The following is a 72,089-nucleotide window of genomic DNA, read 5'->3' on the forward strand; positions in this document are numbered from 1 at the left end:
CTGTAGCTCCCATCAGCTGCAGCTAGCGCAGCCATGCTGGCTGAGACTGATAAACCATTAGACTCCAAAACATCTGAAGGACACTAGTTTAGCAAAGGCTGGCATATAGTTATCAACACAGTCTGAGAAATAGATAGCAAAAAGACTTCATTCACTGTTCCAGGGCCTCTTGACATGTTTAAAGCTGATGCAGGTATATAAGATGCTGATGTCATAGTCTAATTCTTCAGATGGAATGTCATAGGTGCTACCTGCACTATCCATTTGGAGCAGTATGATACCTCTTTAAAACAGTCATAGCAACATCTGGAGGGGGCCACACATTGCTCCTACCTGGTCCAAGGAGACATTGAAAAATAATGCATTGGTTGAGCCTACACAGTTTCCCAGTTTGTAAAGAAACTCTTCCTTTGTGGGCATTACTATTGAGCTGCCATGAAAAGATCTTGCATTTCAGAATTTAACACTACATCACTGGTAAGCAGCCACCTTATTGGAAGGACCAATAAAGAAGGGACAAGGAACCTTTTTTTCAGCCTGAGGCCTACATAAATATGCCATGGATTGGTTGGATGAGAGGACCGGTGGGAGGAACCAGTTGGGAAACCACCAAGGGAAGACATTTCAGAGCCCAGGTGGTGGTGGAACAACAAATGGTTGTGGGAACAAGACTGGGGAAAGGGGGTTTGGAAGCTGAGGAGGTAACTGGGCTTAGTGAACTAGGAGAGTCAGTGGCAGAGAGAATTCCAGTGTCAGGGGCAGAAACAGAAGCAAAAGAGGAGAGAGGTCAAAAGGTAGAGATGAGTCAAGCTGGTAAAGAGTCCCATGTGTCTCCCTTCCTGCTGCAACGTCCCCTACCCCTTGTCTCCCAGAACCAGAAAAGGCATGAAAAGGGCAGAGGAGTGACTGGTGATATGCAGACCTCATGGGGGCAAGACCTTCCAGAGATGAACTACTGAGCTCAATAGACCTGACACTCCTGTAGAGATCATGTTTTTGCTAATGAAGAGTTAATTCAAACTTGCATGGTGTGATTTACTGCTAGCTTGCTCCTGTCAATTCCCTTCTATGCCAATTTTCTGGGAGCCACAAAGTAGTGGTGGGTGGGGCCAAAAGTGGGTAGAGCAATGATTGAGAATTTTATCTTTGTACAGCTTCTAAATTCTTGCCCCCTCTTAGTCCTGCCAAACAAGAGGTGTGATTAGAGTTCAAGAACACGTTCCAACCAACCAGGCATAAACACTCAAAGAAGTGGGCTGGTGAGGGATGTAGCTGGAGTGGGGGAGAAGGGCTGTGGCAGGAGAAGGGCTGTGGCCTGGGGTGTGTGAGAGGACCAGATGGCGAGTGCTACCTACTGGCCTACAGACCTGGGAGAATTGGGGGGGGGGTATAAGAGAGCAGAGTGATTAGTCCCCAGCAGTCATTTAACAGTATCCTGAGATCAGACAGAAAGACAAAGATGTGTCAGAAATTGGAGAACCATGAGGAGCATAGAACAGTGGACAGGAGGAAGAAGGAGGGGTAGAGTTCATTGTACTTAAAATTGATGGAACAATCAGTCCAAAGCTAAAGCAATTTTAAGATTAGAGACCCTTTTGTTGGAAAAAGTGATCTTCCTTTGATGAAAATGCCGCCTTCACCCATCCTCTATACAATCTTTTTTCTTGTGGAACCACTACCCTGTATTTCACTCCTGGCCCACTTCCTTTATCTTCCTGCCTCGTTGCCTTCAAGTGAAGTTTTAGCTCCAAACCACATAAACACCTTGTTTAAATTGCTTTAATCTCCAAGTGCTATTTCTATTGATCCACAACAGTTAAGCTGTCAATCAGACCTTTTCACTTCATGCTCTGGAGAAGAAGGCCAGAAAGATTAAACAACAAGCAAACAAGATGGGGAAATGGAACCAGGGTGTGGGGTGGGAGTGAGAGGAAGGAAGGAAGCTCAAATTATTTTTTTGCAAATCACTCTTAGAGCAAAGGTGAAAACCAGCACTTTGAATTGGGCCCGGAAACCAGTTGGTAGCCAGTGCATTTGGACCAGGATTGGTGTAATATGCTCAAACTGACTTGCTCCAGTGAGCAACCTGGCCTCTGAATTCTGCTGTAGTCGAATGAAAGGATACTATAGCCAAGGTGGAAAATTCCAAAGTGCAGCACCTACTCTAGATGGAATCATTGAATTATAGTTGAACTTGGCCCTCCAGATCTTTTGGGACTACAGTTCCCATCATCCCTGACCACTGGTCCTGTTAGCTAGGGATCATGGGAGTTGTAGTTCCAAAACTGATGGAGGGCCGAGTTTGCCTATGCCTGATCTAATCCAATCTTATACTATGCAAGAACCCCCTGCATTGTTAGGTATTAATTTGTATGCCGAGATCATATGGTGTTAAGTTGTCAAGTCTATGGATCGAGGTGTTTTCTACTGTTTCCAGAGTCTTTTTTGTCAAGCTTGTTGATTTATGGTTCCTAAAACACATGCATATTTAATATCGTATCCAGAGCATTTTCACTCAGTGATGTAAATTGTGTTGTGTGTTGTGTGACCTGCAGGTGATGTTTTGTTTGTTACAGTAAGTTCTACCAGCCATGGTGCACCTGACACGGGAGATACTGTGTTTAGATTCATTAAGATGTGACCTAGGATGGTTTAAGGACAGCTCTCATTAGCAATCTACTTAGTTCTGATGGTTGTTGGATTGCTACAACAGAAGGTTTTAGCTGGTTGCTTTAGCAAGACATTCAGTGTTGGCTAACAGGGGGAGCTTCCCCTGCCTGTCAAGTGATTGCTAGGAGATGCTGAGTGGAAATCACAAACATTTTTTCTATGTTGACTGAAACGTAATGCAGAACTTTACAAGCCAGGTACAGGCAGCACAAAATTTCAATTACTACCCCCTGAATGGGGCTGGCCCTAGGATTAGGAAGAGTGAGGCAGCCACATAAAGATAACAAATGCTGAGACATGGGGAGGATTAGAGGCTGTGGGCAACCAGATGTCCATGGAAAGCCCATAAGCAGTAACTGAGCACAATTCTTGTGATTCGCAGAAATGGTATTTAGCAGAGGCCATTGTTACTTTCCATAAATGTGTCTTATGCTCTTTTAAAGCAATCCAAGTTGGTGGCCATCATTGCGTCTTGTCAGAACTTAATTCCATTTGGGGATGCTATTTCATCACCAGAACTGAAGTTGGATTCCGCCTGAGCGCAACCCGAAAATACTTAACTTGAAGCTACTTCAACCCAAGGTATGACTGTATTAAATTTTGATTTGCATTGGAGAACAACATTCTGCTATCAGTTCTCTTTGGTGTTAACTTTCATTTGACTCTGTTTTTCATTATTCCAAATAATCCAATTTCTGTTGCATTCCATGCTTCCCCACCCCACCCCTTTATATTTTCTATTGATGTTTCATCTTAATGGCGTGTTATTGTTTGTATATTTTTATATTGATTGGAAATGTTATTGTTTTTCTACAGATCTTATAGGTTCATATTTCTGAATGCTGTGCTGCTGTTTTCTTCCAAAATTTTCCAAAGCAAAAGAAGACATAATCAAGGGTGCCAAAGATGAGGAAAGGGGGCAGAGGCAGAGAACTGTCTTCATCAGAGGCCATTTCAACTATCAATTAAACATTTATGTCATTTTGTTTGTCTGAGCATTCGCAACACAGTCTTTAGTCAAAAAAAAAAAAAAAGAGGCACCCAGAGTGGCTGACATATGATCAATCGAAAGCAAGACAGACCCTGCAAGCAAAATCATGATCAAAAAGACATGACACAGAAGGAAAAGACAACAAGGAGGGAAGAAGGAGAGAAGCAAACTCAGGCACCAATTGTTACAGTTGAATGTTAAGCTAGAATGGAAGCAGTTCAGGAGCAAAAATAAAACTGTGAAAAATTCATATCTGAATTTTCTTGTTTTCCTGGTCCTTTCTTTTTTATGCGGATCCTGGGGTGTGGGGGTGGGGAGGTATAAGACAAAGTCAAAGGGCCCTTCAGATTACTTTTATATTGAGCATTCATCCTGATTTGCTTGTATAAAGCTTACAGCCAAAAATCACAAATGCATGTTATGCTAGACATGCACAGGACTAGTACACAGAGTTCTTGAACTTCCTAGAAAGGACTCTCTGTGTGTAGTCACTTTCTTGGCCTCCTCTGAGTGTGAACTCTGTAACAAAGGAGAAATTCCTTTATATTTCCTTCTGCCCATGAGGAGACTCTCTTTCCGCCATGCCTCCAAGCTGACCAGATTTGCATGGCTAAAGCTCCTGCTTTCAGCCATGTTAGCTAAGACTACCAACTTCTCTTTTACCGTAACTTAGAAGAATTTTTCTGCACACCGCTTTGCTGTATATGTTGCTTGCATTGAAATGTAGGTAAACGTTTTTTCTGCTTATCTTACTAAAAACAGGTCGTTTATTCTCTGCATCGGGAGATGGAAGGTCAGCAGACCACAAATGAAATGTAATTGCCTAATTCCTAAGCTTTAATAAACTGCAAAACTTGTAAGTGTTTTACTCTGCTAAAAAGCCTTCACAGCCAGATTACTTTTGTATTTCTCACATACATGTGAGATAAGCAGTTTAGATCTAAATCTACAGATTTAATCCTCAATTCATCTGTCACATATTGAACACTGTTTGCAGGGTGTTTACATATCTCACTGTTAGTAATTTGTTCATCTTACACTTTCCAGTAAATTTCCCCATCTCTTTCCAAAGAGCAAAAAGTCTGTGCTTTTTAAAAACTGGGTTTGTTGGCAGTGCGGCAATGGAGCCCCTTAGTTAACTTTAAATGCAGAAAACAAAAGTTCAGTGTGTGCTTAGGGATGGTGGAAAAATTTGTTTCAGTTTGCATTTAAAGGCAAACTTACCAAATTCACACTTTCTGAAACAATGTGTGTTAGCATCTTTCTGTTTCAGGAGACAATGGAGGAGTGCGACTTTGGGGGTGAGGTCAAGCTGTTGACAGGTTGCAACACCCGCTGTGGCTGTAGAGACTGATATGGGAGAGAGATGTTTTGTTGCAGATGGGGCAGTTGAAGGCGTCCAGTTGTGCTGCTGCAAATACACCATGAAATGTCTTCTCTGTGCTGTGCTTCTCCCACCAGTCATTTCTCTCGACACGGCTATGGAGACATAATTTGACTCCCTGTCTTCAAGGGATTCCCAGATGGCAGGGTTGATGTTGGCAGCCTTTGTGTCACGTTCACAGACATCTTTGTAACACAGAGTTGGTTCTGCCAATTGGCCTGGTGCCAGAAACCAGCTCCCCATAGAGCACGTCCTTGGAGATCCCACCAAATAATGTATACCAAAAAAAAAAAATGTATATACTATGGCAAAGTGTTCTAATAAATGCATATGTTGGTGAAAATAGCATGTTATATTTGGGGAAATGATTTGCCATATGTGTATATTGGGGAAAATTGCTTACAACAATGTGTAAATTAGGAGAAATCAACATTAAAAACCGATGAGTGAGGACTTAAGAAAAAATAATTGCAAACTGTTGTGTCATTATTTTTCAGGTAGGATTCAAATATGTGCCAGAAACTTTGGTTTCTGCAAATAAAGTAGGTTAAAGCACTCCATTGTCCTAATGTGACAAATCAACTTCTTGCCCTAATGTAACAAATGCACACAGACTTTTTTGCAATTTTGTATTGCCAAAAGGAGCGATACTTGTTGTTGGATTCCAAACACAATGCACGCACAAATGGGGTGATGGCAAAAGATTTTATTAAATAGCCCAAATAATGCATTGCCATTATCTTACACCCCAGAGCTATTGGAGACATCAGGTGTGGCTTCCACAGCTGGAGCTTGGTCAGTACACAAGGCTTTCTAGATAGCCTGACCTAGATTAACAGAGGTGTTCTTGTGAATTATGGTAGGTCTTTGTGGCCACCTTTGTTGTCATCCGGGGACGTGGGTAGTGCTGTAGTCTAAACCACCGAGTCTCTTGGGCTTGCCGACCGCAAGGTTAGCAGTTTGAAAGCATATCAACACGAGTAGATAAATAGGTACCACTGCGGTGGGAAGGTAAACAGCATTTCCAAGCACTCTGGCTTCTGTCATGGTGTTCTGTTACGCCGGAAGTGGTTTAGTCATGCTGGCCACATGACCTGGAAAACTGTCTGTGGACAAATGCCAGCTCCCTCAGCCTGAAGCAAGATGAGCCCTGCGCCCCATAGTCACCATTGACTGGACTTAACCTTTTACCTTTTGTGGCTTATATACCCTTGGGGCTGCACATTTATATGAGACATGTGTTCCTGCCAAAATAAAATACTATTTTGCATTGTTGGGGTTACATAAACCAACATCAACCCACGGCCTGGAGTGAAAGACCAATACAGATAGTCTAGCCTAGCCTATTCTCCCTACTTCAGGTGACAGTCTTATTTTAAACGTAAAATTTCTCACACAGTTGCATCTCAACATGTGAGAAACTAATAAATTATAAAATTAATAGAATTAACCAGTGCTTTAAAAATAAATAAAAAATAGGGGTACTCTCATTTTCCTACTCATATTGAAATACAGTGGTGCCTCGCAAGACGAAATTAATCCGTTCCGTGAGTCTCTTCGTATAGCGGTTTTTTCGTCTTGCAAAGCAAGCCCATTGACAGCTTAGCGGATTAGCGCTATTAGCGGTTTAGCGGCTTTTAGCGGCTTATCAGCTTAGCGGATCAGCTGATAAGCGGCTTAGCTGCTTAGAAAAAGGGGGGGAGGGGAAAAAACCTGCAGGAACTCGCAAGACATTTTCGTCTTGCGAAGCAAGCCCATAGGGAAATTCGTTTTGCGAAGTGCCTCCAAAACGGAAAACCCTTTCGTCTAGCGGGTTTTCCGTCTTGCGAGGCGTTCGTCTTGCGGGGCACCACTGTACTGCCCCTCAATGAGGCCAAACTTAGATTCACAAAATGTTTAGGGGTATGCGTACCCCTGCGTTCCCCCCAGAAAAAAGCACTGGGATTAACCATTCAAAGGGCCAAGCCCACAGGATGTCTAGGCATTACTGAGCATGAGAGGAGCAGACTTCTGTGCACCACCTAATCTCCTCAAGGTAACAGTCATATTTTGCAATGTGGCAATATAGATTGGGAAACCAGTTGATCCACTGAAAATTGTGAGGTGAATGAACGATTAATGGGAAACCACATAAACACCCCACAAGCAAATCAGGATGAATTCATGATTAATGCTCATTGCCGTAAAATTCTCCACAAATACAAATGAATGCTCTATAAAGACCAGATATAGAAAAATCTATAATCAAAAAGTGCCTATCTCTGACTAGATTGTATTCTTATTCTGCGTGCTGACATCCACACATGTATAAAGTAATATTAAGTTTTAATGTTTCAACAAATAAGCTGTGGCTTTTTTCCTTTTTATTTCCTAATTAAGACGCTAAATAATTTTGTTCCATTTAAACCTTTTGATATCTCCTTGTTCATTGTTTACTATTAACACCCTTAATTATTGCAAAACAAAATAGTATGCCAGTCACTTAGTCCAAGATGCTTGTAATTAATTTTCCATTATAATCAACCTTCATATAACCTACATAAACTCATCTGTAACTCTGTCTTCTTTTTTACATGAGACATCTAATTATGTATTTATTTTAGGAAGATGTTCATTATGAATAGGTAAATGCCTCTGAATGTAAAAATAACTGTTCTTATTTATGTTATACTTTTCTGATGCTAACAATCCAAAGACGATGAATGACGCATAAACATTGGGCTTGGTGAGCATGTTCTAGAAGTGTCCATTAGTAACCAGGAAATCACAGGTTCTTCTTCTCCATCTTTGCTGCCCTCTTCTGGAAACTTCCGGTTTGTTGAGAGTTGGGAAGAGTCTTGAAGCAGTGCAGGGGATCTACAGAGAGCAGAAGGGAGAACAGAGATTGTAGAGGCCATGTGGGCTTTTTACACTGATGGCAGGAGGTGGAAGCCAATGGTGGAGCTTTAATTCATTTCACATTTAAAGGGAAACCTACCTAATCTGCACTTTTAGGGGTGGGGGTGGGGAATACAGAGTTATCCTTCAAAATTCACACTTCTCCCTAGCTTTCTCCAAAAGATTCTGGGAACTGTGGTTTATTAAGGGTACTGAGAGCTGTTAGTAGACCTCCTATTCCCCTCAAAGTTATATAATTCCCAAAGCAGTTAGACATCAATCCCTCTTTCCAGGGAACTCTGGAAACCGCAGCTCTCTGAGAGGAATAAGGGTCTCCTAGCAGCTCCCAGAACCCATAACAAATGACAGCTCCCAGGATTCTTTGGGGGGAAGTCATGACTGTTTAAAGTGACATGATACTTCTTTAAATGTATAGTGTGGATGGGACCTAATAAAGCAGAATGATGTATGAATGCCACGGTATAAATCCACCTATAGTGTACTACTGTTGCATCAATGACATGTTGCAGAATACACTTGAATTTTCTGCAACTCAAAAACACTGGTTTGGAGAGATAAATAGGTATGGACAGGATTTCAGTCCACATTACAGGGGCATGCAATTTATTATTTCTGGCTGACTTTCTGGGGAAATGATTTCTATTTATTACATATGTAGAGTCAGCAAAAACAATGCATAGAGGATTGTTGCATCTGAGTTCAGTATTTTTCTTGCAATATTAAAAGGGAGAAGGCAGGGGGAAGAGAAACCCAAATAAACTGCTTTGGAATTGTGATATTTGCTGATCTCTGATTTTCCAACAGTTGAAATTTACAAGAAATACTGACTGTTGCTGATTTGTTTTTTCCTTGAAAAACAAAATATGTTTTTAAGGAAAACTATAGAAGCAAGTCTTATGGGGAACACTGTTAATCCTGAGGTGGAATCTCTAGAGAGCCAGTGTGGTGCAGTGGTTAAGAGCGGTGGACTTGTAATCTGGTGAACCGGGTTCGCATCTCCGCTCCTCCACATGCAGCTGCTGGGTGACCTTGGGCTAGTCACACTTCTTTGAAGTCTCTCAGCCTCACTCACCTCACAGAGTGTTTGTTGTGGGGGAGGAAGGGAAAGGAGAATGTTAGCCGCTTGGAGACTCCTTCGGGTAGTGATAAAGCGGGATATCAAATCCAAACTCTTCTTCTTCTTCCTTAGAACATAAGAGGTGCCCTGCTGGAGCAGGCCAAAGGCCCATCTGATTCAACATCCTATTCTCAGATTGGCTAACCAGATGCCCCAATGGGAAGCCCACAAATAAGGTTGAAGCACAACATTGCCATAATGGCTAATAACCATTGATACCTTTATCCTCAATGAAGTTATCTAATTGACCTTAAAAGCTAGCCAGGCTGGTGATCAATACATCTTGTGGAAGTTTAACTAAACCACATAGTTTAACTAAATCAGTTGAACTTCCCTTATAGGCCTTGAAAACGAAGCTAAAACTCCCAAATATTTAGCCCAACCTAGAAATCTGGCAATCCTCACAATGCCCTTCTTTGGTTTCCTAAAGGCAGCACAGAGTGGACAGGAGAAGAGAACACAGGAAACCTTTTTTCTGCAACTCTCTTATTCAGGGAACTAAATCTCTGGAGCTTCAGTTGCCTGGATATTAAAAGAGCCATCTGCACATCAGGCAATCCAGGTGGCAAATATGAGGCAGTGAGTCATTATTTTATCATTAGCACTGAGGGTAATGACACTGCCAGTATGACTCATTGATTTAAAGGTGATCAGTCAAGGAAAGAAGAAGGAGAGTGGACATGAGAGGTGTATAATGTGTGTCTCTGATGCAGAAATGCCCCAGTCCATAGATTTGTGGCCTGTGCTTCTCAGCTAGAAGAGGAAGGAGATTTAGAGGTGTTGGCAACTTTCTGCTTCACTCTGCCATGCCTTTCAATATCTCACCTGGGGAAACTTGGGTTTCCATAGCTTCTGTCTCTCAGTATGGGCACAAGTATGGCTGTTTCCACCTAGTACTGAATGCTGAAAGCCTGCTCAAATTTCAACAACCTTGTTAGTCAAAGTTACAATGGTACCTTGGGTTGTTGTTGTTTAGTCGTTCAGTCATGTCCGACTCTTCATGACCCCATGGACCAGAGCATGCCAGGCACTCCTATCTTCCACTGCCTCCCGCAGTTTGGTCAGACTCATGTTCGTAGCTTCGAGAACACTGCCCAACCATCTCGTCCTCTGTCGTCCCCTTCTCCTTGTGCCCTCCATCTTTCCCAGCATCAGGGTCTTTTCCAGGGAGTCTTCTCTTCTCATGAGGTGACCAAAGTATTCCTGCTCCAGGTGGATCGCGTTTGGTCAAAACTCTCCACTATGACCTGTCCATCTTGGGTGGCCCCGCACGGCATAGCTCATAGCTTCTCTGAGTTATTCAAGCCCCTTCGCCACGGCAAGGCAGTGATCCATGAAGGGGGAAATTGTATTAAATTGTTCCTAATTTGTGGCTGATTTGGTAAAATTTGAAAAATTAATAAAAACGATTTGACAAAAACAAAGTACATGTGGGGGAATACATCTTTGTTACTCTTTCTCTCATCGCAATTCTGCCCAAACTTACCTTCTTTTGTCTCATCCAGTGTTGCATCCTATCATGGGCCAGGAATTGGCTTTACCTGCTGAACAACAGCCTGAAGAGGCAAAAGACAAAGTGACTCCACCTGCTACTGATCAGCCTTCTTGCTCCTAATGAGAACCAGCTGGCTCCAGCTTTCTTAAGCAGGGTTCCAGCCTCAGTCAGTTCCTGGAAACAACATTCATCATTCTTGTCTTACTTCCCATGACCTTGGACTCTTGGCTTTCTTGACCCATGGGCCATCTGACTATGTTAACTGAGATATTCCTGACCTTAGGACTTGACTGAACCTTGCATATTGACTCTGCCTGAACTGGACTCTGAGAAGCCTCCTAAAACTATTTCAAGTCAAAGCAGAACCTGACCAGTATGTGCATGTGTACACTATTTTTAGATCTATGACTTCACCTAGCTCCTAACTGCTCCTAGCAGCGGGGGAGGGGGGGCATTTGTATTTCCTTTTCTTCCATTCATCTCCCATGTAGCAGCGATGGGGTTTCAGCTTTCCAACCAGGCCTCTGCCATTGCACGGACATGTTTGCGTGAAGGCCCTTCTGAGCTGCCCATACCACCTGCCTGAATCTAAGAGAACAAGGGAGGCCCATTTATTTGACTTGCACCATAACTAGGGGCAAGCCCCCAAACCAGTTAGACAGATGACTTGCCATAGTTTTTAGCTCTCCCATGGGTGATGAATGCAGATGTTGTCAAACCAGCATCTGTTCAGGGCTGCCCCAAGTCACACAGCAACTGGAAGATGGTGTCAAAAGGGAAGGGAAGTGGGTAGCAGAAATAAGAGAGGAGGAGAGAAAGACTGACAGAGGAGAGAAGGAAAAAGAGGGAGAAAAACAAGGAATTCAGAGCAGTGGCGTAGCGTGTGTTGTCAGCACCCGGGGCAAGGCAAGTAATTTGCGCCCCCTAACCCGTGGATTTGCACCCCCTAACCCTAACCCCCAGATGTTGTGCCTGGTGCGGCCGGGCCCCCCTGCACCCCCCACGCTACACCACTGATTCAGAGAGAGGGAGAGAAGGGGTGGAAGAAAGAGGGAAAAGGCAATGTTTCTGTCCATTTTTGCCTCTGGCCCCAACCACAACTGGTATTCAACCCTCAGCTGTTTAAGAGAAAGCAGGCAGTGACAAAACAAAAAGCAAAAAAAAAAAGAGGTTCCTCACAGCCAATCTGTTTAAAAGGCATCAAACATTTATATTTTTTTAGGTGCCCCATTATTTGAATGGATGGTTTTGAAATTCCAAAAGCTTGCTCACCTACCTACCACCAACCCTTTTTGAGAATAGGAACAGCAGCAGCCACTCCAGCATGTGTATTTGCATCTTCCTTACGTGGAACTCCAGAGAAAGTAGAAAACTGACAAGCCCCAAATGATGAAAGCCATGGTAATAGCATTTGATTTGTTAATGATTTTTTTAAAAAGGAAATTGCCCTACAATACCTATGAAGAACTCAAATTTCCTACACAATGTGTGCTGTTCCAAATCTCTTTGTTCTTTTTTTTAAAAAAAAAATACTCTGGGGGTGGGGAAAGGAATTGATATCTTAAGGTTCTTTTTAGCAAGCGAATGTAGCTGAAAGGTGACATTTAACACATGTTTGATTTGAAAATTGTTTGTAATCCTTGAACATCAAATGCTAGCAAGAAAGAGGGAGATGGAAAATAGGCAGCTGCATTTGCTGTTCAACATTACCTTAGTAATCGCCCAGACATATGAGCTATTGCGAGCTGTATATAGGGTAAAGTGCAATTGCCCTTGCTGAGAGTGCAACGTTACAGCTTCCAGCATTGCATAGCCATTGTGAGGCAGCAGCTCCTGGAAGCATATTTCAGTGACAAAGCAGATGATTTGCAGCATACAGAAGATTTCCCAGGTTCAATACCTTCCTTGCATCTTTACACAAGGGGGCAGGGATGGGGCACCTCAGACCCAAGGGCAAAATGTGACTCACAGGACCTCTCTGTCTGGCCCTCAAAACCCTCCCCAAACCATACCTTTCACTGGCCCTGTTTCACACCTTCTTTGAAGTGGGTGTACAATACAGTCTACTGCACAAAGGTAAAATTTACATTCTTTGTTTCACCCAGTTTTGCCTCTGGTCCCCCTCAACACTGGCTATTGGAAGGTTTCCCAGCAGAGAATGTGGCCCTCAGGCTGAAAAGGATTCCCCGCTTTTCCATTACACCAAGCTGGCTCTAAAGGTTTGACAATAGCATGTGATAAAATCTAGCCACCATTTCTACTCCTTTGAGCACCCCTGAATCTTAAGATGCCCCTTCTCCACCTTATTGTCTTTGCTCCATCATTAATTCTCACACTTAGGAGCGGAAAGGGCTGCATAAGTTGTGACAACTGAGTTGTGGCATATCCCAGCCCTGTAAGGTTAAGCATCTTGACGCAGAGCATGAAATAAAGAACAGCAAAGAGCAAAAAAATCAATAGTCCTGAGCAGAACTCATTTTCAATATGCGAAAGCAGTTTGTGATTAGCAAGGAGCTCAGCAAAAAAGCCATTATTTCCAGCCTCTGCTCTAAAACTTAAATGTCAGCCCATTGCACGAGGCAGCACAAAAACACTCTCACGAGAGAGAAATGGCAGGTAGACCTTAGAAAGCTGGCTATCTGAGGGGGTTGTCAACATTACATTTGTGGGTAACGGTCCACCTGCCAGTACCTCCTATGGCACAAGCAAAAGGTCTTACTATATAACCCCTCAAATATCAAAATTACTTGGGGTGGCATATCTACACCATTTTTGGTTCTTTCTAACCTTTTATATATGAGCAAAACAAAATGTGGAGTAAAACAAAATGACAGCCATTTTGTTTTACTCCACAATCCAGGGCAGTCATTTTGTATTATGGCACATGCAAGACAGCCATATTGTGTTCTTGTTGTTCTTCTTATTTGTTTGTTTTATAATTATGTATTGTTACGTATACAGTGGTACCTCAGGTTAAGAACGTAATTCGCTCTGGAGGTCTGTTCTTAACCTGAAACTGTTCTTAACCTGAAGCACCACTTTAGCTAATGCTGCTGCTGCTGCACCACCGCTGCACGATTTCTGTTCTCATCCTGAAGCAAAGTTCTTAACCAGAGGAAATATTTCTGGGTTAGTGGAGTCTGTAACCTGAAGCGTATCTAACCTGATGTACCACTGTAATTATGTTTTATAAAAACAACCTTAATATGAAGATCACAGGACAGTTTACGACATAAAAATACTAAATGAGACCAATAACTGCCCTCCCTCAAACACATTTAAAAGCCCATAAATTGTTTAGTCAGTCAAAGGCCTGATTACAGAGAAACCACTTTACCTGGCACCTAAAGATATGTAATAAAGGCACCAGATGGGCCTCCTTGGGGAGAACATTTCATAAATGGGGAGTCACCACTGAAAAGACTCTGTTCTCATGTTGCCACACCTGGACCTCTTGTGGAGAGAGCACACAAAGAAGTGCCTGAAATGCCACACCCATGGCAGTCATTTAGCCTAGGGCTTGACGATCAGAAGGTTGGCGGTTCGAATCCCTGCGACAGGGTGAGCTCCTGTCGCTCGGTCCCAGCTCCTGCCAACCTAACAGTTCGAAAGCACATCAAAGTGCAAGTAGATAAATAGGTACCGCTCCGGTGGGAAGGTAAACGGCTTTTCCATGCGCTGCTCTGGTTCGCCAGAAGTGGCTTAGTCATGCTGGCCACATGACCCAGAAGCTGTACGCCGGCTCCCTCGGCCAATAAAGCGAGATGAACGCTGCAACCCCAGAGTCGGTCACGACTGGACCTAATGGTCAGGGGTCCCTTTACCTTTACACATACCTTAGTAGTCAATTTGTGATTGGTGCCCATGGCACTTTCTCTTTTAAAAATAAATAAATATTTTTTTATTAAATTCTACATAATAAATTTAAACTCAAACAAATAATTTACCTCCTCATTTAGGATTCTTTAAATCCCTTGCCTTCCCTCTGCCCTTCCATGGTTACCATTATCAATCTTTCTTTTCATCTGCTTATCTTATTTTCTCTAACTTGTTAAAAGAACAGTAATCCATTTTTCCATAGTTTTTCATACATTACAAGCATTACTCGAATGCTGCCAAAGTTTTCAGTTGTTTACAGTGTTCTCTTTAGTACATTATGAATTTTTCCCATTCCTTCTTAAAATTCTTCTCTTCCTGGTTTCTGATTTTCCCAGTCAATTTCACCATTTCGGCATAGTCCATCATCTTCATCAGCCATTCCTCTCTGGTTGGAACTTTGTCTTTATTCCATCTCTGGGCCAGTAGTATCCTCACTGCTGTCATCGCGTACATGAATAGTCATTTCTGCTCCCTCAGAATCTCTGTACCTAAAATGCCTAACAAAAAAAGCCTCTGGTTTTTTCAGAAATGTTATTTTAAACATTTTCTTCAACTCATTGTAAATCATTTCCCAGAATGCTTAAGTATTCTGAAGAACGTGCCTTCCTTCTCCCTACATTTCTAGCAAACATTGCAAGCAGTTCTATACATTTTAGCTAATTTTACAGCTGTTCAATACCACTGTGATACATCATTGTCATGTAGTTTTCCTTCAACGCACAGCACGCTGTAAATTTTAAGTCTTCCCGCCATAATTTTCCCCAAGATGAAAATTGGATATTGTGCCCAATATCTTGTGCCCATTCTTCATCCTTACTATGCCACTCTAGCAACAATTTATACATTTTAGAAAGTGACTTCACATTATTTTCCAATAATTCCTTTTCAAACCTTGAAATTTCTGTTCTAAATCCATTTTTCTTGTCTATTTTAAACACATCATTTACTTGATGGTATTGCAACCAATCTGTAACTAACTGTCATATCTTCAGAACTTTCCGATTCCAATTGTTGTTGTGCTTCTGTGAGCAACTCTTTGTAAGTTGCCCACTTACAAAGAGCATGGCACTTTCTCAACATGCCTAATTTACCTGAAGTCCCACATAGCTTGGTGACTCCTATCTAAAATGAGTGAGCTGTGCTCTGTACTTGGAAGTTCAGGAATACATACACACACACACACAGCCAAATCAAGTTCAACAACTATCATGTGAATAGATAAATATATGAATATAACTACCTAAGAAATTGATTAATCCTTCCTTTCCTTTATAAAGATCATTTTTAAAGTCAACAAACCCCAGACACATCGCTTAATTTGCTGTTCTTCCCAGACTGAAATACAGTGGTGCCCCGCAAGACGAATGTCTCGCAAGATGAAAAACCCGCTAGACGAAAGGGTTTTCCGTTTTTCGAGGCGCTTCGCAAGACGAATTTCTCTATGAGCTTGCTTCGCAAGACGAAAATGTCTTGCGAGTCTTGCGAGTTTTTCCCCCCTTTCCCCCTTTTTCTAAGCCCCTAAGCCGCTAATAGCCGCTTAGCCGCTAAGCCGCTAATAGCCGCTAAGCCGCTAATAGCACTAATCCACTAAGCCGCTAATAGGGATGCTTCGCAAGACGAAAAAACCGCTAGACGAAGAGACTCACGGAATGGACTAATTTCGTCTTGCGAGGCACCACTGTATATCTTTAATTTTGCATCACTCCTAACAACATACATAGTGTGGATTGAACATACGTAGAATTGAACACTAATCAAGAAAAAAGACAGTACAATGGTGCCCCGCAAGACGAATGCCTCGCAAGACGAAAAACCCGCTAGACGAAAGGGTTTTCCGTTTTTCGAGGCGCTTCGCAAGACGAATTTCCCTATGGGCTTGCTTCGCAAGATGAAAACGTCTTGCGAGTCTTGCGAGTTTTTTTTCTCCCCCCCCCTTTTTCTAAGCCGCTAAGCTGCTAAGCCGCTAATAGCGCTAATCTGCTAAACTGCTAATAGGGATGCTTCGCAAGGCGAAAAAACCGCTAGAAGAAGAGACTCGCAGAACGGATTATTTTTGTCTTGCGAGGCACCACTGTATCGAGCAAACTATAATTAAGATTACTACCTTAAAATCAATAAAATATCAAGATGAAAACAAACACACATACCTATATGTATTTATGTGTGAGTATACGTGCGCGCACACACAAACAAACAAACAAACACACACACACACACACACACACTCATATATATATGTATGTATGTATATTCCAAACCATGACCTTTGGAACATAGAAAGTTGCCTTATACACCAGCCCACTGGTCCACCTAGCTCTGTACTGTCTACACTGACTGGTAGCAGCCCTCCAGGGCTTCAAACAGGAGACATTTCCAGCCCTGCCTGGAAATGCCACATGAGGCAGTGAGGTCCACCAACTAAAGGTAAAGGTAAAGGGGCCCCTGACCATTAGGTCCAGTCGTGACCGACTCTGGGGTTGCAGCGCTCATCTCGCTTGACTGGCCGAGGGAGCCGGCGTACAGCTTCCGGGTCATGTGGCCAGCATGACTAAGCCACTTCTGGCGAACCAGAGCAGCACATGGAAACGCCGTTTACCTTCCCACCGGAGCGGTACCTATTTATCTACTTGCACTTTGATGTGCTTTCGAACTGTTAGGTTGGCAGGAGCAGGGACCGAGCAACGGGAGCTCACCCCGTTGCGGGGATTCGAACCACCGACCTTCAGATCGGCAAGTCCTAGGCTCTGTGGTTTAACCCACAGCGCCACCCGCGTCCCACCAATTAGGGTGCCTTTAAAAGAGGATTAGACAAATGGATGGAGGATATGGTTATTGGTGGCTACTAGCTAGGATGGCTATGCTCTACCTCAATGGTTAGAGGATGTCAGCTTCTGAATAGCAGTTTCTGGAAGCCACAGGAGGGGAGAGTGCTGTTGCGCTGAGGTCCTGCTTTTGGGTTTCCTGTAGGCAGCTGGATGCTGGACAGGGTGGGCCATTGGCTTGATCCAGCAGGTGCTTCTTCTATTCCTTGTCACCCCAGGACAGCCCATCAATTCCAGGAGTCCTGAGATCAATTTGTGAGCCTCTTGTTCTGCTGCCATGACAACTACAGCACACAAAATTAGCTGTCTCTTCACTAGGAAGAAAACCCCAGCCCAAAAAACCCCCAGTATATCCTCTTGAAGCCTTTTGCACTGATTGCTCTCTCTCTCTCCCCCCTTCCTTTTTTCCCTCAAAGCTGGCATACTCCTGAGCCTCTCTGAAACATTCACTCCAAGCATCCCTGATTGAATGCTGAGCTCTTGACATCTACGAAGAGAATTCACAGACACAAGGCTTCTCCTGGACTCTGAATCAACAGGAAATTCTCTGAGACTCGTGTTGTGTTTAGAGCCACCTGGAGTGGACAACTTTTGCCCATGCTGAAATGGTCCCACCTGAAGGGAGAACTGGAAACAAGAGAAGAAACATTGGGGAACCTCAGGTCCAGGGGCCAAATGCAGACCATCCAGTCCTCTCCAGCTGGCTCTCAGAACTCTCCCCAGGCCAAATCTCTTGCCAGACCTGACTTCTACCCTCCTTGAGTGCTTTTACCTGGCTGGGATGTGCCCTTGAACTCTGATCATGCTTCTTGCCTCGCTGTAGGAAGCAAGTGTGTCTAGAAACCAGCCTGCTGTACAAAAGTGAAATCTACATCTGTCTCTTCACATACTTTAGATTTTGTTCCTACCCATCACTGGCCTGTGGCCTCCTGGAAAGTTTCACAGAAGGGAATATGGCCCTCGGGCTATATTTTCCCCACCCTGGGTTAGACTGATCCAAGTTTGTTTTCAAAGGACTGATATGCTTTTGAAGGATGAATAATGAAGATTTGGTGCTTCACTTTACAGTTAAATGGCATGGGGCCAGGTTGCTTGTGTGGAAATTAAACTTTAGTTCCCATTTACAGAGTTATGCAGAAGAGAGCCTGGGTTGTTTGACCCTTTAATTAGTTCCCTTTTACCTCCTATAGAAACTACGCAAGACATTCTCTGTTTAAAGTTTAAATAACATATAACTTTTACTCAGTGTGCTTGCACTTGTTAGATTAAATATACAAGACAGATGTTATTTACATTGCTGATACATCTTACATAAGCTTGTCTCTAAGACAAATAGTGTTGCAGACTGACTAACTGAGGCAGATAGCAGCACAACAGAAAAAACCTGCTGCTCTCACACAGAGGACTGTTAATAACTGCCACTGCTGTACCAACGGACATAACTGCCTCAGAGTTCTATAGCCCTTGCAAGCATTAACCATTTACCTAGCATTTTGAATGCTTTCATCCCACAGTTCAGGGGAATGACTTCAACCATATGTTCCTGCCCGGCCCCTGAGATAAGTTATAGAGGCCTTGTGCATAGGCCCCCCTGGAAAATAAATCAGATTAGCAGGCACAAAAAAGCAGAGCCTGCTCAGTAGTAGCCTCACATAAATGGAACTCTCTTACAAACTATTTATCTACGGTGTCGTCAACACAGGCTTTTAAACAGGCCTTTAAAACACAGTTATTTTAGGTTGCTTTTTCTTGAAAGATTCATAGAGATGCTTGTCTGCAACTGTTTTAAGCTGTTTTACTTGATGCATAGCTGGCCTGTGAATGGCTTTAGACTGCCGATCCAAATGGTTGGTTTTTTTACAATGTATTTTGTGGAGTGGTTTGCCCTAAAAGGCAGCCTAGAAATACGGACATTTAAAAAAAGGCCTCTGGAACAGGCTGCAGAGAGATATAGATATATGTAGATGTAGATATACTTGATGAGAAAACAACAGAACAAACAGTTGAAAAGTTTTTGAGGATATCCAAAGTAGAATAAATTAGAGTCCCAAAGGCAGAGGACATAAGCCACTTCAGATGGGGTTCAACAGTCTCAAGAAGGCAGATGGAAGATGAAGATCTAGTCTATATCCTGTAATGTATTCCTATAAAAAATTGAAACTTTCCAACATACTGTACAATATAATAAAGAAACTAATCAAACAAAAGTAAAAAACAAAACAACAACAAAGAGAAAGAAAAGAGAAGAGAAGGGGGGTGAGGAGAGAATCCTGTAATATATCCTGTAACGAATTCCATGAGTGGACTCCAGGTTCCCCAAAAGCCAAAATGCTTTGCTTTCCCTTTGCCCAATTTTATATTCTACACTTACATTTTCTTCAAGTGCAATATGCAAAAATCTGTGGAACCATTGTTCAAAAGTTAAGCTGAACACCAACTTCCAGGTTTTTTTAATTTCTAACCAAGCAGCTACTAACATAAAGGAAATCAATGTTTTATGCATTAATTTATCATTGCACTCCTCCCATACATTAAGTACAGTTGTACTTCGGAAGTCAAACAGAATCCATTATGGAAGTCGGTTCTACTTCCGAAATGTTTGACTTCCAAAGCGCGGTTTCTGGTTGGCTGTGAAAGCCCAGCCAGATGTTCGGCTTCCAAAAGAACATTCAAAAACCAGAACACACACTCCCAGTTTCTATCATTCTGGAGCTGAAACATTCGACTCCCAAGGTGTTTGGGAGCCAAGGTACGACTGTATTGCTAATTGTGGAGTAAGAGGAACCATCAGGCTGCAGTTTGCAAACAAGGCTCCACAGAGCCAAAGGTAGTTTACATAGCTGGAAATCAGCATGGTGTCCTCTAGATATTGGCCTCCAACTCCCATCAGCACTAGGCAGCATGGCCAGTCATCAGGCATGATGGAAGCTGTGGTCCATCAACATCAGGAAGGCACTATATTGGCTACCTTTGACATAGTCAAAAGTAAGCTATTGTGGGAAAGGCAAATCAAGAAGTAAACAAGACGAGGCACCTGATGAGATGAGGAATTGAGACTGCAGGAATGACTTGGGTTTATTGAACTTACATCTTGATTTGTTTTCACAAACTCTGTGGGGAAGTTAGCTGATGCCAGCTGATTATTGCGCATTCCTTCTGAGTTTATATGAAGTTGTGTCAAGTAATTGTTATCCTATATGTTCCAGCACATTTCTCTTTAATTTGTGTTTATCGCAAGTCCAGTTTTGGGGAGTCAAGTTTGTTGTGCAACAGCAACGGATAAACTTTAAATGTGTAGCCTGAATTTGCCAGTATGTGGCCAAATCTCACTTGAAAAGAGAGATGTTCTGGAAGTGTCCTTGGGTGTCAGTTTTATATTACACAGTGTGCCTCTGTTTGGACTGTAGGGTCAACCAACAAGCATTTGGACTTCAACATCAACCTAGAAGGTGCTCTTGATCCACAGAGCCAAATCTGCCTGGTTGGCTGAAGTATCAGAGTACTGGTATGTCTGACTGGTGGTTAGAATCCTTGTTTTGAGACATACACACCCCTTGGTGCCTCACAACTAGTTTAAATATTTGTAAACACAGGTGCTCCACACAAAAGGCACATCAGTTGTCTGGGAAGTCAGTTAAAGGTAAAGGTACCCCTGCCCGTACGGGCCAGTCTTGACAGACTCTGGGGTTGTGCGCCCATCTCACTTAAGAGGCCAGGGGCCAGCGCTGTCCGGAGACACTTCCGGGTCACGTGGCCAGCGTGACATCGCTGCTCTGGCCAGAGCCAGAGCCAGAGCCGCACACGGAAATGCCGTTTACCTTCCCGCTGGTAAGCGGTCCCTATTTATCTACTTGCACCCGGAGGTGCTTTCGAACTGCTAGGTTGGCAGGCGCTGGGACCGAGCAGCGGGAGCGCACCCCGCCGCAGGGATTCGAACCGCCGACCTTTCGATCGGCAAGCCCTAGGCGCTGAGGCTTTAACCCACAGCGCCACCTGCGTCCCGGGAAGTCAGTTAGCTGGGATCAAACATCAGCTGTAAACCCCAGGGCTGCCATCAGGAGTTGACATAATAGAGCACTTACCAAGCATGGCTAGGGTGGTGGGGCATATCTGTGAGAGCCTGCTAAGTCAGCTGTTTCTCCTCTTGTTTGCTGTTGGAATCTGCTTGTTTACCCCACACTCTCTCTGCCCTAGAGGGGATGAGATGAGCAAGTGAGTAGTAAAGGCAGCAAGGGCAAATAGCAGCATACACCACCTGATAACTCCCCAGCTTTCTTCCTGACAAGCAAGCATTGACATAGCTGCCTTATACTGTGATGGATGTTTGGCCCACCTAGTTCAGTACTGTCTACTCTGATTGGCAGCAGCTCTTCGGGGTTTTGGACAGGAGCTTTTCAAAACATCACAGAAAGACTGGAAGCTGCCTTCTTCTATGTCAGGCCATTGGTCCATCTAGCTCAGTGTTGCCTACACCGAGTGGCAGCAGCTCTCTGTGGTTTCAGATGGGGTCCATTCCCAGTCCTGCCTGCTGGTGCTGGGGATTGAACCTGGGGTCTTCTGTATGCAATGGTTTCCCATATGGAAAGGAGAATGGGGTCCACTAAAGGAGAGGTCATCACACTAAGGTTATCCTCAGATATAGGAAGTTGCCTTATAGCAGGTCAAACAAACTATCTAGTTCAGTACTGCCTTCTCTGACTGGCAGTGGCTTTCTCAGTGATTGGCAGTGGGATCTCAGGCAAAGAAGGGATTAAAACAATCCATGTCATGATAGCAATAAGATAGCTCCAGTACTACTCACTGGAGGAATATGAGTAAGAGGTGGCTGTTCCCTTCATGTCCTTATTTTGGGCTTCTCTGAGATTGACCATTATGGGAAACGGGATTCTGGACTACATAGTCCTTTGGTTTGATCCAGCAGAGCTCTTCCTATGTGCCTATGTCTTTCAAACATAAGAACCCTGCTGGATCGGACCAAAGGCCCATCTAGTCCAGCATCCTGTTCTCACAACCAGGTATCTCAAAGGGAAGCAAGAAAATCCAGGAAGGGACAGCTCTTCTCACCTCTTTGTTCAGAACTTTTCCGTAATGTCTCTCCAAGAAGTGCAGATTTCCTAAAACCATCCAACTGGGTTGAAACTCAGTTAGTTAGACTATAATTACATTGGCTTTAATTCTGGTTCAGCCGTTAATATCTGGCCAGTGAAAGAGCTGGACACGTTCTCCTGTTCTCCACCCATTCCACCACCCTCACCTCTGTAAATGTCGAATTATTTTACAGTTGATCATCTGCTGGATTCTCCGACCTTTAAAAGCTGAACACTCTGTGCCTGTTGAATTTTAATCAATTTATATATCTCTCTTTTCTCTTCCCCTCCCTCCCCCCTTGAATGGAAATGTCAGACTACTGGTATGGAATTACTCAGTGCCAGATAATGTGACAAAGACTCCAGAGTTCAGTGTCTGAAGTCATTCAGGAGCAGGGTGCAGCTTGCATTAACAGAGGTAATTTGTGAGATGTGAAAATTAGATGGCTCATGGGAGAACAAGCATATATTTTTCATTAGGTTTCATTTTGAAAGTTCTGGGACCCCATTCTTATTTCAGCCAGAGACCTCTGGCCTCATTAAAATCTTGTCAGGGGTTGGTAATGACTGGAAAGTAGCAATGGTGGAGGCCATCAAAGTGTGTGGGGTAACCAAGTTTGTTGAAGGAGCTTGGAGTGAAAGGCTGTGGTGTCCAGACAGTCAGATTTGAATGGACCACAATGGAAGGAGATTTGAATGGACCGCAATGGAAGGATGGCGAGCTATCAAGCATAGCAGGGATGCCACAACATCTGAAGGTCATCTTTAAAAACAAAACACCATACACACTCGCACTACAGCAATTGCTTTAAAAAAGAAAGATTTTGACCCATTATATTAAATGATTTTTTAAGAAAAACAGGAGAGAGAGAAATTAGTTTGTTTACAAGGCAGCTTTCCTTCTAAAAAATTGCTTCATTTGCATCTATAAATAAAGATATGAAAAATGCTAAGGGGAAAACGGGGGTCGATCAGTGGTAGAGTACCTGCTTTGCATGCACAAGGTCCCAGGTTCATTCCCCAGCATCTGCAAGTAGGCCTGGGAGAGATCACAGTCTGAAACCCTGGAGAGCTGCTGCCAGTCGGTGTCGGTATTACTGGGCTAGGTGGACCATTGACTCTGTATAAGCCAGTACCCTATGTTCCTAACGCCCCTGGCAAAAGGCATATTTATGAGTAGACATTAATTGTGTCAGCATTTCCCTTTTTCTCTTTGCAGAGTATTGAGGGTGCAAGGCTCAGAGATAATCTATTTTATCAGAGCCCAGAAAGGTCCACTCTTATTCAAGAAAGGGCAAACCAATTATATCTGTTAAGCTGAAGTTCCTGGCTTTTGGTATAAGGTACAAGCATGTGCCATTTGTAGCAACAACAGAAGAAAGTGCAGATAGACAGAGAAAGGCATCACAATCATCATTTTCATTGTTTATTGTCCCATTTTCTACACCACTGAGAAATCTGAATACAGTAATTAAGCAGTATATAAATGACTTTTATATGCCTGTTGTCTTTGTCCATGGAGTTTTCTTGGCAGGGATACTAGAGTGGCTTGCCAGTTCCTGCTCCAAGGTGGATCACGTTTTGTCAAAACTCTCCACTATGACCTGTCCATCTTGGGTGGCCCTGCACGGCATAGCTCATAGCTTCTCTGAGTTGTTCAAGCCCCTTCACCACGGCAAGGCAGTGATCCATGAAGGAGTTCCATGAAGATCAAACCTATCCATTCTGAAGGAAATCAGCCCTGAGTGCTCACTGGAAGGACAGATCCTGAAGCTGAGGCTCCAATACTTTGGCCACCTCATGAGAAGAGAAGACTCCCTGGAAAAGACCCTGATGTTGGGAAAGATTGAGGGCACAAGGAGAAGGGGATGACAGAGGACGAGATGGTTGGACAGTGTTCTCGAAGTGGCCAACATGAGTTTGACCAAACTGCGGGAGGCAGTGAAAGACAGGAGTGCCTAACGTGCTCTGGTCCATGGGGTCGCGAAGAATCGGACATGACTAAACGACTAAACCACAGCAACATACATGACTTAAATAATTAAATAAGATCTTCATCAATAATAATAATAAGGAATTATATCCAGTGCTAGTCCTACTCAGATTAGGTCCATTGAAAATATCAGATATAACTATTAGAGTCATTAATTTCAGTGGGTGTACTCTGAGTAGGACTTAGTTGGAGACAACCCTAAGTTTCTAACATTCCCTTTCCACCCAAGGCAGGAAACAGCAAAGTAGCAATTAAGAAATGAAATAATCAAAAAGTTTCAAGTCTGTGAGCATTCAGAAAAGGATGCTGTGATTGCTAAGACCCAGCATGTGTTTTTCAAAAATAAGTCATGCCAGACTAATCACATTTCTTCTTTTTTTAGGGCATTACAAACTTGGTGGATCAGGAGAATGCTGTGGACATAGCGTATATTGATTTCAGTAAGGCTTTTGAGAAAGTACTCCATGAAATTCTCACGAGGAAGCAGGTAAAATGTAGGCTGGATGAGGTAACTGTTAGGTGGATTTGTAGCTGGTTGACTGATCAAACCTAAAGAGTACTTATTAATGGTTCCTCATGATGCGGGGGGGAAAGTGACAAGTGGGGTGCTGCAGGGTGCTGTCCTGGGCCCACTGTTGTTTAACGTCTTTATAAATGACTTTGATATAGGAATTGAGGGAATGCTCATCAAATTTGCAGATGACACCAAACTGGGAGGGGTAGCTAATGCCACTGTTCCCAGGAGTCCAGGTTCCCAGCTTGATAACACAGTACTCATACGTAATTTAAAAGTAGGATTTTTGCAAAAACAAGCAATTAGCTCCGGACGGCTCTAGCCAAGCCTCTGGTATCATCACTCAGTTGACTCTTCTAAAGAATTCTTCCTCTTCCAGAAGAATAAACGGAACCTATGACCCTTGTGTTTCTTATTCTGTTTCCTGTCATACACCCTCCCCCAGCAATGACTTCGTGGTCTCATTGGATCCCCTCCAACCTCTTCCTGAGAAGACAGACTGTCAATCTTCTCTTCCATGCCTGTTTGTGTCTCTTGCGAGCCGTGGCTGCATTCCAACCCAGTCTTATTTGGCTGACTCTCAAGGTGAAGAGGAACGGGGTTCAGCATCTGCCTGCTGGCCTCTCTCTGAGAGAAATCGGACCCTGTCATTTGCAAACTGCAGTCTTCTACCGGCTGCATTCCTAAGCTGGGAGCTAGAGTATTCATGACATCACCCCCTCCCCAGGATCCTCCTCATCCTGTTCCCCCTCTCTCTGAGGGTAGCTACCTAAGCCTTCCCACCACTCCTCACTCTCTTCCCATTCACCCCCAACTTGACTGTCCTCCTCTCTTTCGAGCCCCCACTCTGCCTCACTTTCTTCATCTTCCACCAGCACCTTCTGTTCATCCCTCCACACTCTTGGTTTGGGTTTGTTGGGGTACCTGCGGGGGAACTCCCTCTGTAACCTAGGCGCGTGCATGTTCCCAGAATCCTCTCATGACTTTTCCTCATCTCCGTAACCCTTCCAAGACACTAGATACTGCAGTCTCCTCCCCTTCCAGCGAGAGTCTGCAATTGTGACACCTCGTATTCTGCTTCCCCTTCTATCATTAGAAGAGGGGGGAGCCTCTTTTCGTGTTTGATACAGATGTGGCAGCATCATGGGAGACAACAGTGACCCATGAAATAAAGGATGTATCTTCATGGATGGAGGCAGTCGAAGCCTGAACGACACAGGGTTAATTTGCTCCACCACTTCAAACGGTTCCACCCTCTGAGGGCCCAACTTCCAGTACCTCACGTTTTTCAGCAAGTCCTTGGTAGACAATCACAACTGATCCCCCACCCTTATCTCCTTGCTTGGCTGTCTATGCTTATCCACCTCACTCTTGCATTTGTCTTTAGCTCACTCCAGCTGCTCTTGAAGTAAGCTGTGCAGAGCTTCTAGTTCCTCTGCAAACTGTTCAGTGGCTGGCCCTGCCAGGCTGTCTTCTTGCCCTGGGAAGATGCATGGGTGTCATCCCAGGCAGACAAAGAAGGGAGTCTGTTATGTAGATGAGTGTGCTGCATTGTTGTGAACCCAATCATCTTGTTGATACATGTAGCATCACCAGTACTGTTGCAAGGTGGCATTTGTCCCTTCTGACTCCATTTGTCTGCGGGTGTCCAACAGACGCGAGGCAAACTTCTACCTTCAGCAGTTGCATCAGTTTCCTCCAAAACTGGGAGGTAAATTGTGTTCCTCTATTAGAGATGACTCTCTGAGGCAATCCATGCAGTTTAAACACATGTTCCACAAAGAGCTGTGCCATCTCCTGCGCCGAGGGAAACTTCCTACAGGGCACAAAATGTGCCATCTTTGAGAACAGATTTACCACCACCCATATCACTGTCTGTTACTGCGACTCTAGTAGGTCAGTGATAAAGTCCACAGCCCTTGGGGGGTATGGAGCAGTTGGAGCAGCCCTGTTGGCGTGTCACAGAGCCCACCTTATCTGACTCTGGTTAAGGTATTGAGCCATCTGCCAGTGTTCGAGATTCTTGTGAGCAGTGCACACTTCCACTTGGTGTTGCACCCACTTTAGAAAGTGTCAGCATGTCCCCAGAGTGTCCCAGATAGCCAGCAATTCTTTTCCCCAAATGGTGTAATTCTGCTCTGATGGATTCAGCTTTTGAGAGGAAGGCACATGGTCTCAGGTCCCCATTCTCACCCTCTTGCAACAGAACTGCCCCTAGTACCCTGTTGGACACGTCGGTGTCCACTGTCATAGGCTGGTGCAGGTTGGGATGAGCTAAGTACTCTTCTGAGACAACATTGCCTTGAGTCTCTTGAACACCCTCTGGGCCTCTTCTGTCCAGATTGGATGGCCATCTGTCATGGATGCTTTAGTTGAGATTCCTGCATTGCAGGGGGTTAGACTAGATGTCTCTTGGGGGCCCTTCCAACTCTAAAATTCTATGATTCTGTGATTCCATGTGTCAGGGGCTCAGGAGCAGAGGCACAGGGAAGAGAGGAGATGGAGAACGAAGGGGAAGAATCCAAGGGGAGCATAGGAGAAGAGGACAGTGGACCGAGGGATTCCATGAGCCTCTCCAGCGAATCGGAAGATTCACAGAAGGGGGCGCCAGTGGCCAGGGGTAGGGGGTTCCCAAGGGGAACGCCCCAGGAGCAAGGGGGCAGCAGGGACTCCCAGAGCAGTAGCTGGAAATCAGGACCAGCTTCCCCACCAGAGCAGAGTGGGGGGGAAGAGTCCCAAGGATCGGGGCCAGTGCATTCCCCACCAGGGAGAGAAGATAAGGCAGGGCTGACCACGCCTCCATCAGAAAGTCGGACAACGGAGGAGAGGTCAGATCTGGCCAGTGTCCTGGAAGAGGGAAGCAGTGACCAAAGTAGTGTAACGGTTAGGAGAAAGGTCACTGGGCTGGCGCGAGAGGGAAGTTCAAATGTACAGGAGCGCGGGACAGCAGAGAATGAGGATTGGGAACCGGGTCCTAAAGCCCGCCGGAGGGAGGGGGAGGAGCTAAGCGACTCAGCGTCGGAAGAGTCCAGAAAGGGCAATGCCCCAGCGGGCAGGAGGACCCAGAGGAGGAGAAAGCAGCGTAAAAGGTGGAGCAGGGCTAGGATCTTAAACTGGTGTCATAGGGGAGGAGACTCAGACGGGACTTCGCCAATCTAGGGTTTAAGACGTAGGGCTGCACGCTGTGGCTTTGAAATGGAAACTGAACTTCAATAAAGACTTTTGTACATTACTACAGCCTAGCGTTGGTCCTCTGTGAGCTGGGACCTAGAGGCAGCTCTGACACCATGAAAACCTCTTGAACCAATGCCTAGAAGCATGGGACAAGTGGAAAACCGCCCAAGTGTGCTTTTTAGGCACAAGACAGGTGGATGAGCCCTGCATAAAGATTAGAGTTGAATGACAACTGAATGCAAAAAGTCAGTTTGTTAAGCCTGCTGAGCAGTGTTAAAAGACCACTATTCCATACCCTCCAACATTCCTCAGTTGAACATAGGGACATTTCTCTCTCTCTCTCTCTCTCTCACTCACACACACACACACACACACACACACACACGACTGACTCTCCTTGATCCCCCACCAAAGAGCATTTCCTATCAGAATAAAGGCGAGTGGAAGAATGAGGAAATCCCAACAAAAGAACAGTGGCAAGAAAAATTGATGAGCCATGCAGAGTTGGCTAAATTGACATACAAACTCTGGGACAAGGACAACTGTGACTTTAAGAAAGAATGGGAACTTTTTACAAATTAAAAGACAACAAAATGAACTGGACTGCTTGGCAGGTTTTGAATAAACATACACAAATTTATTGGTTGATAACATGATAGATAGACAAGGTAAGGATATGTATAATTTTATAACATGCAGAGAATAATATGTGCAGAGAAATCAGAGAGAGGAGCTGAGGGAAGTCCCTGGTGGGGGGGAGGGAGGGATGGAAGGGGGGGAGAAAAAAGGGGGGAAATAATGTATGTGGATATATGGTTTGGTAATTTGTTATGTTGAAATTGCTTAATAAAAATACTTTTAAAAAGAATAAAGGTGAGTGCCAGCACCACTACATCAATGGGACACAGCGCACATGACCTCCACCGCCCTGAGAAAACCCCTTAATCCTTATTTTATTTTATTCTTTAGTAGATTTACGGGGAGGGGGGGACACACACACAAAAAAAAACACAACAACCCACCAATAAATAAATTTCGGAAAAGGGAAAACTTAGACACAGATGCACAAAGCATTTCTTTTTTAGAAAAAATATATCAAAATTCCTTCTGCTTCACTTTGCTCCCCACCCTTTTCTTCCCACCCAGGGCAGCCCTGCCCTCTGCCTGCACTTCAGAGCCGGTGCATCATGTGGGGCTGGGCCTTTACAGCAGCAGTGTCTCCTCCTCGGCCACTACAGCAGCCACTAGGAGCAGCAGCCATGGAAAGGACATGGAGAGGCAACTGGATACACCATTGTAGCTGCACCTGCAGCTGCTTAGGACAAGTGCTGGCTCATACTCCTCCCCAAGCTCAGTGGTGGCAGCACTGACATGAGTAACAGGGACATTCTGGGATCAACTCAGAAGCCGTGATGGCTTTCATAATTCTGGAACTGTCCCTGGAATATCGGGACACTTGGAGAGTATGCTCTTCCCCTCCCAAAGCTACAGTCCCAGTGTTCCTTCCAGGAAAAGGACTTAACTGTTAAACCACTTTGGGAATTGTAGCTCTGGGAGGGAAATAGGGGTCTCCTAACAACTCTCAGCAGTTGGTGCTGTGGGTTAAACAACAGAGCCTAGGGCTTGCTGATCAGAAGGTTGGCGGTTCGAATTCCCACGACGGGGTGAGCTCCCATTGTTCGGTCCCTGCTCCTGCCAACCTAGCACTTCAAAAGCACTTCAAAGTGCTAGTAGATAAATAGGTACCGCTCCGGTGGGAAGGTAAACGGCATTTCCGTGCACTGCTCTGTTTCACCAGAAGTGGCTTAGTCATGCTGGCCACATGACCCAGAAGCTGTATGCCAGTTCTCTCAGCCAATAAAGCGAGATGAGCACTGCAACCCCAGAGTCGTCCGCGAATGGACCTAATGGTCAGGGGTCCCTCTACCTTTACCCTTAACAACTCTCAACATCCTTACATTTTCCAGGTTTCTTTGGAGAGAGCTATGGCTGTCAGTGTAGCATGATATTACTCTAAAAGTATACTGAAGGTGTGGCGTAAGCAGGAAGTGGAGCATTCAGTGCTTGGTGTTCCTTTCCCTAGGATGTGATTGCAGGGAATTGTAAAATCCACTGATGATGACTTCTAGAGGCCTCTTAACAGGGCGTGTAGGAATAGACTGCACCAATGCCCAAGGAAGATAGAGAGTGCACAATTCTCAGAGCTTCTCACAGAGCCCGTTTGACCTGATGAGAGCTGTGCTTGGTGCATTTTGTGAATCATTATCTCCTGCAAGTTCACACACTCAGTCACGCTATAGCAGTCCCATTGACTTTGGTGCAGGGTGGCTGGCTGTGACTGAAGGACATGACTGGCAAAAAAAAAAAGAGTTCTCTTTTGCAGCACCTGTTCCCCTATAGGCTAAGGAAACATCAGAGAAGATACAGCCTTGGCGGTAAGGGGGAGAAGGACACCAAGGTTGCTCAACTCCTCTTATGCTACAAACTGATATTAAAACAAGAGTAAGGAACAAAAGAGTGATTTGCAAAGATGTGTACCAGGCAGTTGCAAAGACTAGTGCTTTGGCTGATAATAGTTTGTACTATAGATAGGGTGGCCACATAGGAGCAGATGCACCCACCTCAAAGAAGTGCACACTTGCAATTCTCACATTCTCAGAAGGTAAGAAAGCCTCGTGAGTGAGCATACCACACCTCATCTTAAAAGCTTGGTGTGAAGGGGAAGGATATTTGTTGAGACACCTTCATTCCTTCTGTCCAGTTCTGAATGTCTTGTCCTGCCCCTGAGCTCATGACTCTTCAGCACCATATCTACTGCCAAGCCTGCTCTTTTGCTTGCCTTCTTTTTCTTAGTTATAAGTAAGATCCTCTGCTTGCATGTTTTGGGGAGGTAGCCAGAACCCTTCATTTCTGACATAGGAAACTGCCCTGTCCTGCATTAGGATGCTTTTCCATTCAGCCCAGCATTGTCTGACTTGTACCAGCTCTCAAGGGTCTCAGGTCAGAGTCTTTCCTATCAACTTCTGTCTGAACATGAAATGGATTTAAACAATTAATTGGGCATGAAATGGGTTAAACCAGGAATTGTCTACATGCAAAGTAGATGCTGTAACACTGAGCATTGGTCCATCTCTCAAGCAGACATACCAGGGATTGAACCAGGGATCTTCCACATGCAAAGGAGGTGCTCTGCCTCTGAATTACTATATGTTCCAAATGGGAATGTCAGTAAAACACTGAATGGAAAAGAAAACATTGATACAATTGTATAGATAGGTAAATATCAAGGTCTTTTTTTATAAAAAAAACAACCATGCTTTTTTAAAAAAAAGCATTTTAAAAAATACATTGAATTTTCCATAAAGCTCATCATCGCCATCTAGTGTCACATTGTATATTGCACACAAAAAACGTAAAACATTTTATTTGCAGCTGGGTTAAAGCCTCAGCGCCTAGGACTTGCCGATCGAAAGGTCGGCGGTTCGAATCCCTGCGGCGGGGTGCGCTCCCGCTGCTCGGTCCCAGCGCCTGCCAACCTAGCAGTTCGAAAGCACCTCCGGGTGCAAGTAGATAAATAGGGACCGCTTACCAGCGGGAAGGTAAACGGCGTTTCCGTGTGTGGCTCTGGCTCGCCAGAGCAGCGATGTCACGCTGGCCACGTGACCCGGAAGTGTCTCCGGACAGCGCTGGCCCCTGGCCTCTTAAGTGAGATGGGCGCACAACCCCAGAGTCTGTCAAGACTGGCCCGTACGGGCAGGGGTACCTTTACCTTTACCTTAGCTGAGTCCTCAGTCCTGACTCAGAATCTGAGCTTTTTCAACCAAATCATAGGCATGTAATGCAGGCATGGGAACCATTTCAGACTGAGGGATGCATTCCTTTCTGAACATTATTCAGGGGGCAATGCAGCAGTGGTGGGTGGGGTCAGAAGTAAAAGTGAGAGGAGCAATACGTGTAGATTTTACCTCTGTACTGTAGGCTAGGTTCTACACACACACACACACACACACACACACACATACTTCCACTGGGAAAATCAAGGCACAGCGGAGACTGTCTTTAAGAAATATGGTTTATTGGACACACATTTACATGTGGAGCCTTCCATGGAGAGGGTGCAGAACATTATACCCCAAGAGTGCCTCTCATTGTCCCTCTCCTAGCTTCAGCAAGCTTGATTCCAGAGCAGCAGTCAGTCATGTCTCCTGGTCTCTTGGTGCAGCTTCCTCCAGCCAGCACCAATATGGGCTTTTGTACTCCCAGAACACCTTTAGAATTTCAAAAGGGACAATTTAACCTGTGACATCACGCCCTCCCTTCACCTGGGCAATCTGCCAATTCTCCTTAGAGACAGGTGGGAAGGCCAGCTCTTTTGCATTGCCAGTGATGCTTAATGGCTCAGTGCTTGGTTCCCCATTGTTCCTTAATGGCTCTGCACTTAGCTAGCCTGCCCAAGCTGGTTGCATAAGCTAACCCAGGAGTTTCTTCTCTGGCACATTTCTGCAGCTTTTATTTTCCTTCATATCCCAGATATTGTCTAAATAATACCATTTATTGATTTCTACCATTGACTAACAGACTCCAGTGTGCTAGATCTATTGCAATATATATTTCTGCTCGACAACAACACATGGTCACATTGTATGTCTGTATCCTTCTTCCTGTTGTAAAAGAGAGGCCTTGAAGAGTCTTAAAGCACCTCCTTATACATCAATTTGCAGCATGCACAGGTCAAGACACCCTGCTACAAAATGCATGTTTGCTGTAAACAGTGTGTGTGATTATTATTCTCTGCTCGCCCCTTTAAAATGGATCGGGAACACATTTGTGTATTTCAGAGGAGTAAAATGCCACGTAATAAAGACTCTCATGCCCTTCATAACTGACTCCAATGTGTACAGGTATCTTTAAGTAAAAATGGTTTGTGAGAGAATCTACACTGGAGAAAGAAGGTCAACTAAAAATAGGGCACTCAGACTCTATTTAACAAGATAACCAAGCTAACTATTGTAGGGTGAATAACAAACCAGGATGAAAATGTGAGTAGTGAGGAGCAACAGGAATGATAAAGAATAAAAAAGCTTATAAAAGATATTCCTTACATTATATTCTGCATCTATTGCAGAGGCATGTGGATGTGTATTTGTTTTGGGGTTACAACAGATGTTTCATGGGCGGGCAGGGGGAAGGTTTAAAATATTTCCTGAGTAGCTCTACATTTAAAACACCTTCACCTCTTTTGAGCTTCTTTGCACTCTAGAAGAGGATGGTGCCCATTGGGATTGCTAGAGCAAAAGGCAATGGTGGTGGAACCAGATCCAGTGGCAGAGACAGAATCAATGAAGGGCAGAGTTCAATAAGGCAACACTGAAACTAATGAAAAGGAAACTGACAGCCAGTGCTACCTCCTGGACTGGGTGTAAGTCAGAAGATGGCTGAGGTTAGACTGAGGTTGCTGGGGCAGTGCCTTCACTGTTGCAGCCATTGTTCTGCTTCTTGTTTTGTTTTTTTAGCCAGCCAGTTTTTTTCCTAATCACTCAGGGCTTTTCTTCTGTTCACTGCATGATCCTAGCCAGTCAGGGATCATATTGTGAGCAGAATGACATGGTGGTATAGCCAGCGTGGTCAGTTCTGGACTAGGACTCACTGTGTGGCTTCATGCCAGTCACCTTTTCTCAACTCAAGCCACCTCACAAGGTTGTAGTAAGGTTAAGGCAATTGAAATCTAGTCTTCTTGGCTTGTTACCGATACAGTGGTACCTCTGGTTACAAATTTAATTTGTTCCAGAGGTCCGTTCTTAACCTGAAACCGTTCTTAACCTGAAACACCACTTTAGCTAATGGGGCCTCCCGCTGCGGCTGTGCCACCACCATGCAATTTCTGTTCTCATCCTGGGGCAAAGTTCCGGGTTAGCGGAGTCTGTAACCCGAAGTGTTTGTAACCCGAGATGTTTGTAACCCGAGGTACCACTGTACTGGAGTATAAAAGTGGAAACTGGATTTTGAACTGCAGCTGCCATTAAAATTCACCTCAGCAGAGGAGATTTGGATTAAGACAATTAAAGTACTCTGTTGGTGGAATATAAGAAAGACATATCTGGGCTGGAGGGATCTACAGATCACTGAAATAGGTTTCCTGTATATAAATCGGAATTTTAAGGAGAAAAAAAGAAACTGGCAAGAGAGGTTGATATACCTATTTATAAGAATCTTCAAGTGCTGCAACTCTTCATTCTACCCTGAGATATTTTAGAAAATTGGATACTGAGTTTAGTACTCTCTCTCCTGGACAATTAAGTGGTAATCCTTATGGATATATTGTTTCTGTCTCTTCTTTAAGGTAGATATTTGTTATATATGAATATCAACTTAAACATTGAATTTTATGTTAAATTGCATATGTGTGTAAAGTAAACGGGTCGAAAGAAGTGGGGTAGTAGGAAAGCACAAAAACTGTTACAGTTTACTGGGAACTTACATTGAATGGGCTTGAGATTGGTGGTGGTGAAGACTGGCTGTTTTGAGAACGGAAAGATGGAAATATGACAGTGATTAAACAGTCAGAGTTGAGTCTGGACAGAAGGGCCCAAGTAGAGGGAGGCGAGGCACATAGATGCAAGGGGCACATTGATACACCAAGAATATTTCAATATTGAGAAACGTTATTCGTGTTGTGACATCACTAAAATGTGTCTATACATATGTGAGTATGACTGTTGTGTATCAAAACTAAAGAAACAAATTGTAAGGCTGATTATGATCTCTCACAATAAAAATGTTTTTTTCCCATTAATTTTTTGTAAATAATTACCATTCTCATACTATTTACGCTTTGTAGCAAAGTGTCCCATCCACTGTATCAAAGTGCCCCATACATGGGGCAGAATGATACAAACTCATTTTTCACTTGTCATTATATTCTTATCTTCTAACTTTAATGGTTCTTTTGATTGCTGTTGTAATATTGATTAGTTATGCATAGAGCAAATTTTTTTATTATTTGACTCATTTTGGTACATAAAATATGCAATTGAACCCGGGAGATAAATCTCAATCTGAATTGGTGAATCTTTTTTCTGAATTGAAAAAAGAATTCATGAGGGAAATTATGGCTAAAATAACAGATGAGTTTACATCCTGAATGGACCGAAGCTGTGAAAGGGTGACAGAACTGATTGAAACAATAGAGTCTTGGACAGGGAGAACTGAGGAAGGGGATGTTCCTAGGCAAAAGTTGGAGAGGAAGCCTGAAAAACTGGGAAAAGATGATATGAAGAAAGTCCAAAAGAACAGGGTAGATTTGGAAGTTTTGTGGTTTAGGCAGAAAACACTTGAGGCGGCCTTGGTGAAGAAAACGAAGCAGAAAATACAACCTCTGAGACTGAGAAGTTTGGAAGGAACGCGAGCTGGATCTGGAACTTGCCTCAAATGACAGATGTCTTCTGATGAAAGTTAAGTATGCCAGAGTTAGGGGAAAGAGTGGGAAATAGTCTTGGAAATGGTTATTGTTTATGTGTAAAATTTTGTAGATATTGGTACATTAGCAGGCTTTGATTAAACACTTGGAATTAGTAGAGATGGGGATAAAATTAGAAGGAAAAATAATAGTTAAGAACAGATGTGGAATGCAGAAAGTTGTTTTAAATGATATTCTAGATGCTTAAATGATATCTGTGTTAAATAATGGTAAATGATTTGAAGTGTTAGTAAGTTTTGATTAATTATGTGTAATTATTAGAAAATTGGGTAAATGAATATGGAAATGTAAGAGAATTTTGTTTATATTAAGAATCAGAAGAGGGGATGGAGGGAAGTCCAGAGATTCCTGGAATCTCAAAGAAAAGGTTTTGAAAGGATATTGCTATACATGGGGATTGGGGGGGGGGTAAAAATGTTCTTTTTTACTGATGTTAATGTGGAATTATATTGTGAAAAACAAGAAATCAGGACCCCAGGAAGTGCCTGAGTCTTGGGAGAAGACCAGTAGTCCAGAGAATGGAGAGCTACACCCACGAGAAGGACCAAAAGGTCATCTTGAATCCTGATTCTGTCTGCTGTGGCATTAGCTACCCCTCTCGGTTTGAAGATCTGATGAGCAGCCCCTCAATTCCTTCATCCAAGTTGTTTATGAAGTCATTGAACAACTGTGAGCCCAGGACAGAGCCCTGCAGCACCCCACTTGTCACTTTCTTTCAGAATGATGAGGAATCATTAGTGAGCACTCTTTGGATTCAGTTAGTCTACTAGCTACAAATCCACAGTTACCACTTTTTACCAGCTTCTCCACAGGAATATCATGTAAGCTCAGTAGTGTCTGCTCTTGGTCTGTTTGTATGATTAGGGTTACGTCTTGAATTTCTGAACTCATTTAGAGCAACAGAGATACTTTGTACTTGTCTGTAACTGTATATATCTGTGCCTGCAAAAACCCAGAAGCTGTATATACCGTAATCCATGTCAATAACTGTTTTACTGAGCCTTGTGTTCTACAACAGTAAACTCTCTGAACCTTTCTCTGCTTCTGAAGCAGCAGCACCTGGACACCTGTTCAAGGTGTGCTCAAAGACCACAGACGCAGCAGTTGGAGAAATAGAAAGTAAAGTTTATTGCTGACAGCAATAGGTCCAGTTGAGTTCTCTCCCAAAGACTGGACTTCGATCAGTTGTGCTCTGGGCTTATATACCTTTTTCCAGATAGCTTTAGGCATTACGTATTCATAAACTGCAGCAAAATTAAACCAAAAAGCACAGACATTGCCCTTCCCAAATCCTCCTATGTCCATATACAGATCACTTCTGCTTTCCATATAATTGCTCATTATATTACTAATTACTCATATACTGTTATCAGCAAGCAAAGCAAAAATCCTCTTTTGGCAGGCAAAGCCCAAAATTCCCCCCTGTTATCCGACATCCTGTGTCTTATGAGGAAAACACCCAAACTGGACATCCTGCTCTGCTGACTGTCTGGTCATGGTGACCATCTCATGACTATGATGGATGCCTTCCTTACAGACTGCAAACACAGCTAAATATATTTATGTTTTCTGCTAGCGCAGCAATAAGGCACAGAGAGAGACAGCATTTGATTTTCAGAATTAGGCACTTCAAGCATTAGGCACTATAAGGTAAAGTGAGACATAACAATATATAAAGCACAGAGATATACCTGTATACTTTCCTTAGGTGGCCCTACCAAATAAAAAGTGTCTATATACTTCAATATGAAAGCCTGTTGAAGAGAGGGAGGGAAGTCTGCACGCGGTAGAGTGTTTAGAAAATAAGTGGACGTATGACTGCTGAATTTTAGAGTATTTATTTTGTTTGTTTATGTTAAAGAAAACTCAATAAAAAGCATGGGGGGAGTGTCTATATACATAGCAAAAAGTAAAGAGCAGAACAGTGATTACTACAGCAAGTAGAATGGGTGTCCACCAAGGCCAGGGCATTCCTACAAAGGGAACCACACTCCGTCCAGTCATACCCGGTGGAAATTTTCTCATCCTCTGTACCTGGGTTGTTTGGTGGTTTGTTTGTGTGTGTTTTTTTGTTTGTATTTTTGCATATTTTTTATTATTTTCTTTACTTAATCTTTTTTCAACAGCATCCATCCATCAAGATATATACCCTTTTGCTCTGCCGAGCTGTGACTTCCCTGCATCCCTTCAGTTGGTATCCCTTATCACATTTTTTATCACGTATTTTATTCTCGCATCTTATCTATTTTACATTGTAGGTGTTACTTCAACCCTGCTAGTCTTTTTAAGTTTTTACAGTTCTCTTTTAAATACTCAATAAATTTACTCCAATTGTCCTGGAATCTCTGGTCATTCTGGTCCTGGATCCTTCCTGTCAATTTGGCTAATTCCACATAGTCTGTCATCTTCGCCTGCTACTCCGCAATGGTAGGAACTTCTTGTGATTTCCACTTTGGGGCCAGAAAAGTCCTTGCAGCAGCTGTGGCATACATAAATACTCTTTGATCCTTTGTCTAAATCTCCTTTCCCATCAGACCTAGCAGGAAAGCCTCTGGTCTTTTGGGGAAGGTGTATATAAGTATTTTCTTAAATTCATCATACATTGACTCCCAGAATTTCTTTACTTTAACACAAGTCCACCACATATCGTAATATTCTCCATCTACCTCTTTACACTTCCAACATTTTCTGTCCCTCTTCCTAAACATTTTTGCCAACTTAGTTGGCGTTAAATGCCATCTATAAATCATTTTCATTAAATTTTCTTTCAAATCCATACATGCTGTAAATTTCAAACCCTCATTCCATAATTTTATCCATGCATCCAATTCAATATTGTGCCAAAAATCTATAGCCCATTTTATCATAGCTTCTTTCACTTCATCTTTCCTGAACCATTCAAGCAACAAATCATACATTCTGGATAGTGTTTTACCTCTACACTCTATTAGTTCAATTTGAAATTTTGATTTTTTTTTTTATCCTCAAACCCAACTTTCCTTTTATCTTCATTTAGTGTATCGTTTACCTGATGGTATTGCAACCACCCTGTTAACATACTTTCAATTTGGTCATACGGTTTGAGTTTTAACCCTTGTTCCGTACTTCTGGTGATTTCCTCGTGATTTCCTTTCCCCTTCCATATTCACCTTTTTGATTGTCAGTACATCTATCGGTGATATCCACCATGGGGTTTTCCGTTCCAATAAATTTTTATTCCTTTCCCATACTTCGTATATCGACCTTCTAATCACATGGTTTAAGAAACCTTTGTGTACTTTTACTTTGTCGTACCATAGGTACGAATGCCACCCGTACCTATTGCCATGACCCTCTAAGTCCAAGAGATCAGTGTTTTCCAATGTCATCCATTCCTTCAACCATACTAGGCAGGATGCCTCATAATATAAATTCATATTTGGCAAGGCGAAACCGCCTCTTTCTTTTTTGTCTATTAATATTTTCAATTTAATCCTTGGCTTTTTCCTTGCCAGACGAATTTTGATAATGATTTTTGCCAATCTCTGAGTTGTCCTGTCCCTTTAATTACCAGAATTAATTACTGCAGAGCCGTGGCCATTGAAAGAAGCCCGAGATAGCCCTCCTGGGAATCTCAAGCAACACAGGGGTTTTTTAGAGGTTCAGCGAAGGCTACATGGACCTCGGAACCCCAAGGGGCTATCTTGGGGGACATGGCACCCGGCGGTGTCGGGTCGTGCTCTCCTGCTCTTCGGGTTTTAGAAATAAATCCAGAGATGGGATCGAGCTTCTAATGAAAGTGGTGAGCTTCCGAAAATTAAAAACCAATTTGGAATTATAATTGGCAGAGTCTATTTGACCATCGCATCAAAACTGAACTTATTAAAATTTAGAGAGCTGTGGGGCACAAAAAGGGAGTCCGTCCCAGCAGCTGGGAGAAGATGGTGTATGGCGGAAGGTTGCAGGAAGGAGCGAGGAAAGAAAGTATCTGCTGAGTGAGTGTTACTTATTAAGACCTCGATTACATTGTATAAAGTGTGGAGGCAACACTTTTATTTAAAATAACTTGTGGCGAGTGGAGTTAGAGGTTTCTCTCTGTCAGTACTGGTTGGAATTTGAACTGTCTGTGGCTTAAAATAATTTGATTTGTCATGCTCCACCATTTTTAGATGAGAAAAGTTGTACTAGCCATGACTGGCTAAACATATTAAAGATCTGGATTAGTGACCCAATGCCGAACATGGGAAAATCTAAAAACATTTGACTGTAGCTCTTTATTGGGATTAACAACGGACTTTGATGGAGAAGGAGACTTTGGCATTTGGATTTATAACCCCCCCCCCCCAGCATTGTTTCGTGAGGAGGAAGACACCGGAAGCACCGTACTTTATTGCTTTTGGAGTACACAGCTTTTTTTTTTAGGTTTCCAGTGAACTAAGCTGACAAGCGGACTTTGTTGGGGGGCTTAAGACAGTGTTGGAGAAGGAGATTTTGGCGTTTGAATTTATAAAATCCCCCCACTCCACCAGCATTGCTTCGTAAGGAGGAAGACACCAGAAACCCTGTTCTTTAATGTTTTTGGAGTACGTGGCGCTTTTCTGAGGTCACCAGTGGATTAAGCCAACAAGCGGCGGAAAAAAAAAGAATGCAAATTGGATCACAAATATCTTCCTTTTTTATTCTTTCTCATATACAGCAGTTTGGATTCTCCGCTCTTTGCTTCTTGCTGGCTTTCTTCGGATGAGACGGTGGGACAGACAAAGAAAACAAAAGTAACTGTATTGAAGGACCGTCATTTCTGTGTTTGCTGCCATCGCATCGGACAGGAGGGAATCCAACCTAAAAATAGAAAGCTTGGATTTGTGACCTCTAGGGGTTGTCAAAAAAATTACATAGGACAATTTAAGAGCCAAACTGTACTTTTGGGCAACAAATAAACAGCATGTCTGGGGGAAAATGGGAAAAAGGGAATAGGCACCCCAGGGGAAAGACGTCCTTTCTGGCAGGAGAATGGGAAAGTGGGCAAGGAGATTAGAGCCTGTAATGGAGTGGTTATACCAGATTTAGATAGATCAATGAAAAGACGAGATGCAAATGAAGGTAAATTACCAAAAACATTCTTTGATATGGTTAATACATTGGGACTAATTGATATTTGGAGACTTAAAAACCCAACAACAAAACAGTTTACATTTTTCGCAAAACCAAATCAAAGTTCTAGTAGAATAGCTTATATATCAACCTCTAAGGAATTGATTCTGAGAGTTTCAAAAACAGAGATCTCCCCAAGAACTTTGTCAGACCATAATTCATTACATATGGAAATTAATAATAATAATAATAATAATAATAATAATAATAATAATAATAAATTTTATTTATACCCCCCCAGCCAAGGCCGGGCTCAGGGTGGCTAACAACCAATAATAAAAACAAGTTGAGTGAATACAACTTAAAAACAAGATTAAAATACAATATTAAAACATTAAAATGCAGCCTCATCACAGGAGGAGAAACGAAAAAAGAAAGAGGGGGAGGGAATCAAATTGACTCCAAGCCAAAGGCCAGGCAGAACAACTCTGTCTTACAGGCCCTGCGGAAAGAAATCAGGTCCTGCAGGGCCCTGGTCTCATGAGACAGAGCGTTCCACCAGGCTGGAGCCAGTGTTGAAAAAGCCCTGGCTCTGGTTGAGGCTAATCTAACTTCCTTAGGGCCCGGGACCTCTAGGGTGTTGCTATTTATGGACCTTAAGGTCCTCCGTGGGACATACCGGGAGAGGCGGTCCCGTAGGTACGAGGGTCCTAGGCCGCGAAGGGCTTTAAAGGTCAAAAACAGCACCTTAAATCTGACCCTGTACTCCACCGGGAGCCAGTGCAGCTGGAAAAGCACTGGGTGAATATGCTCCCATGGCAGAGACCCCGTGAGGAGCCTCGCTGCTGCATTCTGCACCCGCTGGAGTTTCTGGGACAGCTTCAAGGGCAGCCCCGCGTAGAGCGAATTACAGTAGTCAAGCCTGGAGGTGACCGTTGCATGGATCACTGTGGCCAAGTCAGGGCGGGAAAGGTAAGGGACCAACTGCTTGATGTGGCGAAGGTGGAAAAATGTCGCCTTGGCTGTTGCTGTAACCTGCACCTCCATGGAAAGGGAGGCGTCAAGGATTACACCCAAACTCTTAACGGAAGGCAATGGCACTAATTGGGCCCCCACAAAAGGAGGGAGTTAAAAGGGAAAGACCCCTCAGCATTTAGATGGAGAATGAATGAGAATCTGTTTAATGACCAAAAGATAGTGCAAAAAGCCAACGAGATAATAGCAGAATATTTCAAATGGAATTTAAATAAAGGAACACCCATTGAAACAGTATGGGACGCAAGCAAAGCAGTGATGAGAGGCTTTTTGATTCAAAAGAATAGTTTCCAGGGGAAAAAAGGAAGAGAGAAGAAAAAAGAAATTCTGGCTCATCTCATGGAGAATGAGAGAGTGCTAACAGTAAAACCAAAAGACAAGACAATAAAACAAAATATTAAAATATTGCAGACTCAGTTCTCCATGGTGGTGGGTCAGGAAGTTGAGTGGAAAATAAAGGCAATGAGACAAAAGAACTTCAATTCGGCTAATAAAATTGGGAGATTTTTGGCATGGCAATTAAAGGCAAGATAAAAGCAAAACACAGTTTGTAAGATAAAAGAGGCAGATAAGATAATTGAAGACCCCAAGGAAATTAGAAAGCCTTTCCAGAGATTCTGGTCTATAAGGAGTTATATGCAAAAGACAATAAGAGAATAGAAAAATATATACAAAACCACCAATTGCAACAAATTCCTGCAGAAGAGAAAGAACAATTAAATCAGGAAATATCAGAACAAGAAATTGAGAAAGCAATAAGAAGAATGAAAATAGCAAAGGCTCCAGGCCCACATGGCATTTCTGCAAAATACTATAAAACAAAGTGAAAGCTTTTGCAGATGATCTAGTCTTAACTTTGGAAGACCCAAAATATAGTGTAAAAGAGGCCTTAAAGAAAGTGGAAGTTTTTGGAAAGGTATCTGGGTTTAAACTCGATAAAATTAAAACAAAAATGCTAGTAAAGAATATGAACAAAGAAGAAATAGAAGAACTACAAGCATCTCCAGGTATTATGGTGGTTAAAAATGTGAAATATCTGGGAATCTGGCTGACAACAAAAAATATTGATTTGTTCAAAGATAATTATGAGAGTACATGGAAGGAAATTAAGAAAGATCTAGATATATGGAGTAGATTGAGACTGTCATTCATGGGTAGAATATAAGTGATAAAGATGAATATCTTACCTAGAATGTTATTCCTATTCCTCTGTACCTGGTTTGACTGGTGCAGTCAGCTCACACACCACACACATTCCTACTGTGATTCCGAATCGACCAGGAGTAGTGCGTGGCGGGGGAAGGAAGGCTACTGTGACAGGTATGGTGGCAGGGTTTGCGCCCCGGGGTGGTGGATGAGAGAATACCACCACTCTTTTCTGGGGCTCACCTGGCATTTTTTTCCTATGGTAGGTCAAAAAGCCCTAGCCCAAGGAAGTGTGTTGCTGTAGCAAAGAGCCAAAGGGAAACCTGACCTTATATCCTTTCCCAGCTCTTGCCACCAGGTGCTGTGAGTTACCAATTGGCCTCACCTGTGCAGCCATGCCTTGCCTCTTCAGAACAAACTTAGGAAAGCCCCAGTCCTGCGAAGCCCTACTGGTGACAGGGCCTGGCTCCTTCATGCACTCCTGACAATAAGATGGGAGACACCTGGCTTGCTAGTAGTAAAAGGATCTGAAAAGGATCCTTTTCAGTAGTAATAAAAGGATGTGAGCAGGATCTATGAATCTTAGTAGACCACAAACTTAACGTGAGTCAGGCATGATCCAGCAGCAAAAAAGAAGAAAGCTAGTGTTATTCTAGACTGCATCAACAGAAGTATAGTTTCCAGTTTAAGGGAAGTAACAGTCTCACTCTATTCTGTCTTGGTCAGACCCCACCTGGAATACCGTGTCCAGTTCTAGGCACGACAATTTAAGAAGGATGTTGACAAGCTGGAACGTGTGCAGAGGAGGGCAACAAAGATGATCAAGGGCCTGGAAACCAAGCCTTATGAGCATCAGTTGAGGGAGCTGTTTAGCCTGGATAAGAGGAGACTGAAAGGCATTAAGGTATCCATCTTCAATATCTCAAGGGCTGCCACATGGAATATGAAGCAGGCTTGTTTTCTCCTGCTTTGGAGGTTAGGACCCGAATAAATGGTTTTAAGTTACAAGAAAGAAGATTCTGACTAAGTTTCAGGAAGAACTTTCTGACAGTAAGAGCTGTTTGACAGTGGAATAGTCTCCTTCAGGAGGTTGTGGACTCTCCTTCATTGGAGATTTTTAAGCAGAGGTTAGTTGGAATCTCATGGACACTTTAGTCGAGATTCTTGTATCACAGCGGGTTGGACTGGATGACTCTTGGGTCCCTTCCAATACTGCAATTCTATGATTAATCAGATCTAGTTGGGTCACTGGACTGTTACCATAGCAACTGAACTTTCACCTGCATCATCATGGGATGATTTACAATCATGAAGAAAATTAACCCCTTCTAGTTACTCTGTTTTGCACCTGTTATTTTTTGTCCCTCAAACCTAGCCTGTGTACTGTTTTGATTTACACATCAAAGCCTTTAGCCACACTAACTGAGGACTAATAGGAGGTGGAATCCAACCACATAAGGAGGACCCAGAAGTTCTTCCTTTCAGTGCCTGGCACCTTCCCTCTGTGCATTGCAGATCTCTCCCTTCACCTTCCCAGCAGCACACTCTGCTCAACTCTTTTGTCAAGCATCTCAGCTGTGTTTCTGCCTCCTTTGCTTCTTCTCCCTAAAAGTCAGTGCCACATGGAAGCCCAAATTGGCATGATGTTGATTATGCAAGAGTGGGTTCTTAACACCTCTAATCAGCTGATAATCCAATAACCTTCTCAGCTAACATGCACTTGCCACATCCTGATGGCTGAGAGAGAGCAGGGGCAATCCCATCAGGCTTCTAATTATCACCTGGCAGCTATAAAAGTGAGCATCAGGTGGGGAAGCAAGGAGAATCCAGTCCTGGATTATAAACCATGTGTCAGGTATTCTCTCCTTTACCAGTTATCTGCTACCCTTATATATATATATATAAGACAATGAAGATGCTTAGCATGCAGAAGGTCTCAGAACCAATTCCCTGTATCGCCTGTTAAATTAATCTGCTCATGCAGTGAATGGAGGAGGGGAAATTCTTCCTGAATCACTGGAGCAGCATTCTCAGTCAGAGGAGAGAGTTATAGTGCTGGATGGACAAATAGTCTGGCCTAGTGTACAGGAGGCATCCTTAAATACCTGTAGAACTATTTGAATCTCAGCCTCCCATCAAGCCTTGTTAAAAGACAGCAGAAGGAAATGTTGCAACCTTTGGGGCTTTTTTGTTTAGAAAAACAGAGGGGGGGAGGGGAAGATTGTGACCAACGAATGGAAACTAGGAGCTGGCTTTTTTGTGTGTGTTACTGTTATTACAGTGCCACTAGACTATTTCTCAAAAGTGAGACATGCTCTCACCCACCCAAAGGCAGATGCCCCAGTTAGAAAAAACATACTCAATCAAAGAAATAGACCAAGAAGTACATAGCACACAGGCCAATTTTCCAGTTGACGCACAGGGCACTTTAATATCCAGGTTCTTGACGGGGAAAATGTCATTGAGGATTCCATTTCTGTAAAGCAGAAGTGTAATATTTTCCTAATGCTAAATAGAAGGAAGAAGGGCTATGCTGGCAGAGGGAAAGGTTATGGCGGTAGCATGAAACGCTACCCCCTGCAATGCATGAAGCATAGCTAAATAATCCCTGTCAGGTGACCAATCCAACCTCTCTTTATAAACCTCCACTGGAATGGACAACCACCTCCCAAGTTTGTCCATTTCACTGTCAAACAGCTCTTACCATCACAAAGTTCTTCCTGAAGTTTAGTCAGAATCTGCTTTCTTGTATTTTGAAATCAGTGCAGGGCAGGCTATTCTGGTATAAATGAATACATCAGACAGTAGAGAATGGATGAGAAAGTTAAGACCCTCCAGATGTCGCAGGACTCCAAACCCCATCATCCCTGACCACTAGCCACATTGAATGGGGCTGATGCAGAATTAGAGTCTCACAATATCTGAAGGGCCACAGGCTCCACAAACTCTGCAGGAGAACCTTCAGTAATGTGGAACGCCCTCCCACCGGATGTCAAAGAGAAAAATAACTACCAGACTTTTAGAAGACATCTGGAGGCAGCCCTGTTTAGGGAAGCTTTTAATGTTTAATAGACTATTGTATTTTAATATTCTGTTGAAAGCTGCCCAGGTGGGTGGGGCATAAATAATAATAATAATAGTTATTATTGTTATTAATTTATTAATTTATTGTTACTATTATTATTTTTATTATTTAATGGGATATAATCCTCATGATAAGAAGAGTGACACTCCACATTTGTGCCTGTATCAGTTTGTGAAATGTTGGAGAGTGTGAGTTATTGTGCCTAACATCTTGTCTGGGGATGTTTTGATTCCCAAGCAGCAAAAATGAGAGATTTATCTAGCACCCAGTATGATCATAATCGTTCATGACTGGTGGTGAACTGCATTCATCCAGGTGTGCCACTGCTTTTATCTATGATATGAATCCTCTCTTCTGTCTACTGGCAATGCCACATCTAATACATTAAAAAAAAAAAAGATTTGCCATCTTTCCTACTGCATTACATCAGTGGCTTACAGCATAATTCTATTAATTGTGTTGATATTGTTTTTTAGAATTGTGTTGATTTTTTAAAAAAATTTAGTCACTTAGAGTGCAAACTTCTTTAAAAAAAATAGCAGGTCACATAAGGCAGGTAGAAGAAGCTGACCAAATGATTCCTCACTGGAGTGTAGGTTTGGGGAGATGCTAATGAGAAATGAGGGGTGTGGGATAGAATGCCAGTGATGAGATGTTTTGACTCTGTGGTGAGAAGCAAGAAGATGAGTGAAGTTGCTGTTTACTTAGAGATATATAGTTACGGAAAGAGGCTGGAACGATTGCTGACATGCTGTTTTGTTGAGCATTAAGATTTTTTAAATGCAGCTGAGCAAAATCTAAAAGCCCTTTCTGAGGTCGACTGAGGTCATCCATAATCTGTAAATGCAGGTGTGGGGGACCTCAGTCCCAGGAATCATATTCTGCCCTCTCCATCTGGCCCTCGGGATTCTTCCAAAGCCACACACCTTCCCCAGGTAAACCTCTGACTAGCCCTTATTTGCAGCCTCCTTTTTGCCTGTCTGGAATGCGTCACTGAACTCAGATAATATTGCAGGATCACCTTACCCCATGTACACGCAGTCTGCAGAACTGTTACAAGTGCTGTGTAATACTCATTCCACACGTGTAATAAATCAGTCTTTCAGTGTGGCAGCACCTACACTTTGGATTCTCTGCCTTTGGGCACCAGGCAATTGTCTTCACTGTATTTCTTTTGGCACCTGCTTAGAACATTATTTTTTCTTAGGCATGACTATCCAGACATGCAGAAGTTACATGTGTTTCATAATTTCCTCTGTGCAATGTGGCAAAGAAAATAAGTATGCCATCATAACATTTCACTTCGCTGGATGTGGTAAGCTGTAACTTATTGTTCCACCTGAGTGGCACTCGCATTGGTGCCATATATCCTCTCGTGTTGATGTAGGTGTTAGACTTGTAGTGAGTGTGTAATTCCTTTGCGTTCTAGTCCAGAAATTCCTTCTTCTGTTGGTGTTGTTCTCTATGTAACTTGGACAGAAAACTGTTCTGCATCTCTTCCCCCACAATTTATTTAACCAGGGTTGCTCTCTGTTGTGTGTTACACAAGAACCCAGTAGGAGACAGCTCTGTACCTCTGTACCTCTTCAGTATTTCCCAGAAGTGTGTGAAATGCAGAATTTCCATTTGTGATCTTCTGGGTTTGGAGGGGATGGGATGATGAATCCCATCTTTTGTAGTGGATCAATGTGAAAAATCCCTTTTCTTTTCTGAATAAAGTGAATTGGATAAGGGTCTGAAATACATCTGCCTCTGTGGACACCCTGCCCCCACCCCCAAATAGAAGGTCAAGAACTGGATTTATTTTCTCCTAGGGTCTGAGTGAGATTTTAAAGAGAGGGACAATAATGTCATTATTATAATGTCATTATTTTCCTTGTTCTGGAGTGAATTGAGGAAGTTGATGGAATTAGTGATTGCTTTTATTTCATACACTAGCCCCCAGACAATAGTGATTTATTTGCAGTGCCATTTTGCATAATTTCTGAGCTGGCTAAAGAGCTTCCTGCTCTTCTTTTGGTAATGGGTCAGTTGAGAATGTGTAAATCAGGGTACAAGAAGACTGAATACTATCTGTTACAGTAAGATGCAAATGGAAGGGAAGTGTTTACAGTGGTAACTCGGGTTAAGTACTTAATTTGTTCCGGAGGTCCGTACTTAACCTGAAACTGTTCTTAACCTGAAGCACCACTTTAGCTAATGGGGCCTCCTGCTGCTGCCGCACCGCCGGAGTACGATTTCTGTTCTCATCCTGAAACAAGGTTCCTAACCTGAAGCACTATTTCTGGGTTAGCCGGGTCTGTAACCTGAAGTGTATGGAACCTGTAGCGTATGGAACCTGAGGTACCACTGTACTAGATTATCTCAGGACAAGCATGAGAAGTGTAACGTATGCTCCTGATACTTCTGGGGACAGAGTTCTTAATCACATTTATTCTGAAAGAATTAGTTTGAAAGTTCGTTAAGGAGCAGGCCGTTCAAACAGCTTTCTCCATACCCACCCACATCCTTTCTCCTATAGCTGAAAATGAAATGTTCTAGCAATATGTCACAACTTCTATAGCCTACATATAGTAGGGCTATTTAAAATGAGAGTCATCATAGTGATACATAGTTAAAAGTCGGTGAGTCAGCAAATGTGTGCTCGTTTTTTGCTTTTCAAAATATGGCAACCCTAATGACACTTCTCATTCTGATCTGACTAGCTCTACCATGGTGGCTTCCTAATATTGTCCAACCAAACAAAGGTGCTGTAAATGTGTATTCCAAAATTGCCCAGGTCGGAAAGTTAAAAGGAAGGTTTCCAATATTTGATACGGGTGGTGCTGTGGGTTAAACCACAGAGCCTAGGACTTGCCGATCAGAAGGTCGGTGGTTCAAATCCCCATGATGGGGTGAGCTCCCGTTGCTCGGTCCCTGCTCCTGCCAACCTAGCAGTTCGAAAGCACGTCAAAGTGCAAGTAGATAAATAGGTACCACTCTGGCAGGAAGGTAAACGGCCTTTCCGTGCACTGCTCTGGTTCGCCAGAAGCGGCTTAGTCATGCTGGCCACATGACCCGGAAGCTGTATGCCAGCTCCCTCAGCCAATAAAGCAAGATGAGCGCCACAACCCCAGAGTCGGTCACGACTGGACCTAATGGTCAGGGGTCCCTTTACCTTTACCTTTAAGGTAAAAAAAAATAAGGTAAAGGGTCTCTGGACGGTTAAGTCGAGTTAAAGGCAACTATGGTGTTGTGGCACTCATCTCGCTTTCAGGCTGAGGGAGCTGGTGTTTGTCCACAGACAGGTTTCAGGGTCATGCAGCCAGCATGACTAAACTGTTTCTTGTGTAATGGGACACTGTGATGAGTGTGATAGTGCTCGGAAATGCTGTTTACCTTCCCACCGCAGCGGTACCTATTTATCTACTTTAGCTGGTATGCTTTAGAACTGCTAGGTTGGAAGAAGCTGGGACCAAGCAGCGGGAGCTCACCCCATCGTGTGGATTTGAACCGCCAACCTTCCAATCAGCAAGCCCAAGAGGCTCAGTGGTTTAGACCACAGTGCCATCTGCTCCCCTTATTTGATACTAGACAATAAGTAGGCATGATGGTATAGTTCCAAATTCAGAATTCCAAATCTACCTGCAAGGATTTTCTTGGTGTTGTTGAACCTGAAAGACATTTCCTAAACACATAGTTTATCTTTTGGAAATACGTTCCAGGTATAAAAACTGGCACAGCTCTCAGGAAATATATAATTATGGGAATAATATTCATTTTGAAAGCATTCGCCCTTCCCGAAAGGGTAAGGTTTAATGATTCCCATCTGTCAATATCCAAATAAACCTCTTTCATTATTTTATTTATATTGACTGTTACTAGCTGAGTTATATCTCTTGGTATTAGCATTAGGATTTAATAGATTTGGGACAAATTCGGAATTGATATTACTTAAATGAATGAGCAATAAAAAAATTTCCTATTGGCATCAATTCCAGCTTGTACCAATAAATAAAGTATCCTGGTATTTTACCAAAGGCATAAATTGTTTGCATTAACATAGGAATACTAGTATGAGGTTTCAAAATAAACAAGAGAATATCAGCTGCAAATAAAACCAATTTATATTCAACTGAATCATGGACTGCTCTGTAAATCTTGCAATGTTGTCTAATAGTGCAAGCCAAGGGTTCTAGGCAAATATTAAAAAGCATAATACCGCTCACTTTAACTCTAGATGTAGGTGAGTCATACAATAGTTTAATCCATTTTATAAAAAATAAAAACAAAATAAAAAAATTCCTTCCAGTAGCGCCTTAAAGACCAACTAAGTTAGTTCTTGGTATGAGCTTTCGTGTGCATGCACACTTCTTCAGATACACACTTCTTCAGGTGCTACTGGAAGGAATTTTTTTATTTTGTTTTGACTATGGCAGACCAACACGGCTACCTATCTGTAACTGTATAAAAAATAAATAAATCCAAATTTAGTTAAAGCTACCTCTCTATACTGTTTATAAATTTTGTTGAAAGCCTTTTCAGCTTCTAGTGATAAACTTAGAAATTGATATTTATTTTTGTTTAAATCTACCAATCCATTTCTAATCTAACATTATCTACTGCTTGTTTTTATGAAGTCTGTATGCTCACTCTTAATGACCAGTGCTTTTACTTGCTGGATTCTGTTTGCTAAGGTCACTGTTAAAATTTTTGTATCAACATTGATCAATGATATAGGCTGATAATTTGCACACTGAGTATGATCTTTCTCTGGTTTGGGTATGAATGTAATATAATCTTGATTAAATGCCCTACCTTTAGCCAATGTTTTTTCTAGAAAAATAGGTGCCAGTACAACCATAAAGTTGTTACAGTATGTGGCACACTTTTTAACCAAAATAAAAGAGGTGCCAGTACCCCCTGAAAAAGGGCACTGCCTTTAGCAAATATCTCTTTATACAAATGTTGATGTTTTGGAGTTAATAGATCTATGTATGTCTTATACCATTCAAAAGGAAACCCATCCAATCCTGGTGTTCTACCATTTCTCATTTTAAGAATTATTTCCTTAATTTCTGCTTCTGATACTGCTGCTATTAACATTTGTTTCTGTGAATCCTCTAAATACACCGGTACCTCTAGTTGTGGACTTAATCCGTTCTGGGGTGCCATTCGCACCCTGCCCCAAAAAGTCCGCAACTAGAGTGCCTCTTCTGTGCATGTGTGCGGCACGATTGAGCGCTTCTGCACATGTGTGAAGCGCGCAGATCGCTTCTGTGCATGCGCGCGTGGCAAACCCAGAAGTAAACACCAGGTTCCTAAGATGAAAGTCCGTAACAAGAGCGGAACGCAACTAGAGGTACCACTGTATGGTATATTTATTTTGTTAAAAACCTCTGTATCATCATAAGCTGCATAGTATTTGACTGGACTCTGAAGTCAAAACGAGCAAAGAACTATGTCCTGCAGATCTGCCACTCGTTGAGATAACACACTGTCTGCCAGTACTCGAGATTGAGATGATCAGTGAGGACCTCCACCTGGTGCTGTGCCCCTTCGAGAAAGTTCCTCCATGCTTTGAACAGATGCTACCTCAGCTGGGCGTGGACCAGTTGTTGGGGCAGCGTTATAAAGCCTGCTTGCCCTGAATTCCATCTACCTGGCCCTGCAGTCCCCCTTTGGGGCCTATCATCTACCCCACCTGGAGGACTCCTGCTGCTGCTGCTGTTGGGGATACTGCAATCTCCCTGTGGGAATTTTAGAGAGGCAGGAGAGGAAATATTATTTATTAATATCCTTCCTAACTTGCAGTAGTTTTAACATTCCCTTTTAAACGCACAGTGGGTAGCTGTTTGCAAGCTTGTTTAAACTTCTCAATGTAGATTCATAGTAAGATCCCTTATTTCCCTCTTAAAAGAATGAACATACAACAATCTTATTTAAAGTCATAAAAGAAGTTTACTCACAACATCATCAGTTCACAGTTGGATCCCTGAAGGCAGACTTAGTTACGGATATATACATGTGAGTCTATCCCATATGATTAGACTTTGTTGACTGAAAGCCAACAGGACATCTCTAGCTAAAAAGCTGCTCCAACGATGAGAGGAAGTCAAAGAGTCTACTGTGTGCCTTGTGCTTTTGTTACCTGCACAGGTAAGGTCATGACCACCTCTAGTCACATGCAAGAGGAAGGATGCCCCAGCCCAGGAGGAAACAGGAAGTTTTTGACTGGCTGGACCAAACATCCCCTTTGCGTGTCCACTCTAGGAAAACAAGGAATGTTGTACTTGACTGCTACTTATCCCCCCTCTGAGGATTTGCAGGACTCCTGCTGCTGCAGTGGGGGGGGGGATGGCTGGTGGGGAGATGTTGGGGTGGGTGGGATAAGGGCATGGGCCAGTCCCCCATGTTAAAGTTGTTTTAAAGGGGATAGGGTTTGTATTTGTATGGGGGTTGTCTAAATGTATAGTTGTTTTAGCTTGTATTGTATTGTAGCTTTTTTTGTTTTTTTTTTGTTAAGTTATTTTGTTTTAAGGGGGGAGGGCAGGGCTGCCTGAGAGTGGGACCCAGCCAACAGAATGGCTGGGGCAGATTCCATGAGGGGGGGGGGACTGTTCAGCCCTCGACCCACCTCCGGGTGTGGCAAGACCACCTTGCCAGGGCAATGAGATGGACCGGCTGCCTGGTGAGGCCTAGTCAGTGGCTCAGGGTACACTGGAGGGGTCTGCCTCTGCACTGCTGGCCAAGCACTGCTCCCTGGCACCACTTGGGAGCAGGAGCCCAGCAGCCTTCATGACAGGGGGCGGGGTGAGTATCGGGGAGTAGGGCAACACTGAAGGGGAGTCCGTCCCCCCCAGCTGCAGCCTCTGAGCAACATTTGGATGGGGCCAGACAGGCCTTCCCTCCTCACTCTGCTTTGTGGGCTGGCTGCTTGTAGGGGGATCAGCCCCGCCCCCCCCCCCCCGGACTGTGGGGCAGAGCCTTCCCGCGAAGGAAGCAAGCACCACAGTGGCCTGTTTGCAGAGGTTGAGGCAGAAAATGGCAGCCCCCAGTGGAGAAGCCTTACCCAACCCACGCCCGAGATTGCCACCACCCTCATCCTTGTGCGGCTGAGTCCCACAAGCCTGCAGGTTGCTGCTACTGCAGCTTGGAACACCTCAAGTTTAAATTTTATGTCTTTTTTTATTTGATTTTCTTTACCTTTGATCTTTAACATTCATTCGACCTCATAATTCTTGATTTTCTTTTTTTAAAAAAGCTTTTGATTTTTAACATTGATTGGGCACTACCGTTTGATTCCAGAATATATGTGTGTGTGTGTGTGTGTGTGTGTGTGTGTCTATAGATAGATATGTAACAGAAATGACAAAGGGGGGCACATCTTTAAAGCTGTTAAATGTTACAAATATTATGCCTGAATGTATCCTTTCAACTTGACAGCTCAGTGAAGATACCTAGCTTTAAAAATCATATAAAATCAACCCCTTTGCCAGTTTCCTCCATTTCAACACTATTTGCTCTTGGAAAAGGGACTCTTTTCCCTGCCCCCCTCCCCAAGCTTGAAGACAAGTATTACACACCTCCTACTCCAGGAAGTGCCCAGAGGTGACAATTGCTGAGCTGATTGTTGGCCAAGGAAAACCTAATCCCATCACCAGACTTCGAGGGGTCCAGACTTGCAAAGGAAGTTCTATTGTACTTTGGGTGGTGGGACTTCAGAGGTGTTTGCCTATGCTAATCTTATACCTGCGTCTTGCCCTGACATGTTTTGCCTTTGCTAATCTTGGACCAAGGACTTGTCTGGACATGTTTGCCAAGGTTGAACTAGTGTAACCCCTGTCTACCCCTCCCCTTTGGTGACATGTCAGTGATGTAAAGATGATGTACCAATGATGCTGTACGAACTGTATTCTGGGATGTGGTGGGAAGTTTTAAAAGTCAATGCTGCCGCATGCTCTGGGTTCACTTGCTGCTATTGAACCTGTTGCACAACAATAAAGGATCTAAGTCTACTGACTGCTGTTTTGCTCCAAATTACTTGGCTGGAATTTCTTTCTTTTACTGATCGCATGGACCCATGAGGGACTGGTACCCTAACAAGCTGGGCTGTTGAGTAGTCTCTCAACCCAGAATTTCCTTAACAGATATAGATAGATATAGATATAAATAATATAGATATCCCATACACACACATACCCCCTTCACCCTACCCTGTTTTTTCCTTTTCCTTTTTTCTCCTCAAATATACACATATTTGGCTATTATTATTTTAATTAAAAACAACCAATAACCCCCCCCCCCATTATTTCTTGCTTCTGCAACTGTTTCCCCTTTGCTTCTCAGGTTGCCATGGCACTGCTGCCAGCTTTTCAACCACATAGCCATAGGAACAAAGTCCAGCAACTCACTGCCCTACCTTCACTTTTCCTCTGAAGTGTCTTTCCTCTAGGCAGGCTCCACCAAAGCATGCCTGAAGGGGTCTAATCTACATGTTGGAGGTTAACCATACTCGGGCTGGTACATCTGAAAATAAGAAGCAGCCTTATTCTAAGTTGCACCATTGACTCATCTAGCTCAGGACTCGTCCATACTTCTGTTTGTCCCATGCCTAGAAAGCATAGGTTAGAGCAGTTTTCCCCTTGTCCTGCTCCTTTCCCAGGGAAAACCTACTCTTTAACTCTAAATAGGAGCAAACAGCAATCCGGAGGAAAACTGAATTGCCTTTTGCTCCAGTTGAGCATGAAAGAGTGGTTTTCCTTGGGGGAAAGCAGCAAAACAAGAGGATGTGTAGATGAACCATCAGTCTTGTCTGTGCTGACTGGCAGCAGCTCTCCAGGATTTCAGACAGGGAATCCCTGGGAATGCCAAGAATTGATCCTGGGACCTTCTGCAAGCAGGGCAGTTGCTCTACCACTGAGCTACATTCCTTTCCAAATACAGTCATAACTTGGTTCTCGAACGCCTTGGTACTCATACGTTTCGGCTCCCGAATGCCACAAACCTGGAAGTGAGTGTTCCGGTTTTTGAATGTTTTTCAGAAGCCGAATGTTCAATGCAGCTTCCACTTAAGTGCAGGAAGCTCCTGCAGCCAATCAGAAGCTGCACCTTGGTTTTCGAACAGTTTCGGGAGTCAAACGGACTCCCAAAATGGCTTAAGTTTGAGAACCAAGGTAAGACTGTATGTAAAAATAAAAATTGGAAGCTGCCTTATACTGAGTCAGACCATTGGTCCATCTAGCTCAGTAATCTCTGCCCTGACCTGCAGTGGCTCTCCATGGTTTCAGGCAAAAGATTTCCTCAGCCCTGCCCAGGGATTGAACCAGGGACCTTCTGTATACAAACCAGATGTTCTGCCACTGAGCTATGCCCTTTACCCCTTTTTCAATCAATCCTAATACACTTCGAACACATTGCAGATGCCTATTTCCCACCCTCCGATCTCCTTTTGCTTCCTTGTTGCACTTTCAAATAGTCTGCCAGGGCTACCAGCCTCAGTCAGTGCAACCAGTGGTGAAGGGTATTATGTGTTGGAATTCCTGCTCCGTGACTGCAGTCATGGGATTGTTGTCTTTCACATGTTGTGGTATGTTTTGACTCCTCAGAGTGGAAAGTGACGGAGACAGGATGTTTGTGATACTGTGTTCCGTGAAGTGGGACTATTGTCTTTTGTTCTTTCTCTTTGCTGTCTGATGCTAGAGAGAGAGGGAGCCATGTTGCAGTGCTCTGTGTGTGTTTATTTGTAAATAAAGTAGATTAGCCAAAATGCTGAGTTGCTGAGGTCTGTTACGCAAGCTGCAAAGACTCTGCAGATCCCTAAGTGTGCCGGTGTCTGTTGGCATCAGTTGCTGTGATGTTCGGGCAGAAGAAAGCTATTGAAGCTCCCGAACGATCGACCAGGAGGGAGAGAACGTGTCAGTTGGGCATGTGTCTCTGCCAGGGTCCTATTCGAGTGTAGGCTGAGCTCCTGACATTATCATCCAGCAAGATCTGGAGGACCACAGGCTCCCCATCCCTGATTTAGACTTCCATGCTTGTCCAGGAATTTTTAAGGGACTACATTTGGTTTTTACTTGTCTTTAATTTTTGTTAGTTTGAGATGGTTTATGTTTGGCTTTTATTGTGTTTCATTGTCTTTTTTCAATATCACACAGTGCAGTGGGAGTAGTTTATATGAAGAACAATTTAGAAATGCATTGTTATGAGTTGGGGGGGGCACAGTTTAGTCTGTACACCTGAGTCCTTTCAAATTCCTGGAACCAAGGCCAGGTTCTTGATAATGGCCCCCTAAGTATGAATTGTTAAGGTAACAAAGGAAGTTGCTCAGTGCCAGAAGACAAATGGGTAGGGACCTCCTCCCTCAACTGGCTGGTAGTTAGAAGGACGAAAGCGAGAGCTGAGTGTGTCAGAGAGACCTAGTCACTAGAAGCAGGTGGCAGGCAGAAGCCTGGGAGGTATAGAGACATGCTTGATTTCTGCTGGAATCCAAGCTATGGCTATGGAAGAAGCAAGACCTTGGGGTGTTAATGCTATGATTGGGATGTTAATGCCATTGCAGGCTCAGTTTGTATATATGTGTTAATAAAACATATACAGTCATACCTCATGTCACGTTTGCTTCAGTTTGCCGTTTTGAGGTTGTGTCCCACAGCAACCCGGAAGCACCAGAAAGGGTTACTTCCGGGTTTCGCCGCTCGTGCATGCGCATGGGCGCAAAGTGACATCATGCGCATGCGCAGAAGTGACGAATCGTAACCCTCGCGTCCACAGATGCGCAGACATGGGTTGTGTTCTTTTCAGGTTGCAAATGGGCCTCTGGAACGGATCTTGCTCGCAACCAGAGGTACCGTTGTTGTTGTTGTTTAGTCATTTAGTCGTGTCCGACTCTTCGTGACCCCATGGACCAGAGCATGCCAGGCACTCCTGTCTTCCACTGCCTCCCACAGTTTGGTCAGACTCATGTTGGTAGCTTCGAGAACACTGTCCCACCATCTCATCCTCTGTTGTCCCCTTCTCCTTGTGCCCTCCATCTCATGAGGTGGCCAAAGTATTGGAGTCTTAGCTTCAGGATCTGTCCTTCCAGTGAGCACTCAGGGCTAATTTCTTTAAGAATGGACCGGTTTGATCTCCTTGTAGTCCATGGGACTCTCAAGAGTCTCCTCCAGCACCATAATTCAAAAGCATCAATTCTTCGGCGATCAGCCTTCTTGATGGTCCAGCTCTCACTTCCATACATCACTACCAGGAAAACCATAGCTTTAACTATACCAGAGGTACCACTGTGAATTCCTATGCCCCCCAAATAACCCAGAGATGCATTTTAAATAAAAGGACACATTCTACTCATGTAAAAACATGCTGATTCCCAGACTGTCCGCGGGTCGGACAGAGAAGGTGACTGGGCCAGATCCGCCCCCCAGGGCTTAGTTTGTCTGCCCATGTTCTAAAGACACCAAGTCCCTGCTGTCCCTCATTCCAAGGAAACCAAACCCTGAGTAAGCACCTGGAACCCCTGGAGTTGGCTTGTCCAGGGAAACCCGAGCATGTCCTCTTTTGGGGAGCAAACATGCCCATTTTTACATTTTAAAGGAAATGTCCAGGTTTGGGTTAGGGGGAGGTGTCTTGGGATTGGGTGACTCAGGCTCAGCCTGCTCTGCATGCCATGACCGCTGCCAGCCTGAGCCAGGGAAAGGGGCATGAGGGCACAGCAGTGCCCCCACATGCCTTTCTCCGGCTCGTGCTGGCAACGGCTTGAGCTGTGCTCTTTTTTGCTCTTCAAGATATGGCAAGCTACCCTGGAGTCTCGCACCACTCAGAGTGGCATGCAATAATGTAGTATTTGATCAATTTGAACTGCCGAAATTGCCTTTTTACAAGTGCCACATAATGGCTGCATTCCAACATGGGGTTTATTGAGTTTTCCTGATTATAATGCTAGCACTTCTGTCCTGATTTCTAATGCTCCTTTTACACTGCAGTACCTGTTGGGTTACAGAAATGCAACTTTTTAATCAATATATCAGCACATAGTGCTAAATTTTAAATAGCAAAAAGTAACTGTATGCGAGGACATAGCCCCAAATTTTGCCCATGAAATTGCAGTGTAAAACTCCTACAATTTTCTGAGTTAATGCAGTTGCAAATTGACTTTTTTCTGGAAACAATTAGCAGGGAAATGAGTGCTAAACTTCCACTAGATTTCCAGAAGTGACCTTTACATAATGTGAAAAATCACATAAAATGTGGAAATTATCTGGTATGGAAATATCAGGAAAATGTAGTAAATTATTTTCTTTATGTAGCAAAATCTCATTCCATATTTGTGAGAGCTCAGTTCTTTGTTATGGGAGCAATTGTGCTTGGGAACTACTAGGCAGTTGCCCTGATTTACTGTTTTAGATACTTGCTAAAACCCTTTTTGGTTCAACAAGCCTATCAAGACATATAATTTAGTCACCTATATATGTTTTAGCTTTGCATTATCTCTAAGCTTTCTTTGTGCACAGCTGGGGAAACTGTTTTATCAAGAGTGTATATATATTTTTACATAAATTTTACCATAGATATAAGAGAGAGGGAGAGAGAAGAAAATACAAATTGTTACAGACATACAAACTTGCTTGATAGTTTTGGTTAAAAGACAAAGCAGCCCAAGATATATATTTATGTTTTGGTGACATCTTCAGATTAGTTAGCGGGGCTGTTCTTGGAGATGGGTCCAGAGATTACGGCTGGTACAAAATACTACTGGAACATAGGAAGCTGACTTGTACCAAGTCAGACTATTGAATCCATCTCAGTACTGGTTGCCTGCATTAGGGGCAGCAGATGTGGGGCCCTCAGTTGTTGTTGTTGTTGTTGTTGTTGTTGTTGTTGTTGTTGTTGTTACAGTGGTACCTCGGAAGTTGAATGGTATCCAGAAGTCAGTTTGACTTCCAAAATGTTCGGAAACCAAGGCGCAGCTTCCGATTGGTGGCCATCTTCCAAGGGAGTCCATTCTGCTGTCAAACCACTCCTACTGTCAGGGACAGGGATACAGAGGCAAAGGGATGGTGGGGATCTCCCTCCCTTCTCCTGTAGCTGAAGATAGGGAAGATAGGAGGAGCCAGAGTGATCAACTCCATCGGACTTCCGGGTTGGCACCTCCGGTAATGGCGGAATTCCTCTGATCGGGAGGAATTTGCTTCGTGGAAATCCGGGTCTGGCCGCCACAGCGAAGGCGGAGACCCACTAAAAATCACAGGCGGGTGAAGCCTGTGAACGTGGGATTCGGCTGGCACCTTTTGTGCCTCCCCTACTCACGGGGAAACCCAGTTTCGGGGATCCGGAGCGACGTGGGGTGAGCGGCGCGGTGCTTCAAATTGATTGCTTTTTCCACGGAGCGAAGCCGCATAGCTGTTGCTGGAGAGCGCTGACTTTTTCCTGTGGAAATTTTGATCTTAAAGCAACTACCCGTGAGTAGAGTGAAGAATTGGATTTTTAAACGTCTTAATTTGGCACCGAAACGGGGAGGTTCAAAACAGGAAGTCCGCCTTCCCCTTTTGTAAATAGACTGAAGCAAAAAGGCTGCAAGCTAAAGTCTTGGAAAGCCTACTGTAAAGGACTAAATTTCCATCAGTAAAAAAATATTAAATCCCCCTTGGAAGCAGGAGAAGAGGGGGGAAGTTTTGGATTGTATATGCTTGCAGGAGAGAGTGAAGGAAGTTAAAATACCACCGCTCCGAACCTGGAAACGGGCTGCTAGTAAGACTGACGTCTTTTGGAATGCTCATTGACCGTGACTAGAACGTTCACTGACAGTTAGTTAAATAAGAGAAATACATTGTTTCCAATGTCTCCGTCTGCATTTAAAAAGGAGTAAAAGTAACTGAAAATTGAAACTAACTTTATTGTTTGAACTGAATCTAAAAGGACTAATACAAATAGAAACTGTTTCCCTCTAGAGGAAGCTTTTGAAACTGTTACAAGAGCTGATCTGGGGGAATTTCCAGCTGCAAGATAAAAAGCTGTGAGACTCTGGGACTGACCTTGAATCGGTTAAGAATGTCAACAGAAGAGGATTTAGCGGTCGCATTAAGTAAGATAAATAACTCACTGGAACAGCTTAACAAGAAGGTGGATGTGGTAACTACCAAAATTGATAATTTGGGACAAAAAGTGAACATCAATACAGAAACTATTCAGAAACTGATACAGGAATCTACTTTGACATGGCAAACTGCAGAGAAGGCTAGGGAGAAAGTTGTTGCCGTTGAACCTAAAGTAACACAGATGGAGAGAGAGAGTCCCAGCCTTACAGATGCAATTTGATGACCATAAGTTGATGCCTTCTACGACTGAATTTAAAGAAAATCAGATTTTGAGGATTAGAGCCCTACCTGAACTGGAGAAGGAGAGTTTGATGGATTTCACCACGCAGGAATTTGCTGATTTTTGGGACCTGGACTTGGGTCAAGAAGAGATTAAAATTGTGAGGGCCTTCAGACTTGGAAGAGGAGGGAAAAAAGAGAAGAACAAAATAAGAGACTGTTGGAACTACCAGAAGAACCTAGAAGAACAACAGTCAATAGTGGAAATCTTGAAAGACGTCCCGAAATATCTTTTGGATTTTGGGTTTAAGTACGGAGATTTGGTTGCACTGTTGAGAAGGAATAAAATCATCTCTAGGTGGGAGTTTCCCCGAGATCTACTCTTCAGCCTCAAAGGAAGGAAAATGAAAATAAGATCAGTAGAAGATAAAGTAAAGTGCATGTATAAATACAAAGAAGACTTGCAGAAGGGACTTGGAAAAGAGTTAAGAGCATCGGACAGAAGACTACCAGGTTGATTGACTATATGAAATTGGCAGAAATGACTGGCAGAATCCGAGACCAGGGAGAAGAGACGGTGGAAGAATATTGGAAAAAGTTTAAAGTCTATTTATAGAAATATTGTAAAATTAATGATTGTTAGAAAAAATGTTGGAATGAACTTATACGGCTTTAGCAAAAAATGTTATAAGGAATTAAGTATAAATAGATTATTAGAGTATTAAAGGGAAAATAAGGTTAAAATATGTTAAGACAACTATATGACAGAAAATAGAGGAAGATGGAAAGGAATTGCTGAAACAATTAATAGAAGTGGAATACAAAAAGGGAGGTGTGAGGAGGTCGTTGAAACAAGTGAATGAAAGATAAGATATTGAAATGGTATGATGTGTGTTTTAAATTGTTTTTGCTTTGTTTGGTTTGGTTTGTTGTGTTAATGTTGTGTTGTGTAATATTTATACATTGTATTGTATTGTATTGTTTTCTTTTCTCTTCTTTTTTTTCTTTCCTTTTTCTTTCCTTTTTTGTAATGTTTAAATGTAATAAATTTTTTTTTTAAAAAAACAACAACCAGAGTGATCAACGACATCATGGAGAAAGACTGAAATTCTTCATCTGTTATCGCAGTGACTGGGTAAATCTAAATTAAAAGCTTTCTTGTTTTCTCCTGGCTCCTTGAAACCATCAGGAGGGGAGGGAGAGAATTCCTCAAGCCTGACATCCTTAGAACATTTGTAACAGAATAGCTCAGGGTGGTGGGTTCAAGCCCCACGCTAGACAAAAATATTCCTTGCAGGGGGTTTGATTAGATGACCCTTGTGGTCCAAATTCTATAATTCTTTGATTCTATGATATTTCTCAATCTCCTTTTCACCAAACTAAACATATCCAACTCCCTCAACTTTTCCTCATAAGGCTTGGTTTCCAGACCCTTGATCTCCAGGCTTGACTACTGTAATTCGCTCTATGCGGTGCTGCCCTTGAAGCTGTCCCAGAAACTCCAGTGGGTACAGAATGCTGCAGCGAGGCTCCTCACGGGGTCTCTGCCATGGGAGCATATTCACCCAGTGCTTTTCCAGCTGCACTGGCTCCCGGTGGAGTACAGGGTCAGATTTAAGGTGCTGCTTTTGACCTTTAAAGCCCTTCACGGCCTAGGACCCTCGTACCTATGGGACCGCCTCTCCTGGTATGCCCCACGGAGAGCCTCAAGGTCCATAAATAACAACACCCTAGTGGTCTCTGGCCCTAAGGAAGTTAGATTGGCTTCAACCAGAGCCAGGGCCTTTTCAACTCTGGCTCCGGCCTGGTGGAACGCTCTGTCTCAAGGCCAGGGCCCTGCAGGATCTGATTTCTTTCCGCAGGGCCTGTAAGACAGAGTTGTTCCGCCTGGCCTTTGGCTTGGAGCCAATTTGATTCCCTCCCCCTCTCTCTTTTTTTTCTTTTTTGTTTTTCTTTTCCTTCTCCTCCTGCGATGAGGCTACATTTTAATATTTTAATGTTCCATTATTTTAATGTTGTATTTTATTTTTGTTTTTAAGTTGTAATCATTCATCTTGTTTTTATTATTGCTTGTAAGCCGCTCTGAGCCCGGCCTTGGCTGGGGAGGGCGGGGTATAAATAAAAAAAAATTATTATTATTATTATCATCTTGGTTGCCCTCGTCTGCACACATTCCTTCTTAAACTGTGGTGCCCAGAACTGGACACAGTATTCCAGATGTGGTCTGACCAAGGCAAACTAAAGTGGGACTATAACTTTCCTTAAGTAACTGACGCCCTGTATGAATTTCTCCAAACCCCCTTTAAAGCCATTCAAACTGATGGCATTTTGTGGTCGTGAAACACAGTATTTAACTATGTGCTATGTGAAGAAGTTCTTCCCTTTGTCTGTCCTGAATCTTCCAACATTTTCCTTCATTGGATGATGCCTGGTTATAAGGGAGCCCTATCTACATTCTTCACACCATGAATAATTTTAGACAATTCTATCCCCTCCCTTACTCACCTTTTTTCTAAACTATAAAGCCCCAAATACTGTAATCTTTCCTCATTAAGTGATAATGGTGTATCAACAAGGTCATAGGAAAACTTTCCAAGTTGGTCACCAACATTTGTAGCAAATTCGACAGCTTTAACTATGTGCTGTGTGAAGGGATTGTTCCTACTGCCTGACCTGAATCTCATTCAGTTTCACTGGATGATCCCAGGTTCTAGTCTTATGAGAGAGAGAGAGAGAGAGAGAATCTCTCTAGCCACTTTCTTCACAACATGCATAATTTTATACATTTCTATCATGCCCTCACTCCTACTTACACCTAAACTTTGTAGGGAAGCTCCTCCAATCCCTTGATAATTTTGGCTGCCCTTTTCTGAACCTTTTCCGACTTCTAAAATATCATTTTTAAGGTATTATTTGAGTAAAGCTTTTTAATCAGGTAAAGTAACCTGGGGTCTAAGCCCAGTGACTCCAGTTTGGACCATAACAGCCCCCTGTCAACTGAGTCAAAAGCAGCCTTAAGATCTAAAAAGGCCACAAATAGGTCTTCTTTATGGTGCCACATGTACTAGGTGGCAAAATGGGATAACACTACCGTGGTACCTCAGGTTAAGTACTTAATTCATTCTGGAAGTCCGTTCTTAACCTGAAACTGTTCTTAACCTGAAGCACCACTTTAGCTAATGGGGCTTCCTGCTGCTGCCGCGCCAGCGGAGCACGATTTCTGTTCTCATCCTGAAGCAAAGTTCTTAACCTGAAGCACTATTTCTGGGTTAGCAGAGTCTGTAACCTGAAGTACATGTAACCTGAAGCGTATGTAACCTGAGGTACCACTGTATACAGTTAGGATTTCCCTGATCTAAACCCTGCCTGCTCTGGGCCTATGCCCACCTGGTGGAAACTCTAGTGCACATGGCCCTTAAATGTAAAATATATGATGATCTCCACCATCAATTTCTAGACCATCTATGTATTCCAACATGGAAACCAAAGACAGAGGTTATACGCTTCTTATTACAGGGCAGAGACCAGGAGCTCACCAAGACAGTAGCTAAGTTCCTCTATTTGATTTTTTTGTCGCCAAAGTACACTACAGGATCCTACCCTTGCTGGAAACCCACAGAGGATGAAACAGATTGCTCACCTCTTCTTCCCTTTGGCGGGTGGCTGTGCTGTTGGGGTGGCGACAGGATTGCACTGGCTTATTTATTCTTAATGTATTCTGAATGTTTCTATGTGATGCCAATAAAGGTTACTTGACTTGATTTTTTAGGTGCAGTGACCAGAGGTATACACAGTATTCCAAGTGTCATCTCTCCATAGATTTTTATTAAGGCATTTTAATACTGAGTTTTCTTTTTGCCGAATCCTTCAAACAAAAACTAAGCAAAAAAACCCAAAAATTTAAAAAATGGAACAGTAGCTTGATTATGAAGGACAAAAATGGAGCAAACTCATTTTCTTTCAATTGCAGACAGCTAATGTCTTCCTGGGAATATAGCAGAAGATGCCTTTTGTTGTAATTTTTGAAACCAACTTTTGCTTTTGGTGTTACATGATTGAAATTTGCCTTTGAACCATGAATTGCTTGAGTTTTTCTTCCCCCAGTGGCTGATTGTTTGATTTTACACATTATTTATTCAATTGTTTATATCCTTCCTTTCCACTTGAAAATCCACAAGGAAGCTAACAACTTGATTTAAAAATCACAAACACAGGCATACACCAATAATTAGAACAACAAAGAAATCAAAATGGTATTGACAGCAAGACAATAAGTCTACAGAATTGACTACAGTCAATTCCAGATTATGTGCATACTGAGTATGTATCCTGATCTGCTTGCACAAAGTTTGCAGAGAGATTAAATGACATCAGCTATTTATTGAACAAGAATTTGGATTTGTTTGCAAGGAGGTTAGATAGTGTTGTAGCAAGCAAATGTTATTCCACAGTTTCCAGTGCATTTCCCCTTCACTTTCCCTGCTGCAAAAAGTCCAATGGGGGGAGAGGGCAGGTTTGCCAATGAGATTGACACATGCCTCCAAAAAACAGCAGTCCTGAAGCACCCTAAGAGCAGCTGCAACTTTCGAAATGCTAACCAGAAAAATCATGCCTTTGCTATAAATCTAAAGCACAAAATGGAATATGATGTTTTTCTCATCACCACTTCACTGAGAGGGGATAGATTCCACAGGTACAGTTGCTTTCCCAGTTTGGTTTCCTTTGGAGTGGAATCTCTGGGGGCATATCAAACATTATGTAACATTTACGGTATTTACAAATATCCAGTTGGGGCATGGGTGGAGCCACACAGTTTAGGGATTTCTCTGTTCCCACATCAGGTCTCCATGGAGGCAGCCAGCATCCCAAGATGCCCAAATTCATCTATCTTTTAAAATCTCAGTCAAAAACTGTCCCTTGCTTACATACACAAATACCTATCTAACCCTCTCTGCTTGGCAAGATGGGTGGGAGAGAGATATTTGGTTCTGTTCTGACCATCAGCTTAGAATGTGCCTCTTATACAGCAGAATTGTAGAAGTGTAGAGTTGGATTGGACCACAAGAGCTATCTAGTCCATCTTTTGCCCAGGGTGGGGCTTAAACTCACGACCCTAAGATTAAGAGTCTCATGCTCTACCAACTGAGCTAAGTGGGATTCTTTTTCAGCTCAAGGGCCACATCTCCTTCTGCGCAGCTTTCCAGGGGCCATGTGCCCATGGTAGGCTGGACCAGAGGCAGAAGTGTGTGTGTGTGTGTGTGTGTGTGTATGAGCCTACTGTACAAAGATGTTTATATATACGGGCCAAATGGAGAGGCCTGGAGGGTCGCATTCAGCCCCTGGCCTAAGGTTCTCCACCAGTGATATACAGCAGGTATGTCCAACTCCCAAGAAACTGCAATCTACTCCCACTATTAAAAAACAAAAACTGGCAGTGATCTACCCATTGGATTTACCAAAGGATCTCGTGATCAACCGCAATCTGCCACGGACAACCCACGGTCAACGAGTAGATCACGGTCGACCTGTTGGACACCCCTGATATACAGCAAAGTTAGATGTTATGACTCACAGTGACTCCATTCCTAGAATCAGGGACTGCTCCTTTTTTTAAGCTCCCTCTTTTACCTGGAAGTCATCTGCCATCGCACCCTAGCCACTGCCATATGTGTGTGCAAGTTGAACCTGGCATCACTTTAAGCCCACCCCCACCTCACACAACCCTCTGCCCCATCCTCTCTCTGTCATTCCATGACAGAACAGAATCAAATTAAAGTTCCATTTAGTAGCTTTATGGCCTATTATTTATAACACTTCGGCTCCAAAGTGCTGTTTTATAGAGTGGTTAAGCTGCCATCGTCTGGATAGACTTTGCCATAAATGTCTCGAAGTGCACAGAACATAATGTCCCAGTGTCGCAAAGGAAAAGGCAAGAGATTACTCTCAATTATTTCATATAGTCTGTTTTATTGTCTTATTGTAATAAACTGTCATTCCCCTACAACACTTTAAAATCAATAGTTTGCATTAAAAGTAATGAAAAGTAGTTATTAATCCCACTTAGTGCTTCAGCTCTCCTGCTTACCAAGATGGTCTTGGAGAATGAGGAAAGGGAGTAATTATTCATTTCCAATCAATAGGAACATTTCCAAATGGTCCTGTGTGTATCACCATTATCACTGCCATGTGAGTTAATAATGGTGGGGAAATAGGTCCCAGAACTCTGGCCTGTTGAGATGCTTTCCTGTGCCAGCGCCTCATGGGGTGCCCTTGCTCCAGTTATGAGAAAACAGATACTTCTGCAAAGCTGGTTACAATTGCAACATGAGCACTATTCATTCACAGTGGAGGTTGGTCGATTGGGGCAGATAGGGCACTTCCTTACCAACCTCCATCTAACTTCAGTTAGTCTCCATCTGCCCACCTCCTTTACTTACAGCCCAATCAGCAGATGGACCGGGTTGTCAGCTTCCCCCTCCTTAGTGTGTTCCTTCTAGAGCTCAGCAGGAAGCAGGACTGAACTGAGACCTAGGATTAGCTGGCTCTGTCTGTTATTGTCTCTGATTCCAGCTCCTGTTGGCCTCCCAACCTTTCAACCAACCAACCCTGATTGGCACCAGCCGCCATCGGCCCCCATAGCCCACCAGAGTCTTTCTCAACATTCCACATTCTGTTCTGGCTCCACCCCCAACCTCCCATATTCTTCTACTACCACTAGGGCAACATAAGAAGGCATGGTTTTCCATTCTACCCTGTATTCATTTAATACATCACTGTTTCTATTGCACTGCAGTTCATCTTCCATTTTAAAAAAAAGCCTGCATTATATGCTTCGCTGTCCGCTATGACAAAATTTTGTTACTTACACAGTCAATACATTATTCCATCCCATTCATTTCAGTGCAAGGGAAATGCAATGCAAATGGTGAACAGTGTGGGATGATGACACACAACCAAATACGTATTGTTTGCAGTCTGAAAGCAGGACTGTATTTGCTGGGTTTATTTCCATTCTGGACACAGGGTGAATAAGCAAACAGGGGGGATTTCCACTCCCATTTCTGTTTTCATCAGAATTGTCTGACATCCCAAACCACCTCTAACTTTAATGCCCTGGTTCCTCCCTCAGGGCAAAGAATTAGTGCTTTGGAATTTAAATAAATAGCAATCCTTCCTGTACACTTTCATGGTTATATAGGTGAGTTGGGGGCAGGGTGTTAATGCTCAGCTCCCAAGCCCAGCTGTATGTGGAAACAACTCTGGAACACACACAAAAAACAACACCCAAACAGAGCCATTTCTGTCTTTATATAAACTCCATTTAATCAAATTTTCTTATGTTTTATCGGTGCCTAGCTGGATGGATGGATGGATGGATTTACTCTGTCTTTGATACAATGTCATTCTAATGAAAAAGAACTCGGCAGCACATTAATTCTGAGGGACGATAAACATCAAAGTGTCTGTGTGCCTGCTGAACAGGCAGGGATGTTGCCATCATACGGGGAGGGGAGAGGGGGACAATTGCTATAGAGCCAGGTTCCATAGGGGGAGTGTAATACAACTTCATAATAACATGACAAAGAGCAAATAATTGTTACAGGGGATTAAAGATCAAGGGAGGGCTTGTTTTAATAAACTTCACCGCTGTCTTGTTTGTTGGAAACATTTGGGGTTAAACACTGCAGGAGCTGTGATCATGGAAAATGAATACGACTTACAATGTCCACAGTGGATTCTGAAGCACTTTTCAGGAAACAAACATTGTAGCACATTTAAATAACAAAAATGTGGTGCCATGTAGTGGCTACGAGACCGAAGTTTAGAATTAGGAAGTCTCCAACTGGAATCTTCCTGCTGCAGTGAGCAGCCCTGAACATTCTATATATATGCTAAGTGGTTAGCTTGTTATAACAACTAGTGGCCCATAGAGACTAAAGGAACAGTGACCCACAGGTGGGAGTCCCCAGGCTCCATCAGAGCTTGAGCCCACTCTCCCACTCCTTTCCCCCACTTTATAAAATCTACATTCACACCATATATTCAAAGCACTATGATATCACTTTGGACAGTCATGCCTCCCCACAAAAAAGCATTATGGGAATTGGAGTTTGTTAAGAATGCTCTTTAGGTGTCCCTTGGTCTCCTTTCAGGGCTACGGTTCCCAGACTGCCCTGTGAAGAGGGGTTGACTCTTAAAGCACCCTGGGAACTGTAGCTCTGGGAGCGGGTAGGTGTCTTTTAACAAATCTTAGGACCCTTAACAGAGTGCAACTCCCTGAATTCTTTGGGGGAAGCCATGACTGTTTAAAGTGGTATCATAGCGCTTTAAATGTATGGTATGGATGTGGCCAGGATCAGTGATGTAGCATAGTTTGCCAGCACCCAGTACAAGGCATGTATTGCACCCCCTAACCCATGGACCATTAGCACTTCCTGAGTCTGTGGAAAGACCAGTCCAGTTACTGGACTCCGGTATTGAACCCCTTACTCCCCTCCCCCTGTATCCTCAGTAAGTGTGTTCGCGATCCCTGCCTTCAACATGGAAAGTTGTGTGTGTGGCAGCAATCATGTGTTTGAGAAGACAGTATGCAGTCCTTAGGCATGGCCGGTGATGGCTCCCCATTGAGTGTCAGCCAGGGCACATGCAGGCCTGCCCTCAGTGCTGTGTGAATGAGCCCCCTGTCCTGTGTTCTCTGCTTTGCAGCCACAAGGGCATTGCTCATGCTAGAGTTTCTCTCTGGGCAGCTGCAAGTGATAACCTGGTTTCTGTAGACAAACAAAGAGCCCATTGGAAAGACAAAAGTGTTCTGCTTCTGGAAGCACAACAAGCAGCTGGAAGAGCAGTGGGACACACATGCATGCCTTGACTACCTCCCTTTCTGAGTTACATGTGTCGGTGACTTCCTCACCTTGTTTTCCACAGATCGCCACACAGCATCTGAAGAAGTAGGTTGTTGCCCACAGAAGCATGTACCACTTTATAATAACACATTATCCAAAGTTATCCAAGCTGCCATGAAACATATTTTTCCACAAATCTCCCAGAATATTTTATCCTGTATCATTTTGTCCATGTGCCCCACATTTATCTAAATATAACCACAATGGCCTCATTTACATCAACACTTCAGCCCCTAACCCTAGCTGTTGCCAGGCACTGACAGAATGCACTTTGCACATGGTCTGAACCTATTCTACCAATATCTTTGTAGTGAAAGTCTGATCTTTTGCTACTCTGTACAGCTCTAGCCTCAAAACTCCACTGGAATAATTATGCTTTGCAGGAATGGCAGGGTAGCCAGTTTGGGATAACAAATCCACAGATTGGGAGATAACAAATCCACAGATTCCATGATGGTGCCTCTGTGGCTGCACCCAAGTTGTGTGGCTGGAAAAGAGGAGAGAGGTTCAACCCCCCTCCCGCCTCTCTGCTTCTGGGAGGCTGCAAAGTTGCACACACGCACACAAACACACTCCAGAGAGATGACCCCTCCCTGTAAAGTTGAACCCACCCACGCTAGAGGGATGATCCCTGCTTGCCTCCATGAAATTATTGTACCTAAGTAATTCATCTCTAGCCATTTCAATGGTTCTACTTAGCTGGATACAATCTCCTGTCTGAAGTCACTGAAATGCAGGAGAGAATGGATATAGAGAAATGAACAAAGAGCTTATCTTTGGAAAGGTTTGGCATGTGTCAGGCAGTGCCCTAAAACTGTGTTGTAGGTTTCTTTGGGGGGGGGGGCTGAGTCCCTTCCAATTCATGGAGTCCTGTACCCAGTGAAGGTTAGAATATAACAGAGGAAGTTGCTGGACTTATCAGACAAGTTTATTTGTAAGGCATGACCTTAGCTGGCCACTTAAGTGTCTTCATTCCCAAAAGAATGAGCTAGTAATGAAGCCTTTCCCCACCCCCACCCCTCACCTAGATGGTAGATAGGGGACAGTAACATGTGGTCAGTGGACTGGGGGACTAAGCTAGTCCCCTAAATGTTCCTGGTAAATTAGAGTATTACAGTATTAAAGCCTGACACCTCCTTCCCAAAGCCCATGAAGCTTCTGTCTGGCTTAGGGAGGGAGGTGCAATGCTCACATGTACGGCATCAGGATGTCATGATGTTGCCCCCGCTCATCACCCTTGCAAGCTGGTGCCTCTGGCCACCACATGCCACTGGTAGAAGGGCAAAAGCCAGAGAGTTATGTTTGAGTAAGCTGGAAGCAGGCTGGAAGCTGGATATACATAGACATGTTTTCTGTGTGCTGTGTGCTTTAGAGCTGTGACCAATGGAGAAACAAGATCTGTTGGGGAGTTCATTCAGTGGGCCCCTCAGGTTGTATATGAGTATAAATAAAGCCATATATCCTAAAGACACCACAGTCTCTGTGGACCTTCATTCCAAAGAAACAGAACTCTGTGTAAGTGCCTGGAATCCGTCTCTCACTGCTTGGTGATTGGGGTGGTGTGTTAACAGCTGTATCCTTGACCCACCACAATATTGGATGAAAGAACTGATCTCATTCCCAGAAGTACGGTACTCAGCACCCACTTCTGCACAATGGAAACCAGGTCACTCTAATTTGGGCATGTAGGTATGGATTTCAACAGCACACTATTCAGGCAACATGCTGGTCTGCCTTTCCTGATAGAGCCAAGAATAGAATGACGATCAATAGACTTTTTGTCTTATGCTCAAGACTAAGGGATCAAGAAGAAGCTAAGTGGGACAGATCAAGTGACGAGCAAGTGAGCAAAGGAGAGCAGAGCTTGGTTTGGCAAATGCAGGGGGAAGCTAAGATATGATCACCTGGTGACTCTCTTTACATTCCTCCCACTTCACTGAAACAAACCCAGGAAACAGATTGAGCAAGGAAGCTTGAAGGGTGATGAGCAGGAAATATAACAATGTGGTTCCTGCATGCCCATGCACACATACAAAGGTTTTGCATGCCTTCAGACAAGGACACTGAGCCCAGGTCCTGCCCACCTCCCTCCTTGCTGTCTCTCATCAAGCACAGTGATGCAGATGTTTAGAATTAAGAACTCCAGAGCACACATTTCCCTAGTTCAAAATTTCTGGGCAATTTATAAGCCGTAACTCTCCAACATTCAAGCTCAGGTTGCAATTTCTTTGGCCTCATCTCCAGGACCTGCCCACTTCCCATTACAGCTTCCCTTCTCTCCTTTCCTATGAAATTTACTTGGTGACAGTAGCAGCAATGAGAAGGATTACTACTGCATCCTTTACTGAGCCATGCAACTGCTTTGCAGATGCAAAGAGCCTGGGGAATGCCATTTCCCCGGGGCTCCTAAATCATTTCAAATTATTATTATTATTATTATTATTATTATTATTATTATTATTATTATTAAAATTTATATACTGCCCTTCATCTGAGGATCACAGGGTAGTTATACAACATAAAAACACAAACATGATAACCAACAAAACAATACCTCCTCATACTTAACATGGTTTAAAAAGAGCATAGACTAATTAGCCAAACACCTGGGAGAAGAGGAATGTTGCATATCTTTAGGCGTCAGGTGAGCCTCCCTGGGGAAAGTCTCTAATAATAATAATAATAATAATAATAATAATAATAATAATAATATATTTTTATTTATACCCCGCCCTCCCCAGCCAAGGCCGGGCTCAGAGCGGCTTACAAGCAATAATAAAAACAAGATGAATGATTACAACTTAAAAACAAAAAAAAATACAACATTAAAATAATGGAACATTAAAATATTAAAATGTAGCTTCATCGCAGGAGGAGAAGGAAAAGAAAAAAGAGAGAGAGGGAGGGAGGGAATCAAATTGGCTCCAAGCCAAAGGCCAGGCGGAACAACTCTGTCTTACAGGCCCTGCGGAAAGAAATCAGATCCTGCAGGGTCCTGGTCTCATGAGGCAGAGCGTTCCACCAGGCCGGGGCCAGAGTTGAAAAGGCCCTGGCTCTG

The 72,089-nt window shown here is 43.3% G+C and overlaps 1 long non-coding RNA gene across 1 annotated transcript; it reads right to left on the reverse strand.

Moving 5' to 3' along the window:
• Nucleotides 1-40,137: 40,137 nt before the first annotated feature.
• On the reverse strand, nt 40,138-58,849 carry LOC307207988. The gene is made up of 2 exons (XR_013834922.1): nt 58,717-58,849; nt 40,138-40,319 (listed from the first exon to the last, which is right to left on the reverse strand). It is a non-coding gene; the product is annotated as an uncharacterized lncRNA (long non-coding RNA).
• Between the last annotated feature and the right edge of the window lie 13,240 nt (nt 58,850-72,089).

The sequence above is a fragment of the Podarcis cretensis genome (genome assembly GCF_951804945.1).
Source record: "Podarcis cretensis genome assembly, chromosome: Z".
NCBI lineage: Eukaryota > Metazoa > Chordata > Lepidosauria > Squamata > Lacertidae > Podarcis > Podarcis cretensis.